Source organism: Bos javanicus, chromosome 1 (assembly GCF_032452875.1).
Source record: "Bos javanicus breed banteng chromosome 1, ARS-OSU_banteng_1.0, whole genome shotgun sequence".
NCBI lineage: Eukaryota > Metazoa > Chordata > Mammalia > Artiodactyla > Bovidae > Bos > Bos javanicus.
In genome coordinates this window covers 143,608,133-143,672,555 of record NC_083868.1, presented here as the reverse complement: position 1 = coordinate 143,672,555, position 64,423 = coordinate 143,608,133, and the positions used below count along the sequence as shown (strand labels likewise).

General features: G+C 53.5%; 2 protein-coding genes across 4 annotated transcripts; one reads left to right on the top strand and one right to left on the bottom strand.

The window, feature by feature from the left end:
• The first annotated feature begins 22,914 nt into the window (after window positions 1-22,914).
• On the top strand, window positions 22,915-27,214 carry LOC133250994 (stefin-C). The gene is made up of 3 exons (XM_061422928.1): window positions 22,915-23,121; window positions 26,329-26,430; window positions 26,877-27,214. Exons 1-3 carry the CDS (start codon window positions 23,047-23,049, stop codon window positions 27,003-27,005), a joined length of 306 nt encoding a protein of 101 aa, XP_061278912.1. The 5' UTR covers window positions 22,915-23,046; the 3' UTR covers window positions 27,006-27,214.
• Window positions 27,215-33,479: 6,265 nt separating this feature from the next.
• Window positions 33,480-64,174, bottom strand: PDXK (pyridoxal kinase). 3 transcript variants are annotated; one of them, XM_061422889.1, is made up of 11 exons: window positions 63,925-64,174; window positions 50,667-50,721; window positions 47,026-47,130; window positions 46,391-46,474; window positions 45,608-45,654; window positions 44,383-44,468; window positions 43,272-43,317; window positions 41,180-41,291; window positions 40,147-40,283; window positions 39,026-39,092; window positions 33,480-38,767 (listed from the first exon to the last, which is right to left on the bottom strand). In XM_061422889.1, the coding sequence occupies exons 1-11, from the start codon at window positions 64,009-64,011 to the stop codon at window positions 38,655-38,657; spliced, it is 939 nt and encodes a 312-aa protein (XP_061278873.1). In that variant the 5' UTR covers window positions 64,012-64,174; the 3' UTR covers window positions 33,480-38,654. The 3 variants fall into 3 exon arrangements, with proteins under 3 accessions (XP_061278873.1, XP_061278889.1, XP_061278880.1); XM_061422905.1 differs by having other exon boundaries at window positions 33,480-38,890; window positions 63,925-64,162; XM_061422896.1 differs by lacking the exon at window positions 63,925-64,174 and adding an exon at window positions 52,995-53,296.
• Between the last annotated feature and the right edge of the window lie 249 nt (window positions 64,175-64,423).

Genomic DNA, 64,423 nt, shown 5'->3' with positions numbered 1-64,423 from the left:
CAGGTCTCAGAACCCCCCACCCCATCGTGTACAGTAAGAGGGGGTGAGAAAATCTGACCCTAGAGCATTAGTTCTAGATGGACTCAGATACATTCACGCATTTCTGCTCGGGTAGAGATGCACAGATGTGTGCAGGGAGGCTGTGACCCGCAGGGCCCGCTGAGTGCCATGTCCTGCGAGTCCGGCCCCAACTACCCACTGACTGCCCGGGGTATGCGCTGGGTCTGTCTCAAGGCTTCCTGGTTTCAGCAGCAGGTTACTACCGTTAGTGAAGTCAGTCCAGTGATGTGTTTGCCGTGTGTGTGTATTCGTGTGCAGTAGAATGGAAAAGTGCACCCTGCTTTGTAAGACTAAACGCTGGGGACAGTTCTGTGTGGCTCAGGGTCCAGGTGGACAGCCTGTTCCTGAGGGCAGAGTCTGCCCCCTTCCTGTCTCCACTTCGTCTCTGGGGCAGGTGGTGTTGTGTGTCAGGCCTGCTGCTGATGGATCGGAGGTGCAGGTCATGAGGGCTGAATGCAGAGCAGGTAAACAGTCCTTGGGGAGCAAACAGACCCGTGAGAGCAGGAGAAGGAGACTCAGGAGCTGTGTGTGTCCTGCCCTATCCTGAGCTCTAGGACAGAAAACTTGCACCTTGGGCTCTTGGTTTGGTGAAACAGAAGCCAGGGAGCACATTTACATTGACTTGAAATCAGCTGTATTTCCACCTAGAAACTTCGAGTGAAAGGTGGGGGATAGGGGATGCTATGTAGGTGCCTGGACAAGGCCGAAAGCCCACGTCATAGCAGGGAGCGTCTCATAACAGGGAACATGGAGCACAGGGACAGAAGCAGTTCTGATCACCAGGTTCAGACAGAGGGTCCCCCAGGTGTGTGCTGGGGGTGACAAGGTTTTGACACTAGAAGAGGTGGTTGCACACCACTGTGAATACACTGAACACCAGTGAAGTGCACATTGTCATGGTAAGCAGACTTGCCTGCCAGTCCACAGGTCAGACTACACACTTCTACTGTAGGGACCACAGGTTTGATCCCTGGTCAGAGAACTAAGTTCCTGCATGTCACACAGGGCTGCCAAAACTAATCTATTTTTTAAAAAAAAGGAAACCTACTTCAAAAAATAAATAGAATAAAAGAATAAATGAAACAGCAAAGTGTATGTTGTAAGAATTTAACCTCAGTTGAAAATTGACTCAGATGCAGACAGGACACCAGAGGCAGTTTGGGGCAGGGTGGCAGAGGGTTTGGGGGACTGCAGGGGGGAGCCCTGTCACTGTCCCTAGACCCAGTGTCCCCTTCAGCCATGGGTGCTGGCTCGGTGCACACCGCTGCTCTCTGGCCTTTGTGATCATAAACTTGACTCTGGTTTGGAAGGCATTTGCTGAGAGATCTGGAGATAACCAAGCCTAGGAAAGTAGGCCAGGTGAAGACAGAGGGGGGAGGAGAGCTGTCTCTATGAGCCGAGGACCCCCACAGGGCAGGAAGAGATGGGGGGGGTGCTTCCTGCTGAGCCTGGGAGGGAGCGTGGCCCTGCTGACACCTTGACTTGGGTCTCTGGCCTCCAGAACCGGGAGTAAGGATATTTCTGTTGCCTTACACCCCCAGTGTGTGAGACTTTGTGCTGGCTGTCCCAGGAGACCCATCAGCAGTGGAGCTGGTGTGCTGGGTGGGTGGCATCTTCCCCTCGCCTGACTCATCCTCTCTCAGCAGCCCTAAGGGGGTTCTTCCTCTCCTGTGGGTTCCTCTGTTAAGTTGATGATTAATCTCTCTATCTGAAACTTTATTCCTTTTGGTGTTCTGCACCTGTTCCTCCTCAGGACTGAGGAGTATAAGAGAAAACGGGAGTCAGGATAGAGCAGAACCTTGGAGCACACCCCCACACCCGCCATCCAAGTAAGAAAGCAAGCAGTTAACGATCAGATGGAGTCACAGACTCGGTGCCTGGTTCACATTCCAGAGTTGTATCACAGATGCCACGTTGTTGTTCGGTGGCTCAGTCTTGTCCAGCTCTTTGCAACCCCATGGGCTGCTGTATGCCAGGCTTCCCTGCCCCTTATACCATCTCCTAAAGTTCGCCCAAGTTCATGTCTATTACATCGGTGATAACCATCCAACCATCTCATCCTCTGATGCCCCCTTCTCCTTCTGCCTTCATTCTTTCCCAGCAGCAGAGACTTTTCCAGTGAGTCGCCTGTTTGCAGCATGTGTCCAAAGTAGTAGAGCTTCCGTTTCAGCATCAGTCCTTCCAATGAGTATTCAGGGTTGATTTCCCTTAACATTGTCTAGTTTTTATCTCTTCCCTGTCCAAGGGAGTCTTCTACGGCGCCACAGTTTGAAGGCATCAATTCTATGGCTCTCTGCCTTCTTTATGGTCCAGTTCTCAAAACCGTGTGTGATCACTGGGAAGGCCATAACCTTGACTATATGGACCATTGTTGGCAGAGTAACGTCTGCTTTTCAACACACCGTCTCGGTTTGTCATAGCTCTCCTGCCAGGAAGCAATCATCTTCTGATTTCATGGCTGCCATCACTGTCCACATTTTGGAGCCCAAGAAGAGAAATCTGTCACTACTTCCACCTTTTGACCCTCTTATTTGCCATAAAGTGATGGGGCCAGATGCCATGATCTTAGTTTTCTTAATATTTAGTTTGAAGCTGGCTCTTTCACTCTCCTCCTTAACGCTCATCAAGAGGTTCTTTAGTTCCTCTTTGCTGTCTGCCATTAGAGTAGTATCATCCACATTTCTGAGGTTGTTGATGTTTCTCCCTCCTATCTTGATTTAGCTTGCAACTCATCCAGCTCAGCATTTCTCATGATGGGCTCCATCTCTTCTTGATCTCTTCAGTGTCTAAGAGATCTGTCCTTTATAATGTCGATCTTTGGGCAAAATATTCCCTTGATATTTCCCATTTTCCTGAAGAGATTTCTAGTCTTTCCCCTCCTGTTGTTTTGCTCTATTTACATACACTGTTCATTGAAAAAGACCATCTTGTATCTCCCTGCTATTCTTTAGAGTTCTGCATTTCTCCCTTGATTTTTGCTTCTCTTCTTTCTTTAGCTATTTATAAAGCCTCTTCAGATCACCACTTTGCCTTCTTGCATTTTGTCAGGTGAGTGTAGTCTCCTCGGTTCTGTCTCATCTCAACAAAAATTTGAAGCGATGGACATTAAAGCCCTTGGCGCATCACAGCTCCTGGACAGACCATGTTATAGCTCTTAGACAGATCAGTGTTACAGCTCCATGTTACAGCTCAGTTTTATTTAGAAAATAGCAGGAAAATACATCCTCAAGGCGTGAGGGCGTCCTGGCCCAAAGACGAGAAGAGAAAGGAGAGAGAAAGAGAGAGAGTGTGTTCGTGGGAAAAAGACAGAGACCTGGCCCTTTGGCTCATCTTTTTATAGGTTTTTCCCTCCCCCTGAGCCTGCCCTGTGTAAATTAGGCTAGCCAGTAGTGCTGTTTGTTCTACCTGAGGTCCTCACTCCAGTCCTCAAACCTTCCTTTGACCTTCCTTTCTGCTATTTTTGCGGGCTTTTCCCTTCCTTGCCTTTTAGCCACTGCCATTTTGGACTCCTGTTTCCTATTCTAACTACCTAACACTCCCCCTCAAGAGAGAGGAGGCCCAATTCTCTGGGAACAGGGGCGTCGAGGTCTTTCCGGCTACTTCCTGCTGAACTGGGATGGCGAGGGGCATTGGGCCTCCCCTCTTACTGGTCTCAAGCCTCAGAGTCCTTATAGCAGTGTCCATCTAAGGGTGAGTGATATTTTCCGTGGTCGGCTGTAGTTTTATATATCTTTGTTGAACTGGCACCACATGTTATAGCTTGTTGACCTGGGCAGAGACAAAACAGGTTGACAATTGATAATATATGGAACAATCATAAGCAGCATCAATATGGCATAACAAGTCCTAGTAGGGGCATTAGCCAATTCCAAATTCCCGTCGCCAGGATGGCTCAAATTCCTCCCTGTTCAGGGATCAGAAGATCTATCTTCTGTCTGTTTTGGAGTACAATCTCTACCAAGATGTGTTGGCGCTTTAGAACTGTCCTGAGAAATCTTCTCTCCAGAAACTAGATTTCGTTTCATTAGAATGATGGTGTTTGTTTCATTAGAATTATTTGTTTGATTCATTAGATTCGTTTGCTTCATTGGTTCGTTTCATTAGAGTTAGGGTGTCCATTAGAACGGCACTCATTTGCAGTCCTGAATAGGTATCTGAGATCCCCCAGAGGCTCACAGGTGTATTGAGTGTCCTCTTCTGTTTTCTTCCACGGCTTGACTCGTGAGTAGTGAATCCAGGAGTCATGTCCTGGCACCTTGACTGCTGTGGGGGCAGAAGTTTTTCAGGGTAGGGGCTCTTCCATGTGGGCTGAAGTTGAGCCTTTAGGGACCCATCTTTTCAGGCTTTAATTAGGACTTGAGTCCCTGGAGCATATAGTGGTGACTCCTTAGGATCTTTTGGGTCCTGGTTCATACCCCACAAGCGTATATCCTGTTGGAATTGCCCAATGGCCATGATATAAGATTGGAGGGTCTGAGCCTCTGGATCTAGGAAGAGGTCATTGACATAAACAAAAGGTCTCCCATATAGCATCTCATAAGGACTAAGACCAACCTGTTCCTTAGGGGAAATACGGGTGCAGAGGAGAGCTATTGGTAAAACCTCCTTCCATCCCAGGGAGGTCTCCTGGGTTATCTTTTTTATCACTGATTTTAAGAATTGGTTGGCTCTTTCTACTTTTCCTGAAGACTGAGGCCTCCAGGCACAATGGAGATAATAAGTAATGCCCAATGCTTTCGAGACCCCTTGGGTGACCTTAGAAGTAAATGATGTCCCATTGTCACTTTGTAATGACCTGGGCAGACCAAACCTCAGAATGATTTCATGAAGCCGTGTTTTTACCACCTCTTCAGCCTTCTCAGTCCGAGTGGGAAAGCCTTCAATCCATCCTGTGAAAGTATCTATCATGACTAATAGGTATTTATACCCTTGAGAAATTGGCATCTGGGTGAAGTCCATCTGCCAGTCCTCTCCTGGGTATGTTCCACATTGTTGGACAGGCTGGGCCAGCTGGGGTCTTTGAGCTCCTAGGGGTTGTTTAATTGGCAAGTGGGACAAGAGGAGACCACTTGCCTTATAGTCATTTGGAGGCCTATTTTCCCCCTAAATGAGTGGTGGCAAGTAAGGAGTTAACCAACTTCCATTGGAAGTTTCCAGGCAGAAAAAGGATTCCCTCCTTTTGCAACCACCCCATATGATCTTCTTGAAAGCCCTCACTCTTAGCTTTAAGAGTCTCACCTTCAGTATATGAAGGAGTTTCTGGCAAATTAGTCTGTGGAACTAAGGTGGCAATCTCTATTAGGTCATGGTTCTGTAATGCTGCTCTCCTAGCTGCCTGATCAGCTGCTTGGTTCCCTCGTGCCACTTCCGTGTTCCCTTTTTGGTGTCCTTTACAGTGGGAGACTGAAACTGCAGTGGGCAGATGGACTGCCTCCAAGAGTCGAAGAATCTGATCACCATATTTGATTGGGGACCCTCGGGTGGTCAAGTGGCCCCTTTCTTTCCAAACAGCCGCATGTGCATGTAGCACCAGAAAGGCATCTGGAGTGAGTGTAAATGGTTATTCTTTTTCCTTTTCCCAGCCCTAAAGCTCGAGTCAGGGCTATGAGCTCAGCTAATTGGGCTGAAGTACCTGGTGGCAGAGGCTTAGCCTCTGGTCTCAAAATTGGAGACTACTGCATACCCAGCTCTTCTTTTTCCATCCAAGACAAAGCTGCTTCCATCAGTGTACCAGATTTCCTCAGGATTGGTCAGAGGATCTTCCGACAATCCCTCTCGGGGTTTTGTCCAGTGGTCCAAGGTTTCTAGGCAAGAGTGAAAGGGGAGAGAGCCCTCAGGGGTAGGCAGGAAGGTGGCTGGATTAAGAACCTCACAAGGGGATATATTGAGGCCTGAATTTTCCGTAAGCACTGCTTGATATCTGAGGATTTTTTTTGATCAGACATCCCTAAATGGCCTCTCCCATCTAGGAGTTGTTTTACTTGGGGGTTGGTAAAAATAGTTAGTTTGCCCCCAGAGGAGAGTTTTAAAGCATCTTCTATCAGGACTGCGATAGCTGCAAGATTTCAAAGGCAAGGAGGCCAGCCTTGGGCTGTTGGGTCGAGCCTCTTGGATAAGTAAGCTACAAGCTGGGGCTCAGATCCCAACCTTTGAGTTAACACTCCCAAGGCTATTCCCTCTCTTTCATGGACATAAAGTTGGAATGTTTTTTGTGGGTCTGGCAACCTCAAGGCAGGTGCCTGAGTTCAGGCCTGTTTTAGTGTAGCCTCTGCTGCCAGGGTTTCCCTGGTGGCTCAGAGGTTAAAGTGTCTGCCTCCATTGTGGGAGACCTGGGTTCAATCCCTGTGTTGGGAAGACCCGCTGGAGAAGGAAATGGCAACCCACTCCAGTATTCTTGCCTGGAGAATCCCATGGATAGAGGAGCCTGGTAGGCTACAGTCCACTGGGTCGCAAAGAGTTGGACATGACTGAGCGACTTCACTTTCTTTCTTTCGCTTTCTGCCTTCTTTTGAGAAGTTCCCCACATCAGTGAGATTGAATCATCCTGTCCTTTTAAGCTTTCATATAGGGGCTGGGCAATCAGACCATAGTTGGGTATCCAGATTCTACAATACCAAGTTAGTCCCAGGAAAGCTTGCAATTGTTTCTGAGTTGTGGGGGAGGGCAACTAGAGGACTCCTCGTACCCGATCAGAGGACAGCCTCCTGGACCCGTGTGTAATCTGAACTCCCAGGTAAGTGACTTTTGTCTCAACCATATGCGCCTTAGCACAGGAGACTTTATATCCCCCTTCTGCCAAAAATTTTAGAACCTGAGTTGCATGTTGGGCATTTTTCTCATCTGGAGAGCAAATTAGTAGGTCATCTACTTATTGTAATATTTTCCCATTAGGTCCCACGTCCAGATCTAGGAGATCCCAGCTAAGGGCCTGTCCAAATAGGTGGGGGCTATCTCTGAACCCCTGAGGTAATACTGTCCAAGTCATCTGTTGGTGTTTTTCTCCTGGGGCCTCCCACTCAAAGGCAAAAAGATATTGGAATTCTTTAGCCAGTGGTATGCAAAAAAATACATCCTTGAGATCCAAGACTGTAAACCACTTGGCACTGGGTGGGATTTCTCCCAAGATTACATAGGGATTGGGTACTGTGGGATGGAGGGGGACTACAGCTCTTGATGAAAGTGAAAGAGGAGAGTGAAAAAGTTGGTTTAAAGCTCAACATTCAGAAAACTAACATCATGGCATCCGGTCCCATCACTTCATGGCAAATAGATGGGGAAACAGTAGAAACAGTGGCTGACTTTATTTTTCTGGGCTCCAAAATCACTGCAGATGCTGATTGTAGCCATGAAATTAAAAGACGCTTACTCCTTGGAAGGTAAGTTATGACCAACCTAGACAGCATATTCAAAAGCAGAGACGTTACTTTGCCAACAAAGGTCCATCTAGTCAAGGCTGTGGTTTTTCCAGTGGTCATGTATGGATGTGAGAGTTGGACTATAAAGAAAGCTGAGAATTGAAGAATTGATGTTTTTGAACTGTGGTGTTGGAGAAGTCTCTTGAGAGTCCCTTGGACTGCAAGGAGATCCAACCAGTCCATCCTAAAGGAGATCAGTCCTGGGTGTTCATTGGAAGGACTGATGTTGAAGCTGAAACTCCAATCCTTTGGCCACCTGATGCGCAGAGCTGACTCATTGGAAAAGACCCTAATGCTGGGAAAGATTGAGGGCAGGAGGAGAAGGGGACGACAGAGGATGAGACGGTTGGATGGCATCACCGACTCAATGGACATGGGTTTGAGTGAACTCCAGGAGTTGGTGGTGGACAAGGAGACCTGGCGTGCTGCGGTTCATGGCATCGCAAAGAGTCAGACACGACTGAACTAAACTGAACTGAACAGCTTCATTTATGATCTGGAGATCTTGGGCCATTTACCAGGTTCCATCCTTTTTCTTTACTGAGAGGATTGGGGTGTTATATGGCGAATTGTGGGGACCAATAGTCCACAAGCAAGGAATTTGTTTACTAAAGTCTGTAGTCCCTCCTGAGCCTCTCTCTTGAGGGGATATTGTTTCCAGTTGGGAAACTGAGTGGGATCTCGGAGGACAATGATGGCCAGTTCAGCTTGGTGGGCTCGTCCAAGAGTCCTCTGGTCCCACACCTGGGGGTTAGTTTTGTCCTCCCCATAGTTTTTGGTCCCTCTCTATTGGAGAGGGTGTAATGGGTTCTTAAGTAGTAACCAGAAGCTGTAGGGCTCTAGGGGCTGAAAAGCTTCCCATCACAAGCGTGGTCCCCAGTTTAGTGAGTACATCTCTTCCCAGTAAGGGAGTAGGACACTCGGAGACCACCAGAAACTGGTGGGAAAATATTTGTCCATCCCAGCAACAAAGAAGTGCTTGGGTGAATCTTTTAGTAGTTGTTTTTCCTGTAGCACCCAAAATGGTACAGGTTTGGGAGAAGGCTCCAGAGTAGGAGGTCAGGACAGACTAGGTAGCCCCCGTGTCAACCAAGAAATTCTCAGACCTACCTGCCACATCCAATTGCACCCTTGGCTCCAGCCCCGTGATGGTTATCTGTGACAGGCGGGCTGGCTGGAGCAGGCTGCTTCAATCTTCTCGAACCATCGTGAGGGAAGGCTTGGTGCTTGACCTTGAGGCTCTTGGGTCCTGAGGGCAGAGTGCCACCCAATGTCCCAGTTGATGGTATTTGTAGCAAGCCATTTGAGGAGACTTGTCAGGTTTGGATACTCTTTGGCCCGATGCCCCACCTGTCTACAGATTAGGCTTTTGCCTAGTGCCTTATCCTTCAGGGACTTGGGGTTTGCCATAGGGCTTCCCAGGAGGGTGGCTAGCATCTGGGCATGCCTGGTCTCTCCTTCTCTGACTCTCCTGGGCCTTGGCCTCCTTCTCCTGTTCTCTGTTATAAAAGGTATTGGTGGCTGTCTGGACCATCTCATCTAAAGAGGAAGCAGGGTCCCGCTGCTGTAGCTGTTGTAACTTAATTCTGATATCTGATGCACATTGGGACAGGAATTTGTCCTTTAAAATCACCTGTCCCACGTAAGAGTCTAAGTCCAGATTGGTAAACTTTTGGAGAGCCTCTTTTAGCCTTTTCAGAAAGGCAATGGAGTTCTCATCGGGCTCCTGAGTTACTGCTGTGACCTGAGCATAGCTGATTACTTTTTGCTAGGCTGCTTTCAGTCCTGCCTTCACACATATTAGAAAATGATCCCTTTCCCAGATGTGTTCAGGGTCATTATAATTCCAGTTAGGATGGGGGGAGGGGACTGTAGTTTTCCCTGCTGGGTATTTGTCACTTGACATGTGAAGGCCCATTGCATACCTTTGAGCTTCCTTTAAGACCCTAGTATGCTCAGGGTCAGATAAAGTTTGACTAAATATAACCATAATGTCCTTCCATGTCAAGTCAAAGGCCAAGGTAATATGCTGGAATGTATCTATATATTTGCCTGGGTCATTTGTATAGCTTTCCACGTCTTGTTTGATCTGTCTTAGTTCTAAGAGGGAGAAGGGCTTATGGACCTCGATTGGTCCGAATTCTCTTCCAGTTTCAACTAAGGGACATACTCAAGCTAGCTTTTGTGGAGCGGGTGCTCCCGGATATGGGGGCACGTTTGGGTACGAGGAAGGAGCACTAGGCAACTCAGGAGCTGTGGGAGGCTCCAGTCTCTTTGGGGGCATGGGAGATGAGCCCTCACTCGGGTTTCCTTCTCTTGGTTGCCTGTGCCTAACACCATTTGTCTAGCAGGCTCACTTTTAGCGCATACAACAATCCCATACTTAAGACAGAATTCCTTCATATCTCTTAGTTGGAAGAAAATTTGGACATAGGGCATCTCTGTCCATTTCCCTTGTCTTTTGCAGAATACTTCTAGTTGCAGGATGGTATTGTAATTTAAATTCTTATCCTCAGGCCAGTGTTCTTGGTCCCTCAGTGGATACTGTGGCCACGCAGTGGCACAAAAGAATTTTAAGCGACTTCTCCTTAGAGTTAGAAGATCGAACAGCTTCCAGTTATCAAGGATGCATCTCAAGGGCGTCTGCTGGGAAGTGGATTGGTTATTTCCCATCTGAAAGACAGTCATGACAGGGAGAAAAAGAAAAAGAAAAAACTAATAGGCCTCCTTCAGTTTCCATGGGTGGACTTCCTTAGGGGTGAGTCTTTCTGAAGCTTATACTACCCAGTACTGTTGCAACCTGAGAGCCAGGCGTCTCCGGGTCAGAGTGCAGATCCCCGCAGGCTGAGGTGTGACAGCCTCCTGCAGATAGAATCCCCAGGCAGGTCAAGGCAGGTTGGCCTCCCGAGAATTCCGGTCCCTGGGCAGGTTGAGGCGTGACGACCTCTTGGGTCCCTGGACTGGCGGATTCCCAAACAGGTTGAAGTGTTACAACTTTTCAAGGACCAGATCCCTAGTCAGGTCAAGGCAGGTTGACCTCCTGGGACCCCCGGACTGAAGTTGGGCATCCCCAAGGTCTCCAGCATGAGCAGTGCTAGGTAGGATTAAGGGGTTGTAATTTTAACTCATTGCCAGTTTGTTCACTGCCGATGGGAATATATACCCCGATGTAAAGCAATCCAAGCCTGTGCCTTGAGACTGGGAAACACTGTAATAGTCATAGCCTTATCCTCTTACTGCTCTAAGGGATTTAAGTCATTGATTTCTTCCCCTATCCTCCATAAGAGCAGGTTAGGGTGTCTCTGATGGTAAGCATTTTGTTGTCATAGACCCACTTTAGAAGTAATGACAAAGGAGTTGGTTATCTGGCCCTGTTAGGGGCATTAAGGTATTTTAATAATAGACCGGGTGGAGCCTACAAGTGGGCAGGGTCCTGATTGTAGGAGTTAGTAATTGGCTTAAGAACAAAATTGTTAAGAGGCAACAAACCAGATGTTCCATAACAGTGGAGTGGAGATTTGATCCAGGGGTATGTTTGTAACTTTAGGAGAAGGGTGGTAAGGGTTTGGGCCCAAACGGCTTGTGGGGCTAACTCCCAAAGTGGCAAACATTATCCCTGGAAGCCCAGTTGTCTTTGAAAGGATGCCAGCTGTTGGACTTTTAGCAGGCACTGTGTGCCTGTCGCCCGCCCTAGCGGGTCCACTGAGAGATGCTGATGTTGCACATGTTGTAGGAAACATGGAAGATGAAGGCCTGAATATCTAGAGGGGCTGGATATTATACAGTATTTGCCTCCCAAGGGCCATCTATTTTCTGATTGTCCCTCCAGAAGATTGTAGAGGCAACATTATGGACCCGGACAGGGCTCAGGAAAGGAGCATGAAACAGGAGGGAAGGGGGCAGAGCACAACCATTGAAAGAATGACATAGCACAGCATCAGTTCAGTTCAGTTCAGTCGCTCAGTCATGTCTGACTCTTTGCCACCCCATGGACTGCAGCACGCCAGGCCTCCCTGTCCATCACCAACTCCCGGAGTTCACTCAGACTCACGTCCCTCGAGTCAGTGATGCCATCCAGCCATCTCATCCTCTGTCGTCCCCGTTTCTTTTGCCCACAATCCCTCCCAGCATCAGAGTCTTTTCCAATGAGTCAACTCTTCGCGTGAGGTGCCCAAACTACTGGAGTTTCAGCTTTAGCATCATTCCTTCCAAGGAACACCCAGGGCTGATCTCCTTCAGAATGGACTGGTTGGATCTCCTTGCTGTCCAGGGGACTCTCAGGAGTCTTCTCCAATACCACAGTTCAAAAGCATCAATTCTTTGGCACTCAGCTTTCTTCACAGTCCAACTCTCACATCCATACATGACCACAGGAAAAACCATAGCCTTGACTAGACAGACCTTTGTTGGCAAAGTAATGTCTCTGTTTTTGAATATGCTATCTAGGTTGGTCATAACTTTCCTTCCAAGGAGTAAGCATCTTTTAATTTCATGGCTGCAGTCACCATCTGCAATGATTTTGGAGCCCCAAAAATAAAGTCTGACACTGTTTCCACTGTTTCCCCATCTATTTCCCATGAAGTGATGGGACGAGATGCCATGATCTTCATTTTCTGACTGTTGAGCTTTAAGCCAACTTTTTCACTCTCCTCTTTCACTTTCATCAAGAGGCTTTTTAGTTCCTCTTCACTTTCTGCCATAAGGGTGGTGTCATCTGCATATCTGAGGTTACTGATATTTCTCCTGGCAATCTTGATTCCAGCTTGTGCTTCCTCCAGCCCAGTGTTTCTCATGATGTACTCTGCATAGAAGTTAAATAAGCAGAGTGACAATATACAGCCTTGACGTCCTCCTTTTCCTATTTGGAACCAGTCTGTTGTTCCATGTCCAGTTCTAACTGTTGCTTCCTGACCTGCATACAGGTTTCTCAAGAGGAATGTCAGGTGGTCTGGAATTCCCATCTGTTGAAGAATTTAGCACAGCATAACGTAAACCAAATAAAATCAGTTGGGTCCAAGATGACAAGTCAAATTCAAGGAAACATTAATCCCCAATCTGTAAGCCAAAAGACACACCCAGAGGTGGCAGGACAGCTCCAAGGCAGGGTCAAAAGACAGAGGAGTGGGTGATTCCCCAATGGTTGGGATGATCCTCTCATTAGCATATGAATTCACCCTGCTCACAAAACCTAGCCAGGCCTCATTCCTTGGCCTGAGAGCCCTTGCCCTCTGCAAATGCCCATACCTGCAGAGTGTGTTTCTCTCTGAATCCTAACAAATCCACCTCTTACCTATCGCTTTGTCTCTCACTGAATTTTTGCAATGAGACATCAGAGCCTGAGCTTCATGGGTTTTGGTCAGGCTCGAGGCCTGGGAGAGACAGCTGAAGGACAGGAGGAAAAAGCAGTAGGAAAAAGCAGTAGGAAAAACATGCCAAGGAATCCCCTTCACAGCCTGCTATGAAAATCTGCTAAATACCTGACCTGTGCTCACAGTTTTCATTGTCTTGATCCTTGGCACAAAGAAGATTAAGGACAGAAGAACCCCCACTGGCTTGGGCAACAGCTACTGGGGCTCAGCAGATAGTGGAGCCTTCGGGACACACTGAGGAGTAGCCTCTCCAGAGTCCCTCAATTGCACCCACTGCTGCCCGCCTGTTCCCGGGGGGGTTGAGGAAACAAGAAACAAAAGATTGTAAAGGAATTAAGATTTCGTTAGGCATATGTCCCTCCGGTCATGGGAGCAAGGACCTCCTATCTTAACCGGAGGTCTTCTGGAATCTGAGACTGAGCCGCGTGAGCTTTCTGCTGAGTTCGTTTTTCGCTGTCCCGGTTTCTAGCACACTGGGCTTCTTGTCATTTCCCCTGAGCTGGGTTTTCTTGGTGTTCTGCTTCTACTGTGGGAGCTCCACAGAGTTGGGCTCCTGTTGTGCTTGGCCTCCTCCTTGTGGGGCCGCACCGAGGTTGTTTCAGCCAGGTTAAATCCGAGTCACGGCACCATAGATGTCAGGCAAATGTAGTCTCCTCGGTTCTGTCTTGTCTCAACAAAAATTTGAAGCGAGGGACATTAAAACCCCTGGCACCTCACAGCTCTTGGATAGATAGTGTTATAGCTCTCGGGTCTCAAACAGACCTTATTATAGCTCTTAAACAGATCAGTGTTACAGCTCCGTGTTACAGCTCAGTTTTATTTAGAAAATAGCAAGAAAATACATCCTCAAGGGGTGAGGGCATGCCGACCCAAAGACACGAAGAGAGAGAGACATAAAGACAGAGTGTGCCCGTGGGAAAAAAAGACAGACCTGGCCCTTTGGCTCCTCTTTTTATATGTTTTTCCTCACCCTCCCTGGGCCTGTCCTATGTAAATTGGGCTAGCCAGAAGTGCTGTTTGTTCTACCTGAGGTCCTCACTCCAGTCCTCGGACCTTCCTTTGTCCTATTTTGTGGGCTTTTCCCTTCCTTGTCTTTTAGCCACCACCATTTTGGACTCCTGTTTCCTATTCGAACTACCTAACACATTTCTTTTTCGCTGGGATGGTTTTGTTCGCTTCCTCCTGTACAATATTATGGACCTCTGTACGTAGTTCTTCAGTCACAATCTTTACTAGATCTAATCCTTTGAGTCTATTTGTCACCTCCACTGCATATTCATAGGGAGTTTGATTTAGTCATACCTGGCTGGCCTAGAGGTTTTCCCCACTTTCCCCTTATGCCCCACTCCCCACTTACTCCTGAGAGAGTAACAGGCAAGAAGGCCAGGGGTCTCCAAACAGAGGAAATAGGCTGCAAGTGTCAGAAATTTTTTTCTCCTCTCTCTTAAGTGGCAGGAGGAAACAAACTAGTGTTACATTTTATCCCCTTCTCTATACAAATTTAAAAAGAGGTTTCTCTTAAAACACTGTGTTGCCATAATGACACCTGGTTCCACCTGAACTTAACTTTTCTCAAATCTTGAGCTAACCAACACATTTTCCTATGGAAATGTTTGTCTTAAGCTATGCTAATGTACTATACATTTACCCTAGACTCTGTCTTCAAGTCAGTTCTGCCCGAGAGCTCAAATTTAGGCTCAGAACTGACTTGACAAACCAGTATGTTATCCTCATACATTGTTCTCCTAATCTATGTAAACGAAACTATTTGTATAGTAATCTGCTTTCTTAAAGATTCCAGTCAATCCTTTTATGGCCTGAGATGACTCACTTGGTGCCAAGATTATCTGAAAATGCATCGTGTGGATGAGGGGCCTGGTGCCATTCTCTGAGTTTTGAGACATTTCTTTCTTTCATAAACAGACTGCTAGGTGGCTCAGACGGTAAAGCATCTGCCTGCATGCGGGAGACTCGGGTTCAATTCCTGGGTCAGGAAGATCCCCTGGAGAAGTAAACGGCAATCCACTCCAGCACTCTTGCCTGGAAAATCCCATGGACGGAGGAGCCTGATAGGCTACAGTCCATGGGGTTGCAAAGAGTCGGACACGATTGAGAGACTTCACTTTCACTTTCAGTAACTACATAACATCCAGCTAAAGACTAGCAGGGGGGCACTCTTTCTGCCCCCTTTTGATGTCTATGTCAGAAGCTTTCTCTATCCCTTTTATACTTTAATAAAACTTTATTACACAAAAGCTCTGAGCGACCAAGCCTCGTCTCTGGCCCCGGATTGAATTCCTCTCCTCCGGAGGCCAAGAATCCTGGTGTCTTTCGTGGTTCAGCAACAACCTTTCATTCCCCTTAGTATAAGCATGAATTTTGCTGTGAGAAGCTGCTGGTCTGAGCCACAGACAGTTTCAGGTCTTGTTTTTCCTGACTGTTCTCCATCTTGGGCTACAAAGAATGTAATCAACTTGATTTTGGTATTGACTACTTGGTGATGTCCATGTGAAAAGTCATCTCTTGTGCTGTTGAAAAAGGGTATTTGCTATGATCATTACATTCTCTTGGCAGAATTCAGTTAGCCTTTGCCATGCCTCATTTTTTCCCCCAAGGTCAAACTTGCCTGTTACTCCAGGTATCTCTTGACTTTCCACTTCTGCATTCCAAGCCCTAAAGATGAATAAAACATCTGTTTTAGGTGTTAGTTTTGGGAGGTCTTCTAGGTCTTCATCAGTTCAGTTCAGTTCAGTCCAGTCGCTCAGTTGTGTCCGACTCTTTGTGACCCCATGAATCGCAGCACGCCAGGCCTCCCTGTCCATCACCAACTCCCGGAGTTCACTCAGACTCACGTCCATCGAGTCAGTGATGCCATCCAGCCATCTCATCCTCTGTCGTCCCCTTCTCCTCCTGCCCCCAATCCCTCCCAGCATCAGGGTCTTTTCCAATGAGTCAACTCTTAGCATGAGGTGGCCAAGGTACTGGAGTTTCAGCCTTAGCATCATTCCTTCCAAGGAACACCCAGGGCTGATCTCCTTCAGAATGGACTGGTTGGATCTCCTTGCAGTCCAAGGGACTCTCAAGCGTCTTCTCCAATACCACAGTTCAAAAGCATCAATTCTTCGGCGCTCAGCCTTCTTCACAGTCCAACTCTCACATCCATACATGACCACAGGAAAATCCATAGCCTTAGACTAGCAGACCTTTGTTGGCAAAGTAATGTCTCTGTTTTTGAATATGCTATCTAGGTTGGTCATAACTTTCCTTCCAAGGAGTAAGCGTCTTTTAATTTCATGGCTGCAGTCACCATCTGCAGTGATTTTGGAGCCCAGAAAAATAAAGTCTGACACTGTTTCCACTGTTTCCCCATCTATTTCCCATGAAGTGATGGGACCAGATGCCATGATCTTCGTTTTCTGAATGTTGAGCTTTAAGCCAACTTTTTCACTCTCCTCTTCCACTTTCATCAAGAGGCTCTTTAGTTCCTCTTCACTTTCTGCCATAAGGGTGGTGTCATCTGCATATCTGAGGTTACTGATATTTCTCCCAGCAATCTTGATTCCAGCTTGTGCTTCTTCCAGTCCAGCGTTTCTCATGATGTACTCTGCATAGAAGTTAAATAAGCAGGGTGACAATATACATCCTTGACGTCCTCCTTTTCCTATTTGGAACCAGTCTGTTGTTCCACGTCCAGTTCTAACTGTTGCTTCCTGCCTGCATACAGATTTCTTCGAGACGCAGGTCAAGTGGTCTGGTATTCCCATCTCTTTCAGAATTTTCCACAGTTTATTGTGATCCACATAGTCAAAGGCTTTGGCATAGTCAATAAAGCAGAAATAGATGTTTTTCTGGAACTCTCTTGCTTTTTCCATGATCCAGCAGATGTTGGCAATTTGATCTCTGGCTCCTCTGCCTTTTCTAAAACCAGCTTGAACATCAGGAAATTCATGGTTCACGTATTGCTGAAGCCTGGCTTGGAGAATTTTGAGCATTACTTTACTAGGGTGTGAGATGAGTGCAATTGTGCAGTAGTTTGAGTGTTCTTTGGCATTGCCTTTCTTTGGGATTGGAATGAAAACTGACCTTTTCCAGTCCTGTGGCCACTACTGAGTTTTCCAAATTTGCTGCATATTGAGTGTAGCACTTTCACAGCATCATCTTTCAGGATTTGGAATAGCTCAACTGGAATTCCATCACCTCCACTAGCTTTGTTCGTAGTGATGCTTTCTAAGGCCCACTTGACTTCACATTCCAGGATGTCTGGCTCTAGGTCAGTGATCACACCATCGTGATTATCTGGGTCGTGAAGATCTTTTTTGGACAGTTCTGTGTATTCTTGCCACCTCTTCTTAATATCTTCTGCTTCTGTTAGGTCCATACCATTCCTGTCCTTAATCAAGCCCATCTTTGCATGAAATGTTCCCTTGGTATCTCTAATTTTCTTGAAGAGATCTCTAGTCTTTCCCATTCTGTTGTTTTCCTCTGTTTCTTTGCATTGATCGCTGAGGAAGGCTTTCTTATCTCTTCTTGCTATTCTTTGGAACTCTGCATTCAGATGCTTATATCTTTCCTTTTCTCCTTTGATTTTGGCTTCTCTTCTTTTCTCAGCTATCTGTAAGGTCTCCCCAGACAGCCATTTTGCTTTTTCGCATTTCTTTTCCATGGGGATGGTCTTGATCCCTGTCTCCTGTACAATGTCACGAACCTCATTCCATAGTTCATCAGGCACTCTATCTATCAGATCCAGTCCCTTATATCTATTTCTCACTTCCACTGTATAATCATAAGGGATTTGATTTAGGTCATACCTGAAGGATCTAGTGGTTTCCCCTACTTTCTTCGATTTAAGTCTGAATTTGGCAATAAGGAGTTCATGATATGAGCCACAGTCAGCTCCCAGTCTTGTTTTTGCTGACTGTATAGATTTCTCCATCTTTGGCTGCAAAGAATATAATCAATCTGATTTCAGCGTTGACCATCTGATGATGTCCATGTGTAGAGTCTTCTCTTGTGTTGTTGGAAGAGGGTGTTTGCTATGACCAGTGAATTTTCTTGGCAAAACTCTATTAGTCTTTGCCCTGCTTCATTCCGTATTCCAAGGCCAAATTTGCCTGTTACTCCAGGTGTTTCTTGACTTCCTACTTTTGCATTCTGAGGAGATACCCCTCGTCCAAGGTAAGGAGCAGTGGCTGCGCTTTGCTGAAGCAGCCGTGAAGAGATACCCCATGCCCAAGGTAAGAGAAACCCAAGTAAGATGGTAGGGGTTGCCAGAGGGCATCAGAGGGCAGACACACTGAAACCATACTCACAGAAAACTAGTCAATCTAATCACACTAGGACCACAGCCTTGTCTAACTCAATGAAACTAAGCCATGCCCGTGGGGCAACCCAAGACGGGCAGGTCATGGTGGAGAGATCTGACAGAATGTGGTCCACTGGAGAAGGGAATGGCAAACCACTTCAGTATTCTTGTTTCATACTGTTGAAACAAGTATGAACAGTATGAAAAGGCAAAATGATAGGATACTGAAAGAGGAACTCCCCAGGTCAGTAGGTGCCCAATATGCTACTGGAGATCAGTGGAGAAATAACTCCAGAAAGAATGAAGGGATGGAGCCAAAGCAAAAACAATACACAGCTGTGGATGTGACTGGGGATAGAAGCAAGGTCCGATGCAGTAAAGAGCAATATTGCATAGGAACCTGGAATGTCAGGTCCATGAATCAAGGCAAATTGGAAGTGGTCAAACAATAGATGGCAAGAGTGAATGTCAACATTCTAGGAATCAGCGAACTAAAATGGACTGGAATGGGTGAATTTAACTCAGATGACCATTATATCTACTACTGTGGGCAGGAATCCCTCAGAAGAAATGGAGTGGCCATCATGGTCAACAAAAGAGTCCAAAATGCAGTACTTGGATGCAATCTCAAAAACGACAGAATGATCTCTGTTCGTTTCCAAGGCAAACCATTCAATATCACAGTAATCCAAGTCTATGCCCCAACCAGCAATGCTGAAGAAGCTGAAGTTGAACGGTTCTATGAAGATCTTTGGCATTGGTGGTAGAGGCATAGACCTGGATTACTGTGATATTCAATGGTTTGCCTTGGAAATGAACTGAGATCATTCTGTCAATTTTGAGGCTGCACTCAAGTACTGCATTTCGGACTCTTTTGTTGACTATGAGGGCTACTCTGTTTCTTCTATGGGATTCTTGCCCACAGTAGTAGATGTAATGGTCATCTGAATTAAATTCACCCATTTCAGTCCATTTTAGCTCACCGATTCCTAAGATGTTGATGTTTATTCTTCCCATCTCCTGCTTGAACATGTCCAATTTGCCTTGACTTGTGGTACTAACATTCCAGGTTCCTATGCAATACTGTTCTATGCAGAATCGGATTTTACTTTCATGACCAGACAATCTGCAACTGAGCGTCATTTCTGCTTTGGCCCAGCTGCTTCATTCTTTCTGGGGCTTAATACTCCTCCTCTGCTCTTCCCCATTAGCTGATTGGACACCTTGATCAGTTCTATGAAGACCTAGAAGACCTCCTAGAACTAACACGTAAAACAGATGTTCTATTCATCTTTGGGGATTGGAATGCAAAAGTGCAAAGTCAAGAGATTCCTGGGGAAACAGGTAACTTTGGCCTTGGAGAACAAAATGAGTCTTCTCCAACACCATAGTACAAAAGCATCAGTTCTCTGGTGGTAAGCTGTCTTTAACGTCCAGCTCTCACATCCACATATGACTACTAGAAAAACCATAGTTTTGACTAGACAGACTTTTGTTGGCAAAGTAATGTCTCTGCTCTTTAACATGCTGTCTGGGTTGGTCATAGCTTTTCTTCCAAGGGGCAAGTGTCTTTTAATTTCATGGCTGCAGTCACCATCTGCAGTGATTTTAGAGACCAGGGAAAGAAAGTCTGTCACTGTTTCCATTGTTTCCCCATCTATTTGCCATGAAGTGATGGGACCAGATGCCATGATCTTTGTTTTCTGAATGCTGACTTTTAAGGCAGATTTTTCACTCTCCTTTAGTTCCTCTTTGCTTTCTGCCATAAGGGTGGTGCCATTATCATAGTTGAGGTTATTGATATTTCTCCCAGCAATCTTGATTCCAGCTTGTGCTTCTTCCAGCCCAGCATTTCACATGATGTACTCTGCATATAAGTTAAATAAGCAGGGTGACAATAAACAGCCTTGATGTTTGGAACCAGTCCATTGTTCCATGTCTGGTTTGAACTGTTGCTTCTTGATCTGCATACAGATTTCTCAGAAAGCAGGTAAAGTGGTCTGGTATTCCCACCTCTTGAAGAATTTTCCACAGTTTGTTCTGATCCACGCAGTCAAAGACTTTAGTGTAGTCAATGAAGCAGAAGTAGATGTTTTTCAGGAATTCTCTTGCTTTTTCTATGATCCAATGGATGTTGGCAATTTGATCTCCAGCTCCTCTGCCTTTTCTAAATCCAGCTTGAACATCTGGGAGTTCTTGGTTCATGTACTGTTGAAGCCTGGCTTGGAGAATTTTGAGCATTGCTTTGCTAGCGTGTGAGATGAGTGCAACTCTGCAGTAGTTTGATCATTCTTTAGCATTGCCTTTCTTTGGGATTGGAATGAAACCTGATCTTTTCCAGTCCTGTGACCACTGCTAAGTTTTCCAAATTTGCTGGCATATTGAGTACAAGGAGATCCAACCAGTCCATTCTGAAGGAGATCAGCCCTGGGTGTTCTTTGGAGAATGATGCTAAAGCTGAAACTCCAGTACTTTGGCCACCTCATGAGAAGAGTTGACTCATTGGAAAAGACTGATGCTGGGAGGGATTGGGGGCAGGAGGAGAAGGGGACGACAGAGGATGAGATGGCTGGATGGCATCACTGACTCGATGGATGTGAGTTTGAGTGAACTCCGGGAGTTGGTGATGGACAGGAAGGCCTGGCGTGCTGTGATTCATGGGGTCACAAAGAGTTGGACACGACCGAGAGACTGAACTGAACTGAGTGCAGCACGTTCACAGCCTCATCTTTGAGGATTTGAAATAAGTCAACTGGAATTCCATCCCCTCCACTAGCTTTATTTGTCATGATGCTTCCGGAGGCCCACTTGGCTTCACACTCTTGGATGTCTGGCTTTAGGTGATCACATCATTGTGGTTATCTGGGTCATTAAGATCTTTTTTGTATACTTCTTCTGTGGTATTCTTGCCACCTCTTCTTAATGTCTTCTGCTTCTGTATGGTCCATATCATTTCTGTCTTTCACTGGGCCCATCTTTGCATGAAACGTTGCCTTGGTATCTCTGATTTTCTTGAAGAGATCTCGTCTTTCTCATTCTATTGTTTTCCTCTATTTCTTTGCACTAATCACTTAGGAATGCTTTCTTATCTGTCCCTGCTATTCTTTGGAATTCTGCGTTCAGATGGATATATCTTTCTTTTCTCCTTTGTCATTCACTTCTCTTCTTTTATCGGCTATTTGTAAGGCCTCCTCAGACAACAGTTTTGCCTTTCTGCATTTCTTTTTCTTGGGGATGGTTTTGATCACAGCATCCTGTACAATGTGACAGACCTCATCCATTGTTCTTCAGGAACTCTGTCTTTCAGATCTAATCCCTTGAATCTATTTGTCACTTCTACTGTATAATCATAAGGGATTTGATTAAGGTCATACCAGAATGGTTTAGAGGTGTCCCTCCTTTCTTCAATTTAAGTCTGAATTTTGCAATAAGGAGTTCATGATCTGAGTCACAGTCAGCTCCCGGAATTGTTTTTGCTGACTGTATAGGGCTTCTCCATCTTTGGCTGCAAAGAATATAATCAATCTGATTTCTACTCTGATTACGCAAGAATTATCTCGAGTCTGAAGTGTCTCAGGGCAGGAGGAGGGGACAGAATTTTTAGAGAAACATTGCCTGAAACCTTCCCCCCACCTACGCCCCGCTGGTAAAAACACAGTAATAAGCACTTGCCTGAGTTGTCTCAAAATAGGAGTTCCCTGTAAGGTGTGCGTTACTGAGAAGCTACTGCCAAAATCTAACTGGAGACTTCTAGGGGGCCAGAAGGAGGTGGGTGAGGCCAGCCAATACTATGTTCTGCCAACCTCCCAGAAACACTCCCGCTGGAAACCATCTTGCCTGAGAGATGTGTGCGCCACCAGGAAGGGCCTCAGACCACACCTGGGCACAAGAAAGATGACTGACTGAAGATGACCTGGAAAGCTAAGCCCACCAATACCCAACCCGAGACTGGGCTGACCACAGGGCGGAGCGGGTCTCCTGGGCTCCCCTGACTCTGCTGCCCGCCTCCCGGCCCCCTTCCCCACCAAGGCCTCAGCCTTGTGTCTCACTCATGTGTCTCCTCAGATCATCGGTTCCCCAGGGTTACACAAGAGCCCAGGCTTGGACCCCAGAAGGGTGCCCCCGCCCCAGCCTGGGGAATAGCTGAACCTACTCTAATCCCACACCCATCAGAATCAAGTCCTAGTAAGTAACACCATCCGTCTGACCCCCATGCCATCTGAGGCCCTGGAGTCATTGCCTCCCTGCCTCTGAATCCTCTGTGGCTCTTCTGTCCACCCATGTCAGCCCTTCCTGTGTCACCAGTCACATGTCCATGATGTGCACAGCAGCCCACAGGACAGGCCAGAACGGGTGGGGCGCTGGGCCTGGCTGGGGGATGAGGGGCTCCAGGGGGCACGGGCAGGTCGAACTGAGGCCCAGGCGGCCCCTGCGCCTCTCCTCCAGCTCCTCCAGGTTCTGAGCTGGCGGGAGCTTCTCCTCTCCACCCTTGGCAGCTCTCAGGTCTGCTGCTCCCGTGTCTCCAGGCTCCTGTGGAACCCGAAGGACAGGTGACTCCCATCATCCTCCCACCCGAGTGGACCCCTTTCTCTCTGGAGATTCTGTCGGTGCTGCCCCCCACTACCACGCCCATCCTGCAGGGAGCTCCCACCCCTGCCTTGTGACTCTGCCACCCAGAGGAAGATACCGAAGTCCCGCCCCCGCCGAGTCAGAGCATGTTCCTGAATGGGACCAGGACTTCCCCTCCCTGTTCCCTGTCCCTCAACCTAGGCACCTCTCCTGGCTCCACCCACGCATCACAGGACCATCCCTCCAAGTCTGGCAGTTTCCCATTAGCTCACCCGTCCTGGGAGTGTCAGCAGCTCCTACAGCTCACCCGCCCAGCCTGCCGACTGCTGACATGTGGGGACCAAATCTTGGTGGGTTCTCAGATACTCAGGATGCCACAGCCGAGATCCAGGCCATCGCTGACCAGGTAGGGCTGCTGCGGGCAGAAGGGGTCCCGGGACCACAGTGGTCAGCAGTCATCACCTCTGGGACAGAGGCACTGCACCCTAGCACATCCCATTCTCTCTTGAGAAGAGAGAGAGGGCAGAGGAGTTGGAGGGGAGGCAAGGTGACAGTTGGGGAAAAGCACACGGAGAGCAAAGGGCACAGCGTGGGGTGAGGTCATCATGAGTGAGTCAGGGGCCCAGGCCGCCGAGACTCAGGCTGTTATTTTAGCACTTTCGTGTAGGTTTGAAACGCTCTCCAGTGAAACATTTGGCAACTGAAAGTAGCTGGGTCAAGTAGGCAGAGCATGGATCAGACCCTGGGCAGCAGTCCAGCCCCTTTTCCAGGAAAACTCTTGCACTCGAGGGTCATGTGGGGTTGGGGCCTGTCCCCCCCTCCTCACAAGGGAGACAAGTTCAGGGTCTGGGGCGGGTATTCGAGTTCTGATGAGAAGAGGAAACCTAGGTCCCTTATCTTTATTGCCCACCGCCGCCCCCCTCCCCGCTCCACTGCTGCCTCCTACATCCCAGGGCATGCGCTCTGCTGCGTCCTGGATCCTACCTTTGGGATCATCTGACAGCAGTCGTGGAAGGGGTGAGTCAGTCTTGTGAGACCTTAGACACTGAGGGATCTGGGGGACAGCCAGTGAGAGCCAGGCAGAAGGGTGTTCCCTGTTCTCCCCCTCCATGGCCACTCAGCCCAGCCCTCCCTTCCTCTTCCTGGGCCTCCAGGCCTGAGAATCCCCGCTGGCCACATGAGCTTTGAGTGAGGGTGAGACGCCTCGGGAGACAAGGGTTTCTGTCTTAGGGGCTGCACTTGGGGTCCATCCCTTGAGAGTCACCTGTCAGTGCACCGTTCTCACTGCCCTGGGAGCGAGGTGGCCACCTGTGTGCTGGGTGGGCTCTGTGAGGGGCAGGGGCACCATCTGGGGGCCTTTTGTACTGAAGTTTTCCTGAATAGATAAGGAGAAGTGAGGCCAGAGACAGACCTGTATCCACCACATCCAGCCATCCTTGCACAGAGCAGGGCTCTCCTGCTTCCACTCCTGAGACAGACAGAGAGATGATTTCATCCCAGGCCCCCGGGAGGGTTTGTGGGCATCACTCACCCCCAGGCTGGGTAAACGGTCTGAGGGTCAGTTCCATACAGCTCCGTGAAGAAGGGCTGCACAGCTGAGTGTTGAGACAAGGGTGGGCACTGGCCCAGGGGGACACACCCACACTGACCACCCTGAGAGCCGTGGCAGCCTCATGGAAGAGCAGGTGGCCCACCTTCTCACTACCTGACCCTCCCTCCTCCTGTCCTTTCCCCGACCCAATCACCAGAGTGCCCCTCCCTGCAGGCCCTTGCCAGGTGACTCACTGGCATGCATAATGGTGATGCCCTTGGCTCCCCAAGCAGCAGGCGCTTGGGCTTCACCAAGCTCCTCTGACACCCAGAACTGGTCTGGGGACTTCAGGGCAGTGAGTGCCTGTGGCTGCTGAGCACTCAGAAACCAGATTAGATCTTAAAGTCAAGACAAAGCAACCTGCTCTCCCTTCCTCCATAACAAAGCTCAGTTCCCTAAAGGCCAAGACCCTAGAAAACCTGACTGATCCAAGGGTATCATTAACATCTGACACCAAAGATCAGAAACAGCCTCTGCCCAAAGGCCCTGCATCCTAGTTCAGTTCAGTTCAGTTCAGTCCTAGGGAGACCGTCTAAAAAGGCAGCAAAGGACCACCCTGGTGGCCCAGGGGAGAAGAATCCACAGGCCAGTGCAGGGGACCTGGGATCCATCCCTGGTCCGGGATGATACCACATAGGGATAAGCAAGTAAGCCCAAGTGCCACAATTCTTGAGCCCGAGCTCTAGAGCCAGGGAGCCAAGACTACTGAAGCCCCCATGCCTAGAGCCTGTGCTCTCAACAGAAGCCCCCACTCTTTGAAACTGGAGAAAAAAAAAAAAGGAACTGGAGAAAGCTGGCATGCAGCGTCAAAGACCTAAGGCAGCCAAAAAAAAAAAAAAAGAATAAGTAACTAAAAGTTAACAATGGAAAACCCAGAGTTATGACACGTTTAAAAACTAAAAACTAAAAATAAATAAAAATTTAAAGTAGAAAAGCATTTTTTTAAAACTGTCTGCAGAAGAAACTGAGATTCTTAAGAGAACCCTGGAAAAGGAAATGACAACCCATTCCAGTATTCTGGCCTGGAGAATTCCATGAATAGAGGAGCCACACAGGCTCCATGGGGTCGCAAGGAGTCGGACACCACTGAGTGATTAACATCGTCACTTTCACTTTTTTTTTCCCCAAGAGAATTAAGGCACCTCTATAAGATCAAACCAGTCAATCCTAAAGGAAATCAACCCTGAATATTCACTGGAAGGACTGATGATGGAGCTGAAGCTCCAGTCCTTTGGCCACCTGCCAGGAAGAGCTGACTCATAGAAAAGACCCTGATGCTGGGAAAAATCGAGGGCAGGAGGAGAAGGCGTCAGCAGAGTATGAGATCATTAGATAGCATCACTGACTCAATGGAGATGAATTTGAGCAAACTCTGGGAGACTGGAGAACAGAGGAGCCTGGCGTGCCACAATCCTTGGGGTCACAAAGAGTCAGACATGACTTAGCAATTGAACATTAACAACAGAAGATGGAAGACTGAATTTTTAATAAATATTTATTTATTTTACTTTGGCTGTGCCACGTAGTTACTTGCAGCAAGTAGCTCTTCTTTGCAGCATGTAGGATACAGTTCACCAACCAGGAATCGAACCCGGGCCCCTTGCATTGCTGTCACTGAGTCTTACCCACTAGACCACTGAGGAAGTCCCTGGAAAATTATCTTTAACGTTCAATTTAGTTTAATTCTTTAAAATATTTTAATTTTCACTTTTAAAAGAGTAACTGAAAAATGGTATGTATGTACTCTTTCAAAAGAACTAAGTAAAAAGAAAAACAGGGTGTGAACTTATACACATTGTCTTGATGGTGAAAATATAAAATTCCCATCCTTGAAAAAGAAAAGAGAAATGATACAGAGAACATTTTTCTGTCCTTTATCATCAGAGTCAACAGTTGAGTGTGTCTGCTCAGCTGTAAAGGGCAGATGAGGTGTAGAAAGTGTGCAGTGCCCAGGCATGAGAGTTCAGGGGTGACATCTAATACAGGTGAGCTCACCTGTCTCTCCCTTCTCCCCTTCCGCAGGTGAAGTCCCAGCTGGAGGAGAAGGAGAACAAGAAGTTCCCAGTGTTCAAGGCTGTGAAATTCAGGAGCCAGGTGGTTGCCGGGATGAACTACTTGATCAAGGTGGGGTGTCAGCCTCTTGGGAGAGTCTGGCTGAAGTGGGAGCTCGCAGGTGCCCAGGGCAGGAGTGCTCAGCAGGGTCCTGCAGCAGCCCTCAGCTTCAGGGGTTTGGTGGCTGTCCAAAATGAGCATGCGTGTGCAAGCATGTGTGTGTGCATGTGCATGTGTGCACGTGTGTGCTGCGGCCTCCTTGGAGAAGAGGACCTAGCCTCTCAGGTGACCAAGGGCTCTGCTGGAATGAGTGTGGGGGAGGGGTGCTGGCTGGGCACCTAGGGTGTCCCCTGCACTTGAAGGAGGAGGGTGAGAATGTCCTCAGACCAGTCTCTGGGGACATGAAGGGACGCAGCCTCCAGGCATCCAGGACCCTCCTACCATCCAGCCAAGTCCAGTGGAGCAGGGGGACTTGGGGTCAGAGGCCCCACCTGCCCCTCACTGGACTCTCCTTTCAGGTTCAAGTGGACGAGGATGACTTCGTGCACATCCGAGTGTTTGAAAGCCTCCCACACGAGAACAAGCCTGTGGCCTTGACCAGCTACCAGACCAACAAAAGCAGGCATGACGAGCTGACCTACTTCTAGGCCTGATTTTCAGAGTCCATCACCCACGTGGGTCTCTCCTCTGCAGACCTGTCTGGGACCAGACGCGGTGCCCCTCGGGGTGGGGTGGTGTCTCTGTTCCCTGCTTTCACTGTGTTCATTTTTTTCTCTCAATCCATGATTTTAACTAAATTTCCTTCAAGGGGAGCTTGAGTTATCTTTAATAAACATGTGTTTTCTGTTTTCACAAATTGTCTCTGTTGGGGTTTTTTTCTTCATCTGAAGCTATAATCACAGTAGAGAAGTGTCAGCAGGTGAGAGGTGTCCTGGGTGGAGCCCCCGCTGGGCCTCCTACCGCCTGAGCCCCCTTCCCTGAGGAGCCGAGGAGGGGAGAGGGTGGCCCAGGTGCCAGTGGGCAGGTGGTACACCCAGGGTTCTGGGAACATGTGCTCTAACCACAGCTCCACAGGCTGTCATGGTGACTCTGTGTCGTGTCTCCAGGTCTCAGAACCCCCCACCCCATCGTGTACAGTAAGAGGGGGTGAGAAAATCTGACCCTAGAGCATTAGTTCTAGATGGACTCAGATACATTCACGCATTTCTGCTCGGGTAGAGATGCACAGATGTGTGCAGGGAGGCTGTGACCCGCAGGGCCCGCTGAGTGCCATGTCCTGCGAGTCCGGCCCCAACTACCCACTGACTGCCCGGGGTATGCGCTGGGTCTGTCTCAAGGCTTCCTGGTTTCAGCAGCCGGTTACTACCGTTAGTGAAGTCAATCCAGTGGTGTGTTTGCCGTGTGTGAGTGTTCGTGTGCAGTAGAATAGAAAAGCGCACCCTGCGTTGTAAGACTAAACGCTGGGGACAGTTCTGTGTGGCTCAGGGTCCAGGTGGACAGCCTGTTCCTGAGGGCAGAGTCTGCCCCCTTCCTGTCTCCACTTCGTCTCTGGGGCAGGTGGTGTTCTGTGTCAGGCCTGCTGCTGATGGATCGGAGGCGCAGGTCATGAGGGCTGAATGCAGAGCAGGTAAACAGTCCTTGGGGAGCAAACAGACCTGTGAGAGCAGGAGAAGGAGACTCAGTCAGGAGCTGTGTGTGTCCTGCCCTATCCTGAGCTCTAGGACAGAAAACTTGCATCTCCAGCTCTTGGTCTGGGAAAATAGAAGCCAGAGAGCATATTTACATTGACTTGAAGATCAGCTATATTTCCACCTGGAAACTTCCAGTGAAGGGGGGCGGATGGGGGATGCTATGTAGGTGCCTGGACAGGGCCGACAGCCCACACCTCATAGCAGGGAGCACGGAGCACAGGGACGGAGGCAGGTGTGACCACTGGGTTCAGAGGGTCCCCCAGGTGTGTGCTGGGGGTGACAAGGTTTTGACACTAGAAGAGGTGGTGGTTGCAAACCATTGTGAATGCACTAAACACACTGAAGTGTACACTGTCAAATGGTAAACAGACTTTGCTGCCAGTCCACCGGCTCAGACTCCACACTTATACTGTAGGGACCACAGGTTTGATCCCTGGTCAGGAAACTAAGTTCCCACATGTCACGCAGGGCTGCCAAAACTAAGTCAATTAAAATTTTTTTAGAAAGAGGGAAGCTACTTTAAAAAATAAATAAAATAAAAAGAATAAATACAATGGTAAAGTGTATGTTGTGTGAGAAATAAAAGTGTATGTTGTGTGAATCACACCTCGGTAAGAAATTGACAAAAATGCCAACAGGACACCAGAGGCAGTCTGGGCAGGGTGGCAGAGGGTTTCAGGGACTGCTGGGGGGTGCTCTCTCATTGCCCCCAGACCCAGTGTCCCCACCAGCCGTAGGTGCTGACCTAGTGGACACCCCTGCTCTCTGGCCCCCAGCACCTGCTTCAGGGACCCCCAGGGACACCTGGGCCCTGCCTGATCCAAGGATATCCTCTCCAGCCAGTCTCTCACTCAGCCCCAGCCCCTAACGGTCCCCCACCGGGAAGAGAATCTGCCCAGTCCCTCTCTGCACACGTGCAAAGGGCCCCTCCTTTGCACCCACCCTGAGTAGCCTCTGTTTCCCGGACCAGACTGAGGCTTGTGCCCTGGGGAGACACAGACACGGTGATCCTCCCCACCCCCACCAGCAGCACCCCAGTCCTCAAGCTCTCCAGACAGGGAGGAGCCCCTCTGGGTGGGCAGGCACCTTCTCCTCGTCCCACCCCAGTCCTCAAGCTCTCCAGACAGGGAGGAGCCCCTCTGGGTGGGCAGGCACCTTCCCCTTGCCCCCCTTCCCCATCCTCTCTTAGCAGCCCTTGGGGGCTTCTTCCTCCCCTGTGCCCAGAACTTTGGGGCAATGCTTGGAGGTTCTGCCGCCCGGGTCCCCAGACTGCTGAGTGGCCGGCCCCTGTGTGATGTGGAGGCTGTGTCCCTGCTGGGGGTAGGTGGAGGGGAGTGTGGGACCGTCCAGGCTCAGCTCAGAGAGAGCAGCCCGCGGGCACAAGCTCTCTGAGTGCCCTGGGAACTCAGGGTCTCCGCTGACAGATGAGGTCCAGCAGGTGGGGCTTGTGCCCTGCAGACAGCTGTGGCCGTGGCCATCTGTCTCATCCAGCTGGAGTGTCCAGGGGGCCCTAAGCGAGGGGCTCCAGGGCTTCAGAGCTTCCTGCTTCTTAACCGCCCCCACAGCACAACCTGGTCAGGAGTCTTGTCTGGGCACAGCCGTGATGGACTCTGCCGAGCTGAGTGTTTGTGTGCCAGACCCCCTACTGGCAGGGGCAAGAGTGGACAGCAGGGCAATCGGGACCCCTCTGTAAGGGAGCTTATGATGTTGTGGGTGACCAGACACTGATGGCTTCCCACCTAGATCCGACCTCCCCACCTGCCCTGAGGAAAGGAGGACTGTATAATTGGGACACATGAAAACCCACACTTCCCAGACTCCTTTGCAGCAGGCGTGGTCACAACTGGTGAGTCCCAGCAGGTGGGACTCAGGCACAGCCTGATCAAGGGGCTGCCACAGGGCCAGAGTCTGCAGCAGCTGGCGTGGTTTCCCAGAACTCCTCTCCCAGGAAGCTCTGTGTGACCACAGGGACCGGCATGTAGGTCCACTGGGGTAGGGGGAGGTCCTGAGGGCCAACTAGAGGACACGGCTCCTCAGGAGCCTGGTGCCTGCCCTGGCGAGGCGGGTGGAAAGGAGCAGAATTGCTGGGCCCCTTTGGTGGAACCTGACCACGTCTGCCCTCCTTCTCCTCACTCTTCCCCGTGGGGATGCCCCCCCTTTGCCGCCTTTAAGGATAAATCATCAAGGAGCACACACAGGAAGGGCTGCCTGGTGGCTGGCCTGGCCAGGCCCTCAGGCTGCACGTGGCCCTGAGCACTCAGAGGAGGAGGACGAATTACAGCCCCGCCCAGTACACAGCTGTCTGTGGATATGGTGGCCTCCTGGCCATCGAGAAGGTATGCCTGACAGGGTCTCTGTGGTGAGGGTATGATGGGCTTTTCCAGAGGAAGCAGGCCAGGGGCTCAGACACAACATATGCCCCCAGGAGCCCAGACCAGGCCAGGGCACTGCTGGGTGACCCACCAGCAGCCAGCTCAGCAGTCCCGGGCAGTGTTTGCCCCAGAAGGTCTTTGTTTGGATGGGTGGGGGGGGGGGCAGCCAGAGATTTAAGGGGGTGAAGCTTGGGGGATGAGCAGTCTGGCCACCTCCCTGGGTGGAGAGGCACAGCTTCTTCTTTTTTTTTTTTTTTTTTTTTTTGAGGCACAGCTTCTAACCGGACTGGAGTGCTGTGGGAGGGAAGAGGGGAACTCAGCCGATTGTGTGGGTTGGGGTAAGCCTGAGACCTGAAGGGCAGAGGGGCGGAGACCTGGCAGGGCTAGCCCTGGGGGCCCTGGAGGATGCGGTCAGGTTGGAGCCGCATACCTGGCCGTGAGGTGGGGAGGCTGGGCTGCAGCCCTGACCCCTTTGCTTTGGACCAGTGGCCAATCTGTGTTTCAGGGAGCCTCTCAGCCGAGCTGGGACCTTGGCTTATAGAGGCAGCTCTCCAGTTCCCACCTGTGTCTTCTCATGGGCTTCTTTCCTCAGTCTGAGGTCTTAGGGCCCCCATCCCAGGGTGATCTCATTTAACTGAACTGTATCTGCAAAGACCCTATTTCCAAATAAGGCTGCATTCACAGCCAGGGCAGGGGGCTGGGGCGGGGGGTAGCAGTTAGGATAGACACTCTGGGGACACAATTCAACCCACAACTGAAGTCACAGATGGCCCGCATCAGCAGATGTTCTTCTGTTGTAGCTAACGTACTGCACCCAGCCCTGTCTCCCATCCCAAGACTCCCACCCACCTGGTGCTCCCCATGTCTGCTGGCACCCAGGAGCTGGTCCTGTGCTCCCAGGGCATGTAGGGCCTTCCTAGCAGCCCAGGCTGTGCTTCCTTCTCCACTTGGCTGAAACCTGCCTGGTGATGGGCCTGGAGCAAAGGAGGCAGTGGAGGCCCACCCGAAAGGAACAAGCGTCAGCACCCGCCTCAGGTGTGTGGCTGTTGCTTGCTCTCCAGATGAGGGAGCTGAGTTTCCGCAAAGGAAGGGTAGTGGTCTGCTGCAGCATGGGGCATCCGGATGAATTAGGCGTTGGGTTCAAGACCCCAGGTGCATCCTTCAGGCATCCCTATCCCAGGCTTTGAGGCCCTCTCCTCCCCTGTGAGGACCCTACTTTCAATGCACCAGGTTTCCCAGGTGGCTCAGTGGTAAAGAACCTGCCTGCCAATGCAGGATATGTGGGAGATGCAGATTCAGTTCCTGGGTCAGGAAGATCCCCTGGCAAAGGAAACAACAACCCACTCCAGTATTCTTGCCTGGAGAATCCCATGGACAGAGGAGCCTGGTGGGCTACAGTCCATGGGGTTGCAAAGAGTCAGACACGACTGAGCGACTTAACAACAATCAACTTTCCACGCTATCCAACAATCGACTTCCCATGCAACCCACAGTCTCCGTTTCCAGGGCTGCCAGGCGCATCACTCGCCTGCCTCCTCATGCGTCTGCTTCCCTCAGCATCTCGTCAGAACACCAGGTACCAGATTGAGCCCCACTCTGCTGCAGTGTGACCTCATCTTAACTAGTACATCTGCAAAGACCGTGTTTCCAAATGTCACACTCTGAGGTTCTGGCGGACCTTTTTGGAGGACACCATTGATCTGGGGGAGACAGCTGTCAAAGCTAAACTTAAACATCCTTTTCAGGGTTGCTACCTTCATAACAAGACCCTGAATTTTCATTCAAAGAGGGCAAACTGAAATGTGAATTGATCTCCGTGAAACTTTTAGGAAAGGGGGCGAGGGATGGATGGAGGGAGGGAAAAGTGCCTTCTCTCCTCTCCCTCTCCTCCCTCTCCCCCCACTCCAAGGTCACATACAAGGGCCACACCCCAGGGAAAGCAGAGCAACAAGACAGAAGGGGCTGGGGCCAGCCTTGTGCTGGCTAAGACCCTGCTGCAGGGGCCAGCCTGAGTCTGCACCTCATGGGGAATTTATTCAATGCTGTAATTTAGGCAGAATTTCAGACAGGATGAGACTGTGTGGCTATGATCCCAGAAGCCCTGGGAAAGCTCCCTGCAATGCACGCCCTAGTGCCCGAATCCTATGGATGTACCCTACACAGCAAAAGGGACTTTGCAGATGCGTCTTAAAATGAGGAGTTGGTCTTGGAGTAGCCAGGTGGGCCCAGCGTCATCACAGGGTCTCCATGAGAGGGAGGCAGGAAAGTTAGTGTGAGGGAGACTGAAGAGGCTATGCTGCTGGCTCTGAAGGTGGAGAAGGAGCCGTGAGCCAAAGGGTGCAGGTCCCTCTAGAAAGATGGAAAAGGCAAGTTAGAGATTCTCTCTGGATCCCCAAGAAGGAACCAGAGCCGCCCACCCATTTTCAGACATCTGACATCCAGGCTGTGAAAGGATAAATCTGCGTTACTGCAAGCCCCTCGATTGGTAGAAATGTGTTACAGCAGCCACGGGATCGGTGTCCCAGCCTCAAGGGCCACACAGGGCTGGTAGAAGGGGATTTGAGAGGTGGAGCCAGAAGTGCTTCAGACAAGACCCTGTATCCTTGCCCACCTTCTTCCTGCCCGTCCGATGGAGCCTGGTGCTGCCTGGAAATGACCCTCGGACTTATTTGCAAAGGTGTCAGTAGATGGCAGGGAGAGCAGGTACCGGCCGGGCTCCCAAGACCAGTGCTGTCACCAACAAGACCTGAAGGAAGCAGGAAGGAGCGTGAGGCTTGGCCAGTGACCAGAGCTGCTCCTCAGAATCAGGCAGGAGGGGTCAGGAAAGAGACCTGCAGTCTCTGATCCTCAGCCCAATCCTGGGGGAAGCCCAAGGGCCTGGAGCCCACTGCCTGGAGCATCCAAACAAGCCCTGCCCCCACTTCCCGGGCAGAAAACAGAGAGGAGAAAACAGAGAGGGTTAAAAAAAAAACCAAAACAGAGAGGGTTAGATGGATAGGACCTCTGGCCACAGGGGAACGAAGCTCCTCTGGGAAAAAGAAACCACACTTCAACAGCATCACCATGAAAATATTTATTTGTGATAATCATAAGTCAGTAAGACCAGAACAGACAGACACAGCCTCGACAGCGCTGCAAGGGGTTTATGTTTAAAACACATCCACAGGCGCACAGTAGGTGGGGCTGGCAAGTAGAGCACAGGGCTAGTGAAGCCGTCGCCGGAACCGCAGGGAGCCCCTCTGGTCCCAAGGTTGTATCATTTCCCCCAGCTTCTGGAAGGACAGGGTCGGCACCAACTGGCCTGAGTCAGAGCCTCAGTCCTCCTGCGGGTCCAGGTTTGTAACCGTTACGGGAAATCCCAAGTGAAATTCTACAAGTATGCAGCTCTGAAGCCAAAAACATTCAACACGCCACCCACACACCTTATCCTTCAGGGGCTGCGTGAAGAATTCACTTCCACCTCCCCAGCCTCAACACTGACGCCTCCCATTACCAAGACAATGGTCCCAGGTATTATGCAGAAACGCACAAATTGCCTCTATCCCCTCTTCACTCTTTGGGGCACACTGGGGGCACTGCTGCCAGGCTCATCCATTCCCTTCGTCTGTCCCTCCTCCATCCTGGCCGTGACCCACACTCACCTTCCTTGTGCCAGAAGCTGGGGGCTGTGTGAGAAAGCAACAGTGGTCCCGAACCCGCTGACCCAGCTCTGTATCCTTGGCTGCATGAGGACCAAGACCCCTGTCTGGGGGGCTCCCGAGCAAAGGGCCCGAGGGCGGTGTGCCCCCTCTGTTTGGGCGGAGGGCAGCTCTCGCAGGACTGCGCTGCCCCCGGCCAGACTGAGTGGCCCATGGCATGTCCTTCCAAGCGTGTTTCCTGCTGCAGAAAATTGGGCTGCTGAGGGGCCAGGGGCCCCTCCCTGAGCACAGGGCTCTGCTCGGCTCTGACAGTGGTGAGCTTTAAAAACGCCTGTTTACTCTGCCAGGAGTTAAAAAGAAAATTCTTAAAAGAACTTTCCATTCATATAAAGTTTTAAAATATTCTCTAAGCCAGACCTAAAATCACTTGCCAAATGACCAAACGAACACACCCTGTTGTGAGCAAAGACCTCTAGTAAAAGGCAGGAATGTAGCTTGTAAGACAACGTTTCTTGATCGGTGTCTTTGCACATTAAGAACAAGACGTCTTGCACCAAGAATGAACTGCAGGAGTCCAGGGGAAGACAGGAGCTAAGGAGAGCTCAAGGTTTTAGGAACTGGGACCCTGGGCCATGTGGCAGACTCACTCAGGGCCCCCTCCCCATGCAGCGAACAGACTACAAACCCCGGTTCTGGTTCCGATCGCCAGACAGGAGAGCCCCTGAAGAAACATCCCTAGAAAGGTGGCAGCTGTGTTGCATCATGGGGTGGGGGGGCTTGTGGCAGGGTGGGGTAGGGGGAGGGGGAGTGGGATGGTCGGTGAGCTGCAGGATCTGTGCCCTCACTGCCCCCTGCTGGCAGAGACCAGAAGCAAGGTAGGCCTCAAACCAGTGTGAAGTCACTTTAGTAGTGACTCTGTGCGACCCCATGGACTGTAACCCACCAGGCTCCTCTCTCCATGGGATTCTCCAGGCAAGAACACTGGAGTGAGTTGCCAAGCCCTTCTCCAGGGGATCTTCCCAACCCAGGGATCGAACCTGTGACTCTTACATCTCCTGCACTGGCAGGCGGGCTTTTTACCACTAGTGCCACCTGGGAAGCCCTCCGAAAACAACAGAGCTGTCTACAAAAGCAGGCTCCTGCTCAGGATGCTCATGGCTGCAGAAGCAGACACAGACTCAGGCACGGCAGCTCTGCACAAGGCTGCCAGGCCACACGTGTGCAGCACTCAGTCCCTGCTTGGTGGGGGACCAGCCTGACGGCTCTCATGGGCAGATCTGGAGAACACTGCAGGAGGGGGGCAGACCCTTCTGGGGAGAAGACATGCTTCCTGACCAAGCAGGCCCAAGTTCAAGGCTTCCTGGCCTCGAGCCATAGACCTGGGCTCCCAGACGGAGAAGGCCCGCCTTCCCGAGGGCCAGGGGTCCCTGAGTGCCCCCTGGCACATCCACCTGCCGCCTCCCTCAGTAGACACAGGAGTCAGCTCTCCAGGGAGTCAGGATGCAGACAGCTACTCGGGGTGATGAGAAGGGAAGCCCCCACCAGCTGGGCAGCGGGAGGTGGTGTGGACCCGAAATGGGTGGGCCTGGGATCTCAGAACTGAGTCTGAGGGCCACATGGCTGCCACCCAGACTCAGAAAGCCAGGACCATGTGGCAGCGGCCCTGTGGGCAGATACCACTCTGCTCCTCAACACACTCCCCTCCTTCTGGCCCAGGCAGGTGCTGAGGGGTCCTGAGCAGACCCCTCCCCACCTCAGAGGGAGACCTGAGACCAGGCGGGCAGCCAGGGCGGGTTATTCTGGCATGGAGCACAGCCCAGTTCTGTGGTCACAGGCACTGTGATTCACAGATATGGGCCCCGCTGCCTCAGGCAGGTGGTCCCGAGAGGGCGTGTGCACAGTGCGGTCCAGGGGCCTCCAGACAGAACAGTGTCCTCTCCTCTCTGGTGTGAACTGACAAGCGAACAGGAGGTCCGAGCAATGAGAAGGTCAGGAGCCCCAAGACAGGCTCAGCCACTGCGAAATTAAACACACTCTGAAGACTGGGTCTGACAAATTTAAGGATAACAGAGCATTGTTTTCCACAATCGCCGACACTTCTCACAAAAACAGCACAGGCTAGCCTGGCTACCTCTGCAGGACATGGCACTGATTCAAGGCTGGCTGAAGAAGAAGGACCATGTTTTGTAATCTGTCTCTAAGGTCTCCAGGAGAAGGTTTGAAATCTACACCCTGGGAATAAGCAAGCCATTCAGGGCCAATATAGCTCTCATCTTAAATTACTATTTTTTGTTACTCAACTATATAGAAAGTAAAAAAAATAAAAAGGTTTATTCTAACTTGGACCCAAACTGTATGAGAACCCACTGCTGCTGGGCACGGGTAAGTTCTGGATGGGAAATTCCGAAGAGACAGCCAGGACCTCTGCTGTTGTCACGACAGATGGACTAGGTCCCCAGGCAAAGGAGCCTGCGATACACAGGTTCAGCAACATCACGACAAAGAGTGCACTTTGCTTGCGTGGGGAGGTCGGAGGTGGTTCTCACAGAAGGTCAGGGTCTCTCTGTGGGTCCCGAGCACCCCAGACACTCCCAGGAGCCCCAGTTTCCTTCTCCTAGTGCCCCAGCCTTTCCTCACAGCTGTGGCTTCATGGTTCAAGGAGACAGAAGAGCTCACGGTTTTACCGGTGGAATGGTTCTGATTGTTCTGTGTATGATACTGAGAATTAAGAGCTAAACCCACAGTGGGGGCCAGGACCAAGAAGCACACTGTTTGCCAAGTGCATTTTTCTTTAACTTCACGGTGCGCACAAAACAAGCTGCTACCCCCAACACCATGTTTTCAGGGCGGGTTTTTACCATCTCGTTGAGATAATCAAGTTTCTTGCTTACAAGTGTGTCATCTTACACGTGCTCTCCTTAAGTTTTTTTTTTTTTTTTAAAACAGGAAACAAATAAAAAAAAAGATTTCCCACGGGCTGGCGGTGCGGCCATCTCTGAGCTCTAGTTGGCATTGACCGTCTTTTCCATGAAAGGCTTCGTGAAGGCCAGAGCCCTGTGGGACTATGGTGGGTCCCTGGCTGCCCTACTCGGGGGCTGTCCCCCGCCAGGTCTTCCTGCTCCTCCTAGGCCAGCAGGCCTTGCAGGGACCAGGAACCAGGACAAGGACACATGCCCTGACCCACTGGTCACTGCAGGGAGCTGAGAACCCTGACCCTGTACACAGAACTAATGCCCGAGTTACAACATTCAGAACATGAGCGGAGTGGGGGAGAAAGACGAGAAGGGGTGCACAGAGTCCAGGGGAGACCAGCCTGCCTTCATCCGGGGGCATCTTCAACACAGGGAAGAAGGCAGTCCTGAGGCGGTGAGCATCCTGGAGACACAGGCCCAGCCTCAGGAGGGGTCCTGCCTGTGGGGCCGGGGCTGCCCTAGGAGAGCCTGCTTCCCCAGGGATGCCCATCTGGGCCCCGACATCCTGTAGTCTCCCTGCTTTCCTCCAGGCTGTGGGCTTCCGAGAGATGCAAACCCCGCAGGCCCCGGAATTGGGGGTGGGCTCTGAGCATGGGGACACCCTGCCAGGATCCACACCCGGGGAGGGTCCTCAAAGTTCTGGGCGGGAGCCGGGGAGGTCACCCAAGCAGTGGACGACAGGACTGGTGTCAGGGCTTGCGCCCCACCCACGGTGGGGAGGAGCGGAGCTGCGCCTTGCTTCCTGGCACCTGGCGGGCACGGGACAGAGCAGCAGGGGAGCCGGGGCAGGGGGACAAGAGAACTGGGGGTGGGGTTGCACACACTAGCGGGGGGCAGGGCAGGAGCCCACGTTCGCCTTCTGGACACATCTGTCACCAGCAGTGGGTGGCAAGTACACAGCATGTGACCGACTGGCTCGACCGTAAGGAGCCTGAAGACCCACAGGCGCCCTCAGCCACACACCAGCCTCTGTCCCGTGGGGGTGCCTAGGGACGCTGAGTTACACGGCTGGCCCCCTCCCTGAAACACGAGAGATGTGCAGATTTCCGGGGTCTTGGGAAGGTCCCCGCCAAAGTGACTGTGCAGCGTTTGTGCGTCCGAGCTTCAGGAACTCGTTCATACCAAGAACAGAAGCGGAGACCCTGAAACCCCCAGGGGCTGCCCTGCAGCAAAGCAAGAGGCAAAACATTCTGAACGGGGAACACAGAAGGAGAGCTCAGAGCAAGGATAAAGACATTTACATCACTTTTTGGACATGAACACTAACCCCGACTCGCTGCGAGAGGCGGACACTGTGGTCTCCCTGGGCCCCGCGCTCAGGAAGGGGACACGCCATGTGCCCCAAGCCAGCCCAGGGCCCAGAGACCTGAACACGGAGCTGGTTTTCCAGGAACCTTGGGGGAGGGGAGCTGGGGGTCCCAAATTACAAATCTCTGTGATCATTTTGTTATTTTTCAAAAGCACGACTGGCACATTTTCACAATTAAGACCAGTGGATGCTGGACACTCACGAAAGAAAACAAATACCAAGTTTCAGTCACACCTCTAAGGCAGACATTTTTCACAAGGTCGGAAACGGAGACACCTAACACTGGGCGTGACGGAGGCGGGTCCGCGCGGCTCTCACAGCACCGTGGCCTGGACGACGATCTCGGGGCTCTCGATGTCCTTCTTGCTCTGCACCATCCTCAACTCCAGCTGGGCAGGGCTGGGTTTCACTCCTTCCCCAGACTTGGCTGCAGGACAAGCAGAGCATTGACGACAGGGCCGGGGCCGGGGGGGAGAGTCATTCCGAATTTCTCTCTTCCTCCCCTTTGCCTTTGGGGTGAGCCCCAGCGCTCATCCCTGAGTGTCCCTCTCTGCAGGGACAGACACGCTGCTCCACCGAGCTGCTCCTCCCCAGCCCTGACGGCCTCGGCCAGGGGGACAGCGGGAGCCTCGGCCTGCATGACGCCGCCCCACACCTTTGCCGCCCGCCCGCCTGCCAGGTCTACCTTTTGCACACTTGATGGTCCGCTGCAGAACATGGTGCATGGCTGACACGGTCTTCTCACAGGCTACCTGCAGGGAGGGGAGGACACTGAGTCCCGCCCACACGGGGCGCTCTGCCCCCAACCCCCATGTTGCCCGAATGGACGCAGCCCACCAACAGGGCGCTGGCTCCACGATCACACACTCCCCCAACCAGGAGAGCCGAGCAGAGGGGACTGTGTGCTGAACAGACCACAGGCAACCGTCAGGACTGCCTGGCACGTGGTAGGTGCCTAATAAGCATTTCAGGAATCCATCTGTTATAGAGAACGTACACAGGAAAGAGCTCCTGCCCCCAGGCTGGTCAGAGTCCCTGTGTGCTGGCCTTGCCAAGTTAAAGACAGGGTTCAGCAATGCCGGGTAGGCAAGCAGACTCCCTCCCCGACAGCGGGATCTGGGCTGAGCTGAACTCAGGCTCGGCAGAGGGTGGCCCCAAGAGGCCTCAGTCTAGGCATCGGGCTTCCAGTGGACCGTGAAGCAGGTCTGAGCTCACCCTCTGCCCTCCAGGGAAGAAGGAGGAAGAGAAACGGAAGAATGTTGGCTTGGAGTCACAGCACTCACCCAAGCCTTGCGGGTGATGGGAAGGGCCCTGTCCCACCCTGCATTTCGCAACACCAAGCGGGTCACCCAGCCATGCTGACCACCGAGGAGGGTGCACACAGGCCCCCAGTGAAGGAGGGCAGTGCAGAGGGAGGTCAAAAGACACAGTTGTGTCGCCTCCGCCTGACCACGCAGCATGCAGCAAGGGCGCCATTCCCCAGGTTACCAACCCAGTCTTGCAACCGCTCGCCTGGCCAGCACACAGGGGCACTGCGGACATTCACACACCAAGTTGGGGGAGGGACAGACAGGAGACCTTCCGTAGGAAGAGATGGGTCTCCAGCAGGTCTGACCGCAGGGACTGCGTTCTGGGATGCCCTGCCCCTGGATTTCCCTCCCGGGATGCTTTTGGACCTTGAGTTGCTGAGGCCGCAGCTCCCGTGTCCCCACGAAGCCCGAGATTTCACTGGGTTCAGGACCTCCCGTGAGTTGGCCCGGCCAACTCCAGCATCTTAACGTGCTGTCCCCTTTACACCCCACTGACCTTGAGGTTGTTGGGGTGCTTGTGTGTCCACGCCAAGAGCATGGCAGCGAAGAGGTCCCCGGTGCCCACAAAGACCGCGTCCACCTTGTGCATCTCCATGCGGATGCGCTGCGTCACCATAGAGCCGTCAGGAGCCCCTGGGGGGAAGAGTCCAGCATCTGGGGCCCCAGATCCTCGGCCGGCAGAGGCCCCGCAGTGTGGCCTGGGAACTGGCCAGCCCTCCCCTGCACAGTGTCGGGGGCTCGGCCAGCCTGGATCCCCACGCTCCCCAATGACCGTCCATCCCAAGTGAGAAAGTGAGGGACTGGGGCCCCAGAGGGCTACACAGTCAGAGCGGCCTGTGGGGGGACAGTGCACAGCCTGAAGACGAGGGGCCAGCACATGCCAGGCTGGTGCAGCAGGAGCCGCAGGAGATCTAGAGTTGTAGGGACCACGTGAACTGGCTGAAGTGGGGGCGCGTGTGCAGGCCTGTGTGCATGAGTATCTATGAGTATAAGTGTCCTTTTGCACAGACAGAAAGCCACGCATGTGGGACTGCTCTCTGGGCCAGTGAGGTGACCCCTGGCTTCTGTCGTTTTACGCTGTAGCAGCCACATAATTAAAATACTGACACGGCAGAGTATGAGATGAACTCCCAGTGATGTCAACACCAGGACCAGTTCCGAGGTCAGGTGGGGTGAGGGTGGGGAGACGCCTGGTTTCCCTAGCAGCTGGGCTCCAGCTGGCTGGTCCCCGTGACCCTGGAGTCTCTAAGAGGGGACGCTATCCGATACTGTGCTACCAGCTTGGCAATGGACACGGAGCACTGCGTGGTGACCCTGGGAGAGTGGTCAGCACCCCACGCTCACTGGATCCCAATTCACAGAAACCTCTCTTGATTCTGTTTCCAATCTGGTCTTGGGAGAAGAAAGGTGTTGGGAAAAGAAAGCTGGCCACTGCCGAGTCAGGCAGGATTTTCTTTCCACTGAACCCAGCCTCGGAAGCCTCAAGGGACCTGCAGCAGGAGGGAGCACAGCGCCGGGTGGGGACCTACGTGTCCTCTGGCTCCCCAGAGCCATCAGGTAGTCACTGCCCCTCGGGGACAGCAGGTCCGAACTGGTGATGACCACTGTGTCCGGGCCCATGGAGTGCAGCATATCCATCACCTGCCGGACACAGGGAGCGCATTAGCCATGCCTCCGCCACAGCCAGGGAGCTGCCCCCCACCGCCCCCTCATACCCTTCAGACTCTTAGAGTCTGGATGGGAGGGAGGCAGAGGCTGAGAATGTGTGAGCCACACCCTGGCCTCGCCCAATGCCCTCCCCGTCGCCCAGCACTGACCGCTTGGCCAGGTTATAGCGGTATCCCAGTTCCCCACCCCCACCCTGAACTTCAAGTCCAAGGGTGCAAGCCTGTTGGCCCCCACCCTGCACGCCACCTGTGCCCAAACCCTGGAGGAGTGAGCCAACCCACCAGGCCATGGTCCTCCCGTCTTCCCTCACCAGGGCTCTGGGGTGGCAGGAGCCACGCCCGGCAACCCCCAAGCAACAGTAGATTCCACCCCGTCCATCCTGGGAAGCTTCGAACTCATCTTTTATTCATTCAACAGACACACACCCCCTCCCTCCCCAGCAGCACACGCACTGGGGGGCACCGTGCGGCACTTGCCGCCAAGCCAGAGTGGATGGAGGGGAGCGGGCGGGGCTCATGCCAGGTGGGAGGAGGCGACCACTACTGAGCCAGGGCCTGCGGCAGGGGAGGCCGCCAGCCAGAGGGTCGTGTCCTAATGAGGAATGGACACCCTGTCTTCCCCATGCTAATGCCTCAGAGCAGCGCGGGTTAGCCCGCGGGTGGGGGCCTGGCCAAGCAGACTCTGGGAGACGAGTCCTCTGCCACACACACACACACGTGTGCACCCAGAGCACACCCATGCACATCCATCTGCATGCACCTGTCTGCATACTCGCAGACACACAACACATGCACATACCCCAAATGTACGCATACTCTCCCCATACACTACACGTACACAGCCTGAAGGCACGCACAGGATCACAGCACCACAAGGGGGCATGCCGTCAACAGAGCACCCCTGCACCGGGTACCAGAAATGTCCTCTAGTTCCCAAGGCGGGCCAGTGAGATGGGGTCATCCTGACACCCCTGGCCACTCAGAGCAAGACCCTCAAAGCAGCGAAGGGGCTCCTCCCACCCCACTCTTCTGTCCCAGCGAGCCCTCTGCCTATTGGGGAAACACACACACACAGCCACGGGTCCAGGTGTGACCACAACTGGCCGTCACCAGCTCTGACCCAGGGCCCTGGATCCTTTGAGTGTGTTTCCTGGGCTGTGAAGTGAGCACAGCCTCTGAAGAGGCCCAGACATGAAAGGTATGAGGCCCTGGAGGCCCTGGTGCTCTGCACACTCAGCCCAGGGGTGGTAACCCCACCTAAGGCGGAATCCTGGCAAGAGGCCTATGGACCTGAGCAAGTCCCGAGGGAAGGCTGAAAAGAACTCTGATGAAATCTCACCCAGGGCTGCAGGGAGGCCCAGCCCCTCCTTCCTGTATGGACTCCAGAAACCCCAGCCAGCCAGCCCCCGAGGGACAAATCCATCCTGTGCAAAAAATCTTCACCCTCATTGTGTGCACACAGCCCACGCACTCTCACATGTGCACACGGATGGGACACACCCTGTAGATACACACAGAGACTGGGGTGATGCCCACAAGCCCGGGAACGCGAGGACTGCCAGTCACCTCCAGAAGGTGGGGGACAGGCCGGAAGGGATTCTCCTGCAGGACAGACAGAACACGGCAAGCCCACCGCTCTGGCCTCAGGGACCCTCAGAGCAAACTTCTGTTGTTCTAAGGCACCCTGTCTGCAGCCCTTTGGGACGGCTGCCCTGGACCCTCCTGTGGGGACAGCTGTGATGAGCAGTGCATGCATCCAGACCCAGCAGGCACTAGGCTGTCCATGACCAACAAGTGGCTGAAACAGCATTTACAACGTGTCCCTGGCTGGCTGATGGGAAGCTGGATGCTGGCCACGAGGGCACCCATCTCCCATGCCTGAGGGCACGTGGCTGTCCACCCCACCACAAGCAGGGCTATCTGTTCCATGCCAGGTTCTGGAAGGTCTCTTTACCTCTAAGGCTTCTTCCTGGGTGTGGATCTTTCTCCCAGTCAGCAACCTGGAAGACAGACAGGCACAGGTGAGCCACTGCTTCCCCAGAGCCCACTGTAAGAGTCCGGGGCTCTGGCGCACTGGCGACCCCTCATGCCCACTGGGAACTGACTTGGCATCTGCCAGCCATCATGGACCAGGAGGATACCATGTCTGGGGTTTGACTCATATTTCTGAGTCAGCTTTAAAAGGGACTCACAAGTCATAGCGGGTGGTGAAATCCCAGATTATGGTTGATGTTTGCATGTTAACAATGAGGAAGGGTGGCCAGGCATGGCACAGCAGAGTGCCCATGAGGGCGGCTGGCGTCCACAGTCAAACAGCTGTAACCTTGGTTGGCCATGTTTGCACAAGCCACCAACCACCAGGGATAGCTGGGCGAGCCGCCATCCCTCAGGATCGGCTGGTCCAGGTCAGGGAACCCCAGTCCCCAAGAATCCAGGAGCCCCGTCCCTACTTTAAGGGGTGGTCTCGGAGCCCGGGGGGCTGTGGCTGACAGTCCAACAGAGCCGGATGCTATGGGAACCCACCCACTGCAGCGCTTAGCCAGCCCCACGGCCCGGGAGCCTACTTGTCACTCCCTGGACACCTGGCTCCCCCAGTCATCAGGGGGTGGTGGGGCTGGGCATCCAAGGAAGACCCCTGGACAAGGACACTGGGCAGAGGGATCAGCACAGTCCTTTCAACCTCATGTGGAGATTTAGGACATGGGCTTCAAAGCTCCAGGGGCGGCCTGCATCAGCTGCTGTGGGCTCTCCATCCCGTAGGCCGTTGTCAGCCAGGTGTGTCCTTGGCTCCTCAGGGCACCTCTGTCCCTTCCTGACCCCAAGAGGTTCGGGGTCAGGAACTGTTCGGGAACACAGCTGGGGGACAGCATGACCTCAGGGAGTCGGGGTGAGAAGACTAACCACTGCGGCTGATGACCAGCACCTGCCCTGGCACTCAGGTGGGCCTGGCGGCTCCCCGACATGGGAGGACCTGCCCTACACACTGGGGCCGCTCCGGTTCGGTCCCTGTCACTCTCCCCAAGGGGTAGGGGGCTGACAGCCCCAGGTTGGTTCAGGGGACTTACTCAGCCTCGAACTGGTTTGGGGTGATGATGTCTGCGACAGGTACCACCTTCTCTCTGTAAACGGGGAGGAGGTCGTCGGGGACGTACTGTGGGGAGAAGAGGGAGCAGGCTGACCCGTGGGAGCAGGGGTGGGACCTAGGGGGCAGAGGGCAGGCTGACCCGTGGGAGCAGGGGTGGGACCTAGGGGGAAGGGGGCAGGCTGACCCACGGGGGCGGGGGTGGGACCTAGGGGGAAGGGGGCAGGCTGACCCACGGGGGCGGGGGTGGGACCTAGGGGGAAGGGGGCAGGCTGACCCACGGGGGCGGGGGTGGGACCTAGGGGGAAGGGGGCAGGCTGACCCGTGGGAGCAGGGGTGGGACCTAGGGGGAAGGGGGCAGGCTGACCCACGGGGGCGGGGGTGGGACCTAGGGGGAAGGGGGCAGGCTGACCCACGGGGGCGGGGGTGGGACCTAGGGGGAAGGGGGCAGGCTGACCCATGGGGGCGGGGGCAGGACAACTTAGCGGGGCTCATGCTGCAGGGACCCCAAGGCAGGGCTGGGAGAGCCCTTCCGTCCTGATGATCCGGGTCAGGTCCCCACCGGCAGCTCTCCACCCCCTCTCCATGAGGACACCATCCACTCTACCCCTGGTCAGGGGCCGGAGCCCAGGCCCATTGCCAGCTGGTGTGTCATTGGTGGGCTAAGAGTGACTTCTATGGTTTTAAATGGTCGTGGGGGGTGGGGGGGGGAGTCAAAAGGAAACCAGTACTTTGTGACTGAAGGCAAAAGAAGGGGGCAGCACAGGGTGAGATGATTAGACAGCGTTACTGACTCAGTGGACACGAGTTTGAGCAAACTCAAGGAGATGGTGACGGACAGGGAAGCCTGGTGTGCTGCAGTCCATGGGGTCACAAAGAGTCGGATACAACTTAGCGACTGAACAACATTTTGTGACACGTGAAAACGAGCAAATTTAAGCTCAAGTGCCCACACCTAAAATCTGATTAGAAAACATCCATGTTCATCCTTTTGCAGATTATCTGCAGCTGCTTGAGCTACAACAAGGACGCACGGCCCTAAAACCCCTGCTCTCGGGCCTCCACAGAACCCCCTCTGCCAGCCCCGCTGTTCCTTCCTGACAGGGCAGCCTTCAGGTCTGCAAGCAGCATCTCGCCCAGGCAGACACCTAGAGGGCACGGGTGCCCAGCCCCGCTGACCTCCCCTGAACACGCGGGGACGCACTAACCATGGCGCCTTCTCCGTTGCGCTGGTCTCCCATCACGGGGTCGCACACTGTGGATACAAAGTGCACCTCGTCAGCAAACCTGTGGCTGTCCAGAGGGGCCCCCAGGCTTGTCTGGTGAAGTTCCACACACGCAGCTACAACAGGCAAAGTGCACTTCCCTGGAGGCCCAGTGGTTAAGAATCTGCCTGCCAGTGCAGGAGACACGGTCAATCCCTGGTCCAGGAAGATCCCATGTGCTGTGGAGCAACTAAGCCTCTGCACCACAACTACAGAGCCCGTGCTCCAGAGCCCGGGAGCCCACGTGCCGCAGCTACCGAAGCCCCAGTGCCTTACAGCCCATGCTCCACAACAATGAAAGCCCACCGCAGTGAGAAGCCTGAGCAGCACAACCGACAGCAGCCCCCACATGCTGTGGCGAGAGAGCCTAGGCGCAATGCCGGCTTGGCACTGCCAAAGATAAATACGTGTTTAAAAAAATAAAACGGGAAAACACAGCACCCCCATCCTCATTTTCCTCCTTACCTGGCATTTTACATTTTCTGTTGGGGCCCCACCTGGGGAGTCTCTCATCCTAACCCTCCAGGGACAGGGTGGTCTCACATACACACCCAACCTGACACTGATCACAGCCTCTCTCACGCACCCCAGACTGACACCAGATTCACGGTGAAGATGCCTTTCAGGCTCTCGTCCCTGGAGGCCCAGCTGCGATAGAGCCCAAGTGCTGGGAGGGGCAGAACATGGAGTTGGGGCACCCAGAAGGAAGAGCACCCCAGCACCTACCATACACGAGCCTGGGGTTCTGCTGCTTCAGCTCCTGCACGATGTCCACCACCATGGCCAAGAAGGACTTGTCTCGTGTGTAGCCTTAGGGAGGGACAGAGACTCTTGTCACCCAACCTCGGCAGAGGAGACACAGCGCCACCACAGCTACCTGCCTGGAGAGTGGTTGGCAGAGCCCAGATCCGCCGCCAAGACAAGCGTCCCAACTGCAGGCACCCAGGGGACACCATGGGTGAGTGGGCAGCATTTTCCTTCCTCCCCTCCACTTTACAGAGTAAGCATGTTCACATCTCACCACACGTATAAATAAACGCAACTACGTGGGATTACACACCACAGGCCAGCATGTCGCTCACAGGAGTGTTTTCATCCCTGACCTCTTCCCAACACTGTACCTGTCCCCAGCCATGGGCACGGGGACCCCGGTGTGGAGATGCGGCACAGCCAGGACCCCCAAGGTCACTACCCGGACGTGGCAGTCACGAGGGCCCCACTGAGCTCCTCCTGGAGGCGCGACCGTCCCTCCTCGCGGGTGGCAGGAGAGGGAGCAGCCGGGTTGGGGTGCTCTGGGTCTCCCCACCAGCCCACTTGGGCAGGAGGCAGGCCTGGTTTCCCGTCCACACCCCTGGGCTCACCTGTGAGCACATAGTCATACTGATTCACGCTGTTCAGCTTCAGCCCGTCGTACAGCTCCTGGAGCTCGTCTGAGTTCAGCACTTGGCCCTTCCAGTGTGAGTAGCCTGGTGGGGGTGGGGTGGGGGGCAGAGCAGACCACGTGAGGCCCCGATGCTGCATGACGTCACCTGGGCACAGAGACTCGGCGGGTGCCCCTCAAAGCACATCCTGGGGTTGTTATCACTGAGTCGGGGACCCACCTGCCCTTCCAGTGCAGTGAGGCCCACTCGGCAGCCCCTAACGACACCTGTGCTGCCTGCGTTGCACTGACAGATGGTTTGCAGGACTGTGTGATTTCTGCCCATCCTTCAGTGGGGCACCTGGGGGTGGCCCCACACGTCACGGTCCCCAGCTTTGCCAGACTCAGCTGTGTGCGTCCCCTATCCAGGCCAAGTGGCTTGAACAGTCACCTGGGCACCCTGGCAGGTAGGAGCTTCTCGCAGCCCCGCTCCCATCCAAGGTGAGCTGAAACCTATCCAAGTCTCAGGGCAAATCCCGACCGAGAGCCAGACATGAACTGGAAAGAGGCTGCAGCCTGGGTTCTTGGCCCAACAGGCACCCAGGTGAAGCCCCTACCCAGGCAGGCAGTGGGCCCTCACCTAGTCACCCACCAAGGACACCCCGAAGTCCACTCATGGCAAGTTTGTCCCTGGCAGCCCTAATGCCAAGAGGTACCCCATGAATGGATGGGTTTCTAAAGACATAAGGTAGAGCCTCGGAAGGCCTGATTTCTGCAACAACAGAGTTGAGTACCGACCACAAGTACAGGACTGGCTGTGGGCCTGGCGAAGGGGCTGCAGGGCTCTCCATGTGCGCATGGGGTGAGGGCCTGGCCGCCGCAGAGCAGCCTCTGAAAAAGCACACGGGGCAACGCCCAACAACCCATCAGCTATTCTCCAGGAAAGCATGGCCTCTGGTGGATCCCCATTCACGGGCCAGGAGGGGCAGGAGCAGGGAGGGTCCTGAGGCAAGGTGACCCACCCCTCAGCAGGGTGTCCCCACAGGTTCTGGTTCTGCTAAGAGCCGGCAGCCCTGGCTGGATCCCCACAAGTGTTGCTGCCACAGAATTCCATGGTCCAGGTGGGAGGAACCAGAGTCACTCCTGACCCGTGGTTTTCCGAACATCCTTCCAGACAGGGTGGGTTGTTTGCTGTGGTTCTCGTTGTGCAGATCTTGTGGGATCTCAGTTCCCAAACCAGGGACTGAACCTGGACACCTGGCGGTGAAAGCACCAAATCCTAACCAGTGGACCACCAGGGAATTCCCGACATCGTGGGGCTTGACCCCACCGCATGTGTACCGCGTTCTTGTCCGAGGACTGCTATGATGGAGAACCACAGGCCTCTGTGGTCCTCGAGGCCAGAGTCCAGGATCGAGGTGTCGCAGGGCCGGCTCCTCCTCCGTCCTCACGTGGTCATCCATGTGTGTGTCTGTGTCCTGATCTCCTCTAAGGACACCAGTCAGATGGGAGCAGGGCCACCCCAGTGACCCCACTTACCTTTAACTACCTCTTTAAAGGCCTCATCTCTAAACAGTCACATTTGAGGTTCCAGGAGTCAGGACCTTGACAGGTGAATTGAGGGGACACACTGCAGTCCGTAACACGCAAGTCAGCCCCTGCGGGGTCTCAAACACCCCCCACTCCCACCCAGGAGGCCAACTTCCTAACGAGATGAGAAGGTTCAGGCTCACAATGTTCAGAGCGCATCCCCGCCCGCCCTCCGCACCACCCCTCCAATTTCCGCCACAGCCCTATCTCTCCTCTCCTAACTCAGGAGACCCTTCTGAAAGATGGGCACTGGGGTCCTCCATCCATGCCGCTCAACTTACAATTTACAAATGAAAGAAACCGCGGAGGCTGACCCCAAGGGTCCCAGCTCCTTCCTGTGCACCTGATCCCGCCCCCCAGGGGGGGACACCACCAGGCTGGCAGTGGATTACAACCACAGTCACACTCTGAACTCTACCTGCTGGACGGCTGGCCTGCCTCACCCACCGACCTCCAGCCCCGTCCAGCTCCTCCCAGCCACTGCCCAAGGGCTGGGATAGCCCGTAACAGGAAAGCCCTGCTGAAGGAGCAACTGGAGAATGCTGGCCGCAGGCAGGGGCTGCCCTGGAGGGGAGGCTTAAAGTCTAAGCCAAATTGGCTCTTTTACTTTAAAAACAAAAAGAAAAAAGCAAAAAAGAGGGCGGTAAAACCTATAAGCTCTGGGGAGGTTCACTGGACTGACAACTTCTGGGGACGCGTCCAAATGTCATTGTGCCCAGTACACTGGGGGAAGCAATGGCAGGAAAGGCTTTTTACTGAGAGCGGTATGTTCTCCATCTGAACCCAGCATAGTTCCTCCTCCATTGATGTCTGTTACCCACTCCCGCCAAGAACCAGGCACCTTTCCGCATATCTGATGCTGGGCCACCTGCCAGAGCTTCTGGGACGTTCTGTGCTCCGAGATTCCGTCTGGGTTCATAGTAACTTCAAAGAAGGGACGTGGTGACATTTCTAAGAACTGAGAGGCTTTGTCCCCCTGATGCCATTAACTCAGGGCAGGGTGGATCCGAGGCCACAGGGCCCTTGCCTGGTGTTTCAGGGGCTTTCCAAGGGCCGAGACCTCATGAATCTGAGCCAGCAATCCCACGGGCTGCCCTTGGGTCCCCGTACACAGAGACACACTCACACGGGGTCCCCGAGGCTCGGGGTCTTAATAGAGAAAGCCAGAACCTTCTCTCCTCCTAATACCATCAGGGCCCGGTGGGGTTCCTCGGCACAAGGCCTTTCGGTGCCCTCATCTCTTTGATTATAGAAAACAGCTTTCACTAGGCCTCCATGACCTTCCGAGTTCCAGTGGGCGGATTCAAGCAGTTGTTCACATTAGGGAAGGGAGGGGATGCGAGACCAGGGAGAAACAAACAGTCAAGAGCACACTTGGGCAAGGTCCTGTTTCTCCATCGCCAGAGTACACACAACAATGTCTCCGAGCTGTTCTGGCAGATACCGAAAGCCACTCCAGGTGGGAAAAGTTAACGATTAACCTTGGTATGCTGCCCACAAGCATGCAGACCCCAGACCAGCTGGACCTGAAGGCTGATGATGTTGACTCTTACTTACCTCACCACCCACCCCTCAGAAGAATGTTGATCTGATCGCTCCCTCTTTTACCATAAAACTTGTCACTGTCTTCCCCAAGTTGGGACACTGGGTTTTGAGCCCACTGTGTCCCCCTTTGCCTGGCAAAGCAATAAAGCTCTCCCTTTCTACTTCACTCAGAACTATCTCTGAGATTCGATTTGGCACCGATGTTCAGAGAAGCAAGAGCTTGTGGCAGTGCTCCAGCCCACGGTGTCACCCAGGTGGGGGGGCCCCGAGCAGGTGCTTGGATCACCAACCTCAGCTCAAGGAGGAAACTGAGGACCAGACGTCACGTCACCCACCTGGGTCGTCCAGCCACCAAAGCAGCTGAGCTGAGTTAAACGTGGAGCTGGCAAACTCATCCCCCACATGCTCTATTGTCTGTAAGATGAGGGGGGCAGCTCTCCGAATCTAAGGGACCACTTCCCATGCCCACATCTAGCTCTGCCAGGATGGCTGAGACCAACACCTTACCTGTGTGGTTTGAAAACTGGACAGAGTTCACCGCATCGACCTCAAACCCCAAAACCTGCAAGATGGACAGAGAAGGAGCGGGCGTAAGAGAGCTGGCAGGCCTGCACTGACACGTGGCAGGTGCCTGACACGGCCTGGGGCAGGCAGGAGGGTCTCCGACCTGGAGAACAGGAGGAGGGTCTCCCCAGCGCAGCCTCAGCACCCACAACTGCAGGAATGAGCATGGAGGTGATGGGGAGCGTGGGGAGCAGCCAGCCCCAAAGGCCAAGGCTCAGAGGCCATGGCCCACCTGCTGGAACTGCCACCAAATGAAAATGCTCAGAGACCAGCACGGGATCCATCTGTTCAAACACTAAGAGGGCAGTCAGGCCCTCTCTGCTGAGGCCCCCACATGGATCGGATCGGGGGATGAGGCCAAGGGCTCCCACTCCCTCCCTAGGAGCCAGGCTTGTAGCCCCTGCATTCTCCCAGGTCAGCTGGGGAGAAAGGCGCCCGGCTGGGGCCCAAGATCCAGAGACAACTGCAGCCACAGACCCGCCCCCAGACAACAGGGACTCCACCCCACTGGGCCAGCCTCACTGGCCCCAGCTCAGGTCACCCAGCCATTGCTGGGGCTTGGACGCCCATCTGTGTCAGCAGCCTCTCCAGAGCTCTGGGGGCACAGCAGGTAAGGGAGGCGAGGGTGGGTTCTGGTGCCTGGCACCTGCCCGCACAAGGCTGCAGGGGCCACCTGTCTGCCCGGAAGGTCCCTCCTCTCCCGGACTCGCCTGACCCTCATCTATGCTCCCCACTTTTTACAGGAGGTCGAGATCCCGTGCTTCCTCCTCCTCTCCTGGGCTCACCTGACCCCTCTCTACGCCCTCTCTCCCTACCCCTCTTCTACACGCAGTCGAGACCCCGTGCTCTGGGGCTGGCAGCACAAAGCAGGGTCTGATGAGGAGTCACGTGTTCACCAGACACACCACTCATGACACTCTCACGAGCCCCTCACTCTGCACCCCGGCCCCGGTCCCCAATTCCCTCCCTATGCCCAGCCAGGTCTCAGCTGGGAGGTTCACTTCCACCACCAACCCCAGCAAAGCCGCCACACCGAGGGAAGTGAGAAGACGGTGCCCTGCAGGGTGGGGAGTGTGGCAGACAGTGTGAGGGGCCCCGGGAGTCAGGTGCTTGTCCCTGAGCTCCACTGCTGATGGGGGCGGAGGTGCCACCGCTGACCGGGGGGTGGGAAGATGAGGCTAGGGTGCGGAGAGTGAGCCTCAGGACCCACTGCCGGGACCCCCATTAGACGTGGCCCCTGACCTTCGGGCATGCTCCCTCCACTGAAGATGAGAACAAAGGCCCTTTGCCGTAACTGGTCCAGTGGACAGACAGTCCCTGGCTGTCCCCCACTTCCTGTCCACCAGGAACTTACCAAACCCTCCCCCCTTGCCTTCACCTGAACACCAACAACTTCTGGGTGTCACCTCAATGTCCCCAAATAAGCAAAGCTCTCTGGCCACAAGAGTGTCTGTCTCTGCGGGTGTCAGAGCAGGACTGAGGGTCCCCAGGTGTGGATGTGGGCCACACCCCAGCTCTTCATGGGGGCTGTGGTTACCAGGCATGCTCCTTTTGTGAATTCATTGAGCTGTACACTTATGAAGTCTTTCTAAAAAGCCAGTATTATGAGGACTTAAATCAAGGAAAAATTCCACAGTCTAACCTAGAAAGTTAAAACTGGCAATTTGCGAATTTTCTTGCCAGATTTCAGGGCCTCCTAGACAGACAGAGCTCACGGTATTTCAGATCCCTAAATTCTAATCAACTCCAAAGAAACAGATTTGAAGCAACGATGACACAAATCCTGCAAATCCTGCCAGAATACCTCGCTCCATTGCTTCTGGAAGCGTAGATAATTAGTCCTTCAGAGCCAGCACACGCGAAGCAGCTATTTTCTGTTTTTAAACGATAGCGCTAAGCGCCGGGCTGACATCTCCATTTCACACACCAGCAGCTTATTTGTTGGCATGATAGGCTCGTGTGAGGGGCCCTGTCAAAGCCTCGTGCAGGGTTGGGCAGGTGCAGCAAAAAGCCAAGACACAGGGCCCGGCCCCCTGATGGGAAACGGGGGACCCCAGAGAAAGGAGGCGCCTGTTGTTAACACCTCGTCTTCCAACTCAAACCTCTGCTTCTGTGCTCAGCTCTGGGATCTGGGGCTGGGACCCTGGATGGCACATCTGTGCTCAGCTAGGGGCTTCTGACGGGACACGGGGGTCGGGAGGGGTGGAGGGAGACCAGAGGTGGAGGGTCCTGCCCCTGCTGGTCACCTTCCCCAGCCCCGGTTTTCTTTACCCACGAGGAGGGGCCCCCGGAAGCAGCTGAATCCACTCTGTGATCTCTCCATGGCTCCCAGCACCCCCATCGCATAGCCATAAACATCCCGTCTCCCTGAGCTTTAAGTCCCGACTGTAAGCAGACAGGGGAGGCGGGCCCTGGAGAAAGACCCAGGCGTGGCTAGTCTAAACGTTTGGTCTAAGCCATGTTGTGACCCGGGCCTGGTCACAGCGCTTGCCCTTGAACAGGTCTCGGTAACTAATGATCTTCAGAGAACAAAAGAATGCAGGGCAAACAGTTACTGAGCATGAGGAGTAACAGCAAAGGAAACCAGTCAGATGTAAAGAGCCCCGGCTCCACTTCCCCGCACTCACCCCTCTCCCCGTGCTTGCCCTTACACAACCCCACTGAGTGTGGGTGGAGCCACCAGGGAGTCCAGTCTATTCACATGCACCCTTAGGAGCAGAGTTCTCTTTTCCTAAGAGAAATAAAGGCAAAAACAAACAAATGGGACGTAATCGAACTTGAATGCTTCTCCACAGCAAAGGAAACCATAAACAAACCAAAAAGACAATCTATGGGCTGGGAGAATACGTGCAAACAACGTGACCAACAAGTGGAAGACGTGGTGTTCAGTCACTGAGTTCTGTCTCACCCTTTGCGACCCCGTGGTCTGCAGCATGCCAGGCTTCCCTGTCCTTCACCATCTCCTAGAGTTTGCTCAAATTCATGTTCATAGAGTTGGTGATACTAATGAAATAGTACTCAGCCATAAGCAGGGAATGAAATAATGCTATTTGCAGCAACATGGATGGATGTAGAGATTATATACTAAGTGAAGTCAGACAAAGAAAGACAAATATTATATGATATCACATATATATGGATACCAAAAAATAATACAAAACCAGAAACACACTCACAGACACAGAAAACAAACTTATGGGGAAAGGAAGCAGGGCAAGGGATCAGTTAAGAATATCCGGACATGTCACTACATCTAGAAGATAAACAGCAAGGATTTACTCTATAACATAGGAATTATATTCAGTGTCTTATAATAAACTATCATGGAAAAGAACACACACGTATTAACCGGGTCACCGTGCTATACTCCTGAAATTATCACAGCATCGTAAATCAACTACATTTCCACTTGAAAACAAGCCAAGCAAAGTTCTCTGACAGGCGGAAGAGGATGTCCACGTGTCCTGAAGGAGAGTTCTCAGCGCTCTGCTGGCCCTGAGCACGCAGGCTGCGTGGGGAGCAAGGCCACCGTGCAGCCACAAAGCTAGCTCACCTGGCTCCAGTGACCTGTACACCAGTAAGTCTGGTACCTGCCCCAGCTCCCACCCCGATCAGCTGCGGCCACATCCTTGGCTCCAGCGGCCACTCAGCCTGTCTCCCAACCCAGGCTGGCAGCTGGTCAGCTGGCAGAATTACACCAGGGAAATCGGCCCTGCCCCACCCCTGCCAGCTTTTCACCATTTACCAGCAACAAGACTCATTTTAAGAAAAAAGAGGAAGAATTGGCTAGTTCAGCATGGGAAGGGGAGGGGAGGGGAGGCCTTCAGAGATCAGGGAGAGCACCATCTCGGGCCTAACCCCCCCTCCCCCACTGTCCCCAGCCCAGTGCAGCCAGGGGCAGGTGCTGCTGGAATTCTCAAGCGGGCCTGTTTCAAGTCCTAGCTCCCATCCAGGGAGCCTCTGTGCTGTCCTTCCCCTGCTCCCCAAAGCACCCCGCAGACACCAACCTTCGAGGGTTACCCGTGGAATGAGGCCCAAACCCCAGGCTGTGCGTCCCACCAACTGAATTCCACACACTCTCTGAAACCCCAAAGTCCTTCTGCCTCTGGGCCTCTGTGAGCTCCCCCAAGTCTGAAACAGGGACTCTTGGCTCCAAGACCTTGTTGGAAACCTTGTCTTCTCAGCCTCCACTAGAGCACCCAGGCTTTGTAGGGGGGTTTGGGAGTTTGCGCTCCCTGCCACTGTGACCCTCTGGGATGAGTCCATCGCCCTGTGGGCCTCTGAATGAAGGCTGGGGGCCAAAGCCGTGCTTCGGGCTCCGCTTCAGAAAGAACTAGAGTCTCAGCCAAGAGGCTCCATGTCCAGCTGGTCTGCTGCCCACCGAGGTCGTGCCAGTTCAAGCTCACTCAGCTGCTGAGGAAACCTGGCTCCACGGGACCACATGAGCATGTCTAATGCTGGGGACACAGTCTCAGACCCGGGATGGCCAACAAGATGCACAGGCAAAACAGAGGCCCTTCGGGCATCAGACAGGGCCCGTTCCTCAACCCCACGCTCCAGCTTCCCACCTCTCCCTCAGGGCAGGGGAGACCCCAATGGCTGGCGTGCATGCCCACCTAGAAGAGCACATTCAGAAGCTCCAGGGGCGTCCGCCACAAAGAACAGTGACATCAAAGACAACGTCCACACAGTCCCCCCGCGTCCCAGCAACGTGGACCTCAGTCCACCCGTTAGGCACAGCATCCCTCCTGAGGGCAGCTACATGTGCTGGGGGCCTAAAGCCACATCCCTACTTCTGCCTGGATGCTGAGTCATCAACCACTGCTGACAGCCAGGCACAGACAGCGAGAGCATGCAGAACACACAGCCGGGAAGCCCAGGCCACCCAGCTTCCTCCACGGGAGGGTCAGGGGCTGGGCAGCGAGAGGACTCACTTCACCATCTTCAAAACCTTCACCGAGGCCTGTTTTGCAAGACCTTTTCAGTCACTCGCCTAGGAAATCAGAATTAGCAAAGAGAGGACACAGGAAAGCCATGTGCCTGTGGTCCGACTGATCAGCCTTGGGTACTCCAGGGTCCCTTTCTCTACCCGCCCCTGGTCAGCCTGACCACTCAGCCCAACTCGCAACCACCCGCCCCTCATCTCCCACGGGAGCTCCAACAGGGAACAGCCCTGTGTCCCTTGAACAGTGCTGCCGCCCCCTCACCCCCACCGGGCTCACCTTAAGTCCCAAGGCCACCTTTGCCCCACATGCGCCCTCGTTTCCTGGGCGGCCGGCCCCGGATCCCCTTACCCTGGCCCCAGCCCTGCTCCCAGCGCAGTGCACCCACCCCAGCCGCCAGGCCCCGCACACTCGCTGGTCAGGTTCAGCTGGGCACCACCCTGAGAGAGGCGGTCTTGGCCCAAGCTCCCAGCAGCACCAGCTACAGACGGGGGACAGGGCTGCAGCTCTGGTCAGGGGACGGGAGGGGCTGTCCCTCCTCGGCTGAGCCCACGATTCTGTCCCAAGGCCGTGGCTCCACACATTCCTCTCTCCTGGACAAACTCCACCTACTCTACCCTTGGCGGCACTCTCCCGGAGCACTCTGAGCAGAGCTGGCCGCTCTTATTTCAAAAGCTCCATGTGGGTGAGCTCCAGGGACATCCAGGCCCATGAGCCACACCGCCAGGGGGGTCCCTCTGTGTGCGGTCACAGCCCTGCTCACGGACACCTGCTCAGGTTTCCAGGCCAGGGGCCTCTCAGCACAGACCTTACAGAGAGGTCCCTGTGAGGGGTGGTCATGCCAGCATGAAGCAGACGTCACGCCACACAACTGCACACGCGCGCCCACATGTACACACCCACAGCTGAGCACACACACACACAACACACTTGCACACATGGGTATACGCCCCCCCTCCCACAGACCATTAAGTTCTTGCTTTTCTACATGACAGGCAAAGAGGAATGACACAAATTTCAGCCCCAAACTAAGAAAGGGTTACAAAATCAAGATATTGAGCAATTCTGGAGATTCTTGGGAAAATATAAAAGGCAGGAGAAATGCTGAAGCAACACCTAAGTTCCAGGGTTGGGACACACTGGGCGAGACAGGGACTTCCGGAGGGAAGCAAGCAGAGCACAGCGTCCCAGGTCACGGGGTTCCAGCCCTGTGCGCTCCTCTGGGAAGCGGCAGGGGGCCCGAGGCGGGGCAGGAAGAAGGTGTGCTTTTGGGCACTGACTCCCTGGCACTGTCTGCCAATGCATGTGCCACCACGAAAACCTTAATGGCAAACACTACGACTTTTAAAGGGCAGGTGACATCTTTCCAGCATCTTTCAAACTCAGTCCTGACAGAAAAGGTCCTTTTTATCCAAGGAATTCTAAGGAAAAAGCGTAAAGATTTTCCAAGGACCAAGTGTTTTAAGATGAATCAAGAGAGCCTCTGAACAGGGCCACTTTACAGCTCAGGCGGTTCTTAAAGGGGAGAGGTGGAAAATAAGCTGCTTATGGCCGGAAGCGTCCCCACTACCACCAGTCACAAGCCTCTAGGAGAGGCCGGGGTGAGCCGTCCACACTTGCTTGCTGGGCAGCTCTGCGGCCTCTGCTCAGCTCCTGTGGCCCCATCACTAGGCAGGGAGGGTGTGAACCTAGGTTTCCAGTCCAGGGCCTCTCTGCACAGCCGGCTGCCCCCCAGCCTACCCCTTCCTGCCGGGTGTCCAAGCCAGTCCACTGGCAAACAGGCCTGGCTTTGAGGTCCCTGCACAAGAAACCGTCTCCAGCCCTGCTGGATGTCTCGGCTCTGCTTCTGCACCGAGGGGCCAGGAGAGTCAGAGAACAAGGTGGGTTTCTATATAGGCCCCCAAATGAGACAACCCCTGACCCACCTTCCAGGGCTGCCTGTAGTCTCGGCAACACAGTACTGAAGTGGGTTCTGAGCTAAGGTCCCAAATCAGATTCTCAAGGTCACAGAATTATTTATGTGCCCCCCACCCCCCAGCATGGTCCTTCAAGGTGGCACCCTGGGCCTCCAGTGACCCCAGCAGAGGTCCTGCGTGCCCGAGGCTACCGTGCCAATCCAAACACGGCCTCAGAAGGAAGCGCGCACCACACATCCGGCACGAGGCCAGCTACCACCTGCCTGGACACCCTCAGAAAGACTCATCTGCCCAGCAGAGTGCCTGTTGGCATCGCAAGTGCTGGCCGCGCTGGCAGGAGAAGTGCCTAGCGGCTGGAGGGAGACACAAGAGTCGTGGCTGAGGCAGCAGTTCAACTCCCGCCTGTGCTATTCTTCCCAGAAGACAGCTTTTGGATGCTGGGGCTTTAATTAAACACCCAATTTGGGTCGCTTTTAAATCTCTCTGAACAGGCTCCTTTTAACTCACAGTGAATTGAACAGCAGCCCCTGAAATACATTCTGGCTGAGGATTCATGCACATACTGAACTGGAAACTGGGTCTGGCAAGATACAATCAAGCTAAGCATCTCAAGCCAAGATGGCCCTGGACTGTGTCAGTAGACCCCACAGCCAATGACAAAGGTGCTTATTTGAGACACACAGGAGCAGGCCATGCAACAGATGCACGGACTGGAGTGATGTGGCCACAAGCCAAGGATACCTGGAGCCCCCTAGAAGCTGCAAGAGGCAGGAAGGACCCTCCCCTCCAGCGTCTGGGGGAGGGATCACGGCCCAGTCAACATCCTAACTTCAGACTCTTGGCCTCTAGAACTGCGGGAGAATAAATCCACGATTCTAAGCCCCTCTTTGTGGTACTCTGCTATGGCCGCCCCCCAGAAACTCATACAGAGCCTAAGGCCGCGTGTACCTGCTGTATTTTTGTTTCTCTCTTTCGACTGTACCACGTGGCATGCAGGATCTTACTTCCCAGACCAGGATCAAACCCAGGCTTCCTACATTGGAGGCCCAGAGCACTAGACAACCAGGGAAGACCCCTGCTGTGTTTTCACCAAAAAAACCGGGAAGCAGTAGGGCAGGAGTGGGGTTGTGGGGCTGCTAGACAATGGGAGTGAAGTGGAAGTGTTAGTCGCTTAGTCATGTCCAACTCTTTGCGACCCCATGGACTGTAGCCCACCAGGTTCCTCTGTCCATGGAATTCTCCAGGCAAGAATACTGGGGAGGGTAGCCATTCCCTTCTCCACAGGATCTTCAGATTCTTTACTGTCTGAGCCACAAGAGGATGGGTGGGACCTATGAAAACACAGGAGGAGCTGCTGGATCAACAAGCCTGTCTTCCCTTACACAGAGGGGGCTCAGAAGTACACTTCCAGCCAGGAAGAACATGAGGTTTTCCACTTCCAAGAGGAAAGCAGCCCACAGAGTCCAGGCTGGGAGGAGGCCACACTGGGTCCATCCACCCCTTCCCTTTTCTCTCCCTAGAAGCAAGGTCAGAACAGCGAGAGGTCCCAGGGTCTGCCCGGGGAAGGGGCCCTGGAAGCGTCATAGGCATGACGCCCTTGCCCTGCAGTCCCCACCTCCAGAGACAGGACAGGAAGGCACGAGCCCACCCTCTCACTTCCCTCGCTCACTGCCGATGAGGATCACCCTGCCCACAGCTCTACCTGCTGTTGCGGGTCACAGCAGCACGTGCCCCTCAGCCACTAAAACGGACTATGAACTCGAGCCCAGAAACAAATCCAAAACCACAGTCAAGGTTCTGGTCCTTTCTCTTCTGTGTTACCATTTTTCTCTGCCCAGGGAAGGCAGCTGCCTGCAGGCTACCCACCTGAGACCGCCACCAGCGTGCTGTGGTATTAAGTGTTGATCGCTCAGTTGCATCTGACACTTTTTGACCCTTTGGACTGTAGCCTGTGAGTGATAGTCGCTCTATCGTGTACAACTCTTTGCGACTCCATGGACTGTAGCTCTCTAGACTCCTCTGTTCATGGGATTCTCCGGGCAAGAATACTGGAGGGGGTTGCCATTTCCTTCTTCAGGAGATCTTTCCCGCCCAGGGATCAAATCCGGGTCTCCTGCATTGCAGGCAGATTCTATACCATCTGAGCCGCCAGGGAAGCCTGTGGGGACCTGGCAAAAAGCAGTTTGAGAACCAGAGCCCTGAAGCCCAGACATCTAGCTTGCAGACGTCTAGCCAGGACAACTCTGGGAATGGTGGGAGGTCCCTGGGCAGGGATCCACACTGCACCCCACCACAAGCAGAACCTGGGAGCTTGGCACCATGTCATCACTAACAGGACTGTTCTCACTGTGCAGATGAGGCTGAGAATGTCTGGGGGGCATGGGGGCCCCTGAGCCATTTCTCCAAGACGCGGGCACCCCTCCACCGGCAGCCTCTCCACCCCGCACAAGTGCATATTTTGCCTCCCATTTGTGGGGCCTGGCCAGACCCCACCTTCTCCTGCCATTTCCAAGCTCTCTTCCCACAGTCAGCTGTGTGGGTAACCCCACCTGTGGCATCTCCAGCTGTACAGCATCCATCAAAATTCAGAACATTTTCAGAACTTGGCACAGCTCTGTAGTCAGGGGACACCTGCTGGAATCGTGCAAGGCACGGCCACTTCCAGGCTCTGTTCACCCGCAGCCCATCCTGCACCATGCCCTGCCCCTCTGTGCTCCTGCAGTGCTCACATGTTGAGTGGGGAGCAAAATGCCTACAGAAGACCCCACGGAGCCTCCTGTAGCCCTTACAAGAGCTCGGCAGCCTAGCCAAAGCAAGCGTGAGTAAACTTGTGGGGAATCTGGACTCTGGACAAGGAAGCACTAAGTGGCCATGGGAGAAAGTGTACAGTGAGCTACGGAAAATCTCTGGAAATTGTTCTCATATGGGCTGTGTGTCCCAAGTGGGACCTCAAACGAGGACCGTGTGAGTGCTCACGTGGCTGAAACAAAGTTTATTATTCTGAGAGAGTCAATTCCTAGGCAGGCTGAAAAGAAGTCTGGAGGTCCCCAAGGAGAGAGGGGTCTGAAATTCTCAAGGAAGAGGAAAGGACAAACTTTTTTTTCCCTCTACATTCCTTAGGATTGCATAACAATAATGTATCCTGCTTGAGGACAGTTTCTGGGAACTCCCCCCCACCCTTTCTGGCTAATCCTGTTATTTTAAAATGTAAATTATGGGAGTGGGTCTAGTAAGGTCTTTACAACCTCCAGACATTCTTTGGATTCACTGTAATAACTAATTAAGGCAAGAACACTGGAGTGGGTTGCCATTTCCTTCTCCAGGGGATCTTCCTGACTCAGGGATCGAATCCAGGTCTCCCGAGTTGCAGGCAGACGCTTTAACCTCTGAGCCACCAGGGAAGCCCAATAACTAATTAGAAGTATATAACTCCATTGCTGGCACTAGTGAGGGGCACTCTTTCTGCCCCCTTCTGATGTCTATGTCAGAAGCTTTTTCTATCTCTTTTATACTTTAATAAAACTTTAAAAAGCTCTGAGCGATCAAGCCTCGTCTCTGGCCCTGGGTTGAATTCTTCTCCTCCGGAGGCCAAGAATCCCGGCGTCTTTCGTGGTTCAGCAACAACCTTTCAATTCTCTCATAGTTCACACCATCAAGGTGGGCTTGGTTTGGTGGAGCATGTTTTGAGAGCCACCCTCTCTGCTTTCTTCCCCTCCTCAGCTTTTTCCACCCGCCCAAGGCTACGTTAGGAGGAGGAAATGATTAGGGCAAAGGACAGAGGTAAGGATGTGATCCAGGCCTGATGGAGGCCCTGGCCTCCCTTAGATGCCCCAGGCACATTTGGCTGCCCACTGGCCCTACTACCTCCCTGTCTGGTCTTTCTGCAGAGAGGACTAAGAAAAGCACCCTGGGCACTGCGGCCACCTCACTCAGCAGCCAGCACCTCTGAGGCACTTCCCAGGGATGGTCACCCTTATTGTGTCCTTGGAGTCAGGCTCTATGCCCATTCCACAGATGAGGCAACTGAGCACTAGAGAGCTCAAGGTGGAAGGCAGCCTCTTCAAGTCCCCAGCTTAAGAATGAGCCTCCAGGGGAGTGTGAATAAATAACAAAAGAGCCTGGCTCACTTCCAATTTTACAAGGGTTAAGTCTAAGCCACAGCAGCCCATCTGAGGAATTCAGGATATAAAAAACAGGAGCAGGTACTCAGTGCTTGGATAAACAGATGTTAGATGCGTATCTCAGAAAGAATTTCAAATTCCTGCATCTTTCCATACTTAGAATACCACTAAAATCAATAACTTAAGATATCTGTTCTTCGTGATTAGCAGTAATCTTTTACCCAGAAGTAAGCTTGAATGCAAGTATTTCCCAGCTCCCAAAACCTCATGTACAAACTGGCCTCTTCCTGACCTCTCTGGAGCAGTGCCCTGAGAGACTGTCCCCCTTACAGTCCTCAGTAAGTCCATGACTAAAACTCCAACTCCCTTGCTGTGCGTTTTTCTTTAAGCAGACAAGAGGAAGTGCAGGGATGGATTAAGTCAGAGACAGGTGCTACCCCCACCCTGGAGATACAGAAGGGGGATAGCACCCCCGACGTCTGTCCCTCAAGACCACAGGTAAGGATGCTGGATAGAGAGGAGACCTCAGGTGAGAACCAAGGTTCAGTCCTTCAGAGGCCCTTCCCAAGGCGGGTGGTCTGGAGGAGCACCCCATCAAGTAATTGGCAAAGGACATGTTGGTCTGCAAGTTTAGGGTCAGTGCCTAGAAATCAAGGAATAGATGATCAGAGGAACAACTTGCCCAAGGAAAGATAAAGGAGCAGCCACAGGGAGAGACAGAGGCCCAGGGAAGCAGCAGAGTCTACACACCTCTGCACACTTCTGCCAAGGGCAGCTCCCTCTAGGCAGGGTGCAGGCGGACCACTATCTGGTAGGGAACTTCCTGGTTCCACCTTCTGCGGCTGCCCCTGCTGTAGGGATCCTGCACTTTCAACCCCAGCACTGCCCCACCATAGAGGCCCTGCCCAAGCAATCAGTGACCAAGAGCTGGGGCCTTGGGACCAGTCCTGGAGTGCACCCTGGCTGCACCCATGGTCTGCACCCCCGCTGGTGGGAATGGGAGGGCCAAGGGCCTCACATTATCTCCACGGGTGCTCAAAGATCATAGGCAGCTGGCCAGGCAGGTCAGTTGGACTTGAACCCTTGTACCATGCCACCTTCAAGTCTTTGTTCCACTGCCTCCTCCCCGGAAGATGGGCAGGCCAGCCTCAGGTCGGCCCTCAAGCTCTACTGAAGGGTTCCAACCCTTCCCACGGCCCCTCCAGCCAGCTGGCACCTACAGGCCATTGTGACTGGGTGGCCCTTTGTGATCTTGAGGGTCCAGCACAGGGCCCTCACGTACAGCATGCACAGCAGGGGCCAGACACTAGCTCCATGTTCAAGGATAGGACCCAGGGACAATGGGCCAGAGGTGCATGGTCCAAGAGAGCCACCAGCCCGGACGCACAGCCCCCTGCTTGGCCCACAGGGCAAGGAAGTGACGGTGACCCCAACGCTGACACCCCACTGCACCCAGGCCTCATCCTGACCCTCCAAGGGGCTACCCAACCACAACCTTGGGGCTGAGACAGGAAGCAGTGGTGCTCACTGATAACCCAGAGAGAGACCGTGAGCCCCTCACGGAGCACAGGTGGGGGAAGCAGGAGGAAGCCCGTGGGCACCCTAGTAGGGAAAGGCTGACACATGTAGGAAGCTGCATCTACAGCCAGACCCTGCACGGCCTGAAATGCCCTCTGGGCTTTACTTCTCCGGAGCCAACACCTGCAGGTAGGCCCCCTCCGTCCCATCCCCTCCCGGCGACCGCCCCTCAACAGGCAGTCGCAGGGTGGAGCCCACCCTGGCCGCCCAGGGCCTCATGGCGAGCCTCCCGATCCGCAGGGGGCGGGGACCGGATGGGGACTGGTCGCCCACCAGGTAAGCAGTGCAGAGACCTGCTTGCCCAGCGCCCACCTTCGCTGGGTCTCCGGCCGCTGCTCCGCATTTTCCCTTTCCCAGGGTCGGGCCGGTGGGAAAGGGTGGGGGCTGGCGGGTGCTCACAGCACGCGCCCGGGGTGTTCATTCTAACGTAGCGTCCCCACCCAGTCCCCATTCCACCCTCCTGGGTCCAAGTGCGGCCCCGCCTCCGCCCCTGCAAAGTGCCCGCCTACCCCGCCCGCGTCTGGAACCCCGCGCTCCAGATCCTCCGGGCTGCCGGGCCAAGGTCACGCGGCCCGGCGGCGGCCACCCCTTCGCTGGCCCGCACGGCCGGACGCGGGGACACCTCCGGGTTACGTAAGCGTACCTGCAGCGGGAACGTGGCCGCCCGGTTGCCCACGTAGCCGCGGACGACGTGGCTCTGAATGGAGAGCACCCGGCACTCCTCCTCCATGCCGGGCCTGCCGCGGCGGCGCGGGGCCGGGGGGTCAGCGTCTCCGCCGCGCGCTCAGCTCGGCTTCGGCCACGCTCGGGCTCCGCTCCGCCGCGGCCCGGATCGGCGCAGGCGCTCGGCTCGGACGACAGGCCGCCTCCCTCTGACCTCAGCGCGGCTAGGAACCCGCGGGTCCCGCGCTGCGCCGGGGCGGGCCGGGGGCGGGGCATCCCCCTGTCCCCGCCCACTCCCGCCCCTCCCGGGCAAATCATCTACCGCAACCCAGGCCCGGGCAACCCACCCACATCTCTGCGCTACCGGCACGTGGGCGGCCACCCTCCAAAACGCCGGCTTGCACTTTCAGTTTTACCCTGTGGGGCGCAGCAGGCTGCGCCGGCCTGCCTTCATTCATCCGTTCCTCGAATCCTTCATT

What these genes read in the sequence shown, in the direction of transcription:
- LOC133250994 (XM_061422928.1), top strand. Translation starts at nt 23,047, where the DNA reads ATGTGGGGACCAAATCTTGGTGGGTTCTCAGATACTCAGGATGCCACA. An exon ending in TCCAGGCCATCGCTGACCAG is followed by an intron (nt 23,122 to 26,328) that starts GTAGGGCTGCTG and finishes CCCCTTCCGCAG; the next exon opens with GTGAAGTCCCAGCTGGAGGA. An exon ending in GGATGAACTACTTGATCAAG is followed by an intron (nt 26,431 to 26,876) that starts GTGGGGTGTCAG and finishes CTCTCCTTTCAG; the next exon opens with GTTCAAGTGGACGAGGATGA.
- PDXK (XM_061422889.1), bottom strand. Translation starts at nt 64,011, where the DNA reads ATGGAGGAGGAGTGCCGGGTGCTCTCCATTCAGAGCCACGTCGTCCGC. An exon ending in CCAAACCAGTTCGAGGCTGA is followed by an intron (nt 43,318 to 44,382) that starts GTAAGTCCCCTG and finishes TCTGTCTTCCAG; the next exon opens with GTTGCTGACTGGGAGAAAGA. An exon ending in GACCATCAAGTGTGCAAAAG is followed by an intron (nt 38,768 to 39,025) that starts GTAGACCTGGCA and finishes CTTGTCCTGCAG; the next exon opens with CCAAGTCTGGGGAAGGAGTG.